Raw genomic sequence first — 68,117 nt, 5'->3', positions numbered from 1 at the left:
GATCACGCTCTCACTCTGCTGCTCCTCTCCCGTGCTCTCCATCGCTCTTTTGTCAACCATCTATCTCCCCATTACCCCCCCCCCCTTCACCCAGTGTTTCCTTCTCTCTCCAAACCAGAGGTGGATCTAACTGCCCCGGCCCAGCGTTCCTAATCCACACAGCACTGACCTGAATTCCCCCCCTCTTTTTCCTCTGCTTCACGGTTCCTCTGTCATGGCCGCCCCACCCCTTCATTTCCTCTCTCTCTCTCTCTCTGTCCAGCCGCTCCTCTCCTCAAACTGAACCCAACACCCGAGGTGGTGTTTTGCTACCTTTTCAAGCCGCCTCACGTGTAATCATCATACTCGCCGCTCTTCAGCTATTTATCAGGATTTCACTTTGTGAGAAACACTCGGATGCTGGGCGGGTGTTTCCAAGGTTACCGCAGAGGCACTAAATAACGGTGACAGCTGTAGCCAGGGACTCGAGTCGAGACAAACAAAAAATTGCAGCGTACAAGTAAACAACAACACTTATTCACCATGCTCCAAAAAACCCAAACTAATTGGCAATATGATTTCAAACGGACATCGACGTGAGCCTGAAGCATTGGACAGGTGAAGGCCGTGTGTGATGCTGGTTTATTATGGTCTCAATAAACGCCCAGTGGCAAAGGGTCCAGGCTGTGGCGGCTGATGCCAGCTCTTTAGGACGAGACCCAAATCATAGTCACAGCTACAAATCTGTGATTATATTACATCCACTTTACCGAAGGGGCTAGAGGCAGAGGAGAATGCCTAGATTGTAATCTCCATAGTGGTGTGTCTGCGGCCATCTGTGCCGCAGTGTTAGTGTTAGTGTGTGTGTGTGTGTGTGTGTGTTTAGGGGCCTGCGTGACGTCTGTTGTGCGCCCGTGTGGCTGGTGCTGCATTCATCTTTCAGTCACCCAAAAGCAGATGTCACCGGGAAGACGGGGAGCGGCAGATTGCTGCGGCGACCGACCGGTGGCAGGTTGAAGGTGTCTCCGCCCCACGGTGCCAAGCAGATGGAAGCTGAGGTCATTATCTGCCACTCTGTTCATCTCCTTACCCCCCCACCCCCACACTCCCCCATGCCCTCTCTCTCTCTCTCCCCCTCTCTCTCTTAATGCGTCAGCACGTTGCAAAGACATATCAGCGCAGTTGCTGTGTGACTGGCATTAAATGTAAATACACTCTCAGAGCTTTACATCACACAAACACATTAGGCAACTTAAACTGTTTGTTCTGCCGCCAATTAAAACTCATTATCACAGTCCGCTCTGTTGATGTGATGAATGTTTCCTTGTTTACAGAATCCCGGCATCGCAGCCCTGATACCGGAGATGGAGAGAATTCACAGAGCCACAGCAGCAGGCCTCAGTGTTCGCAGAGCTACTCCATTTCCCTATAAACAGCAGAAATAAGGGGGGGGGGGGGATGGCACAGCGATAAATGGCAATTCAAAACAAATAAACCAAGTCAACAACTACAGGCAGAAAGTAGGGCAGCCTGGAAAGAGGCACTCTGCCACAGCAGGCAACAATTCCTGGTTTATTACGCTGCCAGAGTCCTCCTATAATAAGCTGTGTGGGCAGTATGGAGGACATGGGTAAGTCCATGTTTACACGCTTTGTGTCATGTCCTTTCTGTGCGCCGGGCTTCAGACAGCTGTCAGTAACAGAGGGTTTCCCTTACCACTGCAGCGTGGAATGGCTATCTCGTAAAGCTATAGGAGTGTCAGCAATTATCCCTCAAACCGCCGCAGGCTACAGTATATTGAGCAAATCTCACTTCCTGTGCGCCGACTGCTCCGGCTGCTCGGCGGCTCTCTCTCCACTGTTGGCTTTTCTCCTCTCTTACAGAAATGTGAGACAGGCTCACGCTCCAGATGTGCGATGCACTGCATTATTGAGGCCGTGGAGTACTGTGCTGGTGCTGGTGCAGAGATGTTTGCAGCTCCCTGGCACCGGTTCAGATGTGCCAAGTTATTCTTGTTTGTTTGCTCTCTTGGTTGAAGCAGCGTCTAGTTAAGTATTAAACTACACACGGGCAGCTTCTCCTGCTTGTGGGTGAGACAGAAGTGCTGGTTGGTAGTTTTACAGCCACGCGCACATGTGGCACACAGACGTGCCGATCAGCAGCTCACTGGGGTGTTGCTGTCTGGCCCTAAGCTTTGTTTTATAGAGCTACTGACATGATCAAAGGTTAGGCTTGTGTAAGACAGGTTTCCATGTAGGTCATTTTCCACTTATTTCAGGCTACCTACTTGTTAATCATTGTCAGTCAATATGGCGGCGTGCAGGGACACAGCACAGCTCTCCTGTTCTTCGTGCTATGACAATAAAGCTCTATCTACTGTATATTGTCACTCATACTTTTGGAGACAACAAAGCCGTATCATTTTTCCAGTCACTCAGTTTGATCATTTACATAATTTACTGTCCATCTGAAGCTATTTTCCAACATGCACTGAAGCCTGGATGCTAATTTTCTTGAGGAGCTGTATGTGAGAACACAAATAATGTTTCCTGCCAAGCCGTTTGTAAAATGTCGAAGTGGGCCCATGTAACGAAGAAGCAGGAGACTGACACAGAACTGCAATAAATAGGAATACAAATATCACAGTGTAAAAAAAACAACTAGGAGGCGTACATGCAGAAGACGACAATGAATACGTCAATTTGGAAAAACATAAGGTTGGAGAGCTTGTGTCAGTGAGGGATGATTCTCAAACGCGTTGCAGGGGCCGCAGCAGAATTTAAACCACATGACCTGCTTCGTGCATCATCTACCCAGCCCCCCCCCCCGACTCACGTTCCGACTCAAACTATCTCCAGACCAAATTTTATGGACATTTTCTGGAGTTTGAAAACAGCATCAGAGAAACTAATTTAAAGAAACAATTAACCCCAGCTGCAATTTGGCCCAGAAAAGAACTGCAGCATCTGTTAAATTATCTTTAGCTTTGTCAATATTATCCCTTTAAATAAAATACGATATTACCGGCTATTCTATTTATTGCGGAGGCCGTGTCACAAACCCAGCGGTGCTCACAGACTTTACGTTTTTCATGTGACTAAGCGTAGTGACTGCCGACGTCATCCGTAAATAATTCTATTAGGGTGGAAGCTGTTTAGTGTCCAGACGGAAGCTCAACCATTAACATAATTCCAGACTGTGAGGCACGCTTCGCTCTGTGGTTAGACTCACCCACTCTCAACCCCCACCCCCCAGCGGTGCAATTCAGGGAACCATTTTTGGCCCCCGTAGCATTTTGGTGAGTAATCGTGGGGCTCTCGGAGAGAGCTCGGTCGCCCATTTACATGTCAAAACCTCCCCAGGCTCGGGATGTAAGGGACCCAATTTGGAATGACAAAGCTCGGGCCAGAGACAGCTGATCCACAAAGGAGGCCTGGTTAAGTTCTTCCTCCCAGTCACCAGCTGCTCCACTGACCCACAGTACCTCCATTCAGCAGACAGAGGGAGGAGAGGGAGAAGACTGCTGCCACGCGCACTCACATGTCGCTTAGGAGAAACGGAGAACGATACTCACGACTGTCACCCATTATTGGCTATTAACTACCGCTCCACTATCAAAGCATATAAAGGCCTCACCTCATTGCACAGTGTGTCTCTCCCCCCCGTGTAGATAGAAATGGAATTTTCTTTGCATTCACAGCCTGATTTTAATGAGCTTGTTTTTCCTGAATCCCTCTTCTCCTCAAAATGATTTCACCGCGAAATCAGGTCACACAAACAAATCCCTCAGTGGGTGTGTCTGGCTGTTTGCAACATTGCTGTTTGCCGGTGGATTTCCTGTCAGTGCAGGATTTGTTTTTCAACCACTCTATTTGTCTTGGGATAAACAAAGTGAGGAACGCCAGGTGAATCGAACGTTATTGATTTCAGCCGTGGCCGCGCGTGTGCAGCCTCTGCCACAGGGAGCACGGCTCTATTTGTGTCCCAGTCTGACCCAAAGTGGCTTAGGGATTTGTCACCTCCCTCCCTGCATTGTGCACTGGAATGACAGGATACCAGCTGAAACTTGTAGGTCACACCCAACGTGTTTGTCTTGGATTCCTGCAGCACGTCCAAATGGAAACACGCTGCGCCTTCACCCCCGTGCTCCCATTCACCACCTCTCGCACCTGACCTCCTAGGACCCCATGAGCAAATGCACTGCAGGCCTGGGTTTGTAAGAGAGCAATGACAGGGGGAGATAACAGCAGGACGAGGCCCATATGGTCAGGTATGGCCGGCTCCTCTTGATGCGAGTGAGAGATTACATAAGTAAATTTAAACCAGCAAAAAGGGGGACATATTTCATTAGTGTCACTGGTTCCAGATCTATATTTGGAGCGTGAGCCCACAGAAACAGACGTGCAGGGATGAAAATAGCCTTAATAGCCCAGTTTGGGAGCTTTATTCCATTCCAATCTCCTGCCACAAGGATAGTGACAGACGGAGAGAACGCTCCGCAGAGAGCAGCTCTGCTCACCCAATCACAGCGCTCCCTCGGGCAGGAAAGGAAGGAGGAGAGTGTGGGAAAAAGGAGAGGGATGGAGAGATGGGGGATGGACACAGAAGGACAAGATGAGGCCACAAGAATTAGCTTGAAGCTGTAGCTGTTGTTCGAAAAGCTATTTAGAAACGACAAAGAGCTGATTAGCCAAATCATTACCTGCTTTACTTTCATGTTAAATGTTCATGCTGAGGGATATTGCTGCTGCATATGCATTTTTTTTTTATTCTACATAATTTGCACAGTGTATTGTTTATTACAGTCTTATGCAATGCAGGTTTTTGTTATTAATTCCAATATTGAAATGGCAAAATAAATACATGTTTCTCACATCCATGCTTAAGTGAACAGCAAGGAGGTTGTTTTTGCGGTGTCCAGAAGTGACCTCAGACAGACGGACAGACAGTCACAGTCAATGCTGCTGCAGATGTGTGGGGGCCGGGAGGGAGTGGGTGGTGGAAACTCAATCTCCTCGTATTGGGTGCCCGTTGCCCCCAGAGGGAGAGCGAGAGACAAGAGGCCCAGCTGTCCCTAACAATGGACCTGCCCCTCACCAGCCACGACTCAAAGGCCTCATTCAGTCCCCAGGCTCTCCGAGGGGCTGCTTCCAGGGACACTAGCCAGAGCCAGAGCACGATAGGATTCAAGGCAGGCGTGTCTGCGTCTGTTTGTGTGTTTGTGAACGTCTGTGTGTATGACCAAATATGTGTGTGCATATTAGAAGGCATCACAAACTTTTACATTGTAGATTTTTACTAAATGTAGTGGTGTACAAAACTAGTTTCTGGATCTGCTTTGTGGTGGAAGTTCTAGGGTAAGAGCTTGCTACTGCAAAGACTGATTTGACCAAGTAGAGTAGCATTATCTTCACCAAGGAGAAGTTATGTTTCCTTTGCTATTTGTTTGCTTGTTTCTCCGCCTGGTTGCAGGATTACTCAAAAAGTGCTGCACCAGGGCCGAGTGGATCTAAATAAATGAGCTGATCCAGGGCTTTATGGTCACTTTCTTCAACATGGTGACACATGTTGATAACCTTGGTGAAAGTACACATCCTCATTGTTCATTGTCATTCGCTCAACTCTAAAAACCCTGTATGAAATAAATACATTTTCACTTTTTACAGCTTGACTCATCTATATTGACCCAGTTAATGATTCACATGATCCAACAGTTCCCAGAATGTCTTTTCGCCTCAACTGTTGCAGAAGTGAAGTTTATGGGTTACAGTACATCCTAAATTAAATTATACTTTGACATTTACTAGACACGGTTCTGTACACAAAGACATTTTCAAGACAACAATCTTTGACGTCAGCTGGGTTGCAGAGACACAGGAGAAGAGGGACGGGGGGGGGAGGTGGCATTGTGAACTCCCCACAGACATAAGTTAAATCAATGCTCTTATATAACTAGCAAGACAACATATTTCCCACTATTCCGTAAATAAACAATATTTCCTGAAATAACAATAAATCCTCTTTCCAAATGTCACCCCCATGCTATGAAAGTATTGATTTTTCTATGACAAAAAACTCTTATCTACCAGGGATCAGAGGACACATGTATAAGTGGTGACAGTAATGAGCCTATTAAACTAGTGGCCAGCCGCCATTAAAAACAGAGAAGGAACCTGCTGTGCACGTATCCTCATATCTTGTTTTATGAATAACTTGAGGTTGTTTTCAGATATTCTGAGCAAAAAAGCGTGTGTTTAGGCACCATCTGCATCGTCCCCTGTGTATTATATAATCCCATCGCCAAAGACTGTCTCTCTTACTTCTCTTGCTATGGAAGGAAAGGACAAAGTGACTAAAACTGCACTGTCAGTGTCTGGCACCCATCCAGACCCAGAAATCCCAGGTTTGATGAAGCCATATGTCTCCATGTTTCTTTCTCTACCGTCGCACATGCACCTTCTTAATGAGCATCGTGATCTTTAAACTGCAAAGAGATATGTCTAAGTGAACAGCACGTATCAGTGAGGAGCTACCTGACACTGTTTACATTGAGGATATGTGTAAACCGAGCCCAGCTGCTGCTCCCAACATGTTGTGGAGAATGCTGTTTGCAAATGACGAGCATCTGCTCTTCATCTTCAGAAAGTAAATATCTCACGATCACTCCCTCACTTTATATCGTGCGCATTAGCTGCAGATTGTTGATGGGGACGATGTGTCAGTGATAAGTGTTTGCATGAGTGCATGGAGTTTGAGCAAAATGCATTCAGGAGATGGACGAGCGGGGGCGAGACAAAGGCGGGATGACGTGGTGATGCTGTTTTGTGTAGGTGACGCTCCCCTGGGTATTCCCTGAGAGAGAGAGGTCTTTATTCCACGCTGCACAAACACAGCCAGTCCTCCGCTGGGGAAAGCACCAGTCAGTCAGTTCCAGGGCTTAAAGCAAAAGCTTCCCCTCCCCCCCAACCTCACAACTCTGATCCTCACACTCACACACACATGAACATGGACATGCATGCAAGCTAAACATATGCTCAAAGGCATATAGGAGAATGCTTCTACACACGCGCACACGGCATTGGCTCGTTTCTCCTTCACACACTCAGCTGTCCTCTGCGCCCTCCCTCTATTTATGCATGGCAACCCCAGTGCTGATAGCATCTCATTCTATCTCAATTACATCAGCCAGCTCCCCATCCTCCTCAGCAAGAACTGTTTTTCCTTCTTCCTTTCCGCTTGTAGCCTGTCAGGTTTTTTTTCCCCCGGCTCCCTCCACCTTGTGTTTATATAACACCACGCTCCACAGTCAGAGGAATCTGGACTAAAAATAAATATGAACACTGTGATTGGCACCTGTGGCAATAGGAGAGTTAGTTTGATGGTTTTACAACCCAAACCAATAAAAGAGGAGTCGATGAACATGGAGATGATTGGACGGTTGCATCCGATTGCATCACCACCCTCGGTTCCTCCAAATAATAATAATAATGGCTGGTCACCAATTATGAATGCAAAGATTTGCAGATTGTGGCGTGATGTAATTTGACAAACATCAGGCGCGTCGCAATAATGCCCATGAAAATATGATTAATGCATTTGTTCTCTAATGTCCTAGGTTATGTGCCGCTGTAATTACATGCCCCCCCCCCCCCCCCCCCCCCCGCCCTTTTCTCAGCTTCAGAAATTATTCCTGACGTCTCTGCAAAAAATCCCAAGTATCCTTTTACCTGCTGAGCTGTATCTTCCTCTGCGGCAGCGGAGTGAAGGATTAGGGTCTCACAGCTTCATAAATCACTTTCACAGATCGCATTCTTAACTCCCCGTAGAAGCGAAGGTTTTACCCGAGCTTTGTCTTTTTCCCGTCATGTCACAGGTGTCCTGCTGCTGCAAACAGAATCTTCACATCATCCGAACGGCTCCACGGCTAAATCTTATGTTTCTTTTGTCAGAAACGTGGTATTTTCGTATCTTATCTGGATTATTTGCATCCCTGCTGCCTTTTCTTTGCAGTTCCTTGGTGCAACATCCATGCTAATACATTTTCCTTTGAAAAGCCAAAATGACCTTTGAGCACATGAGCGTTTTGGCCCTTTATTGGTTTTAATCCCTGCCCATACTGACGGAGATCACCCGATCTTTCACATACATTGGGACTGCACGTAGGAATGCTCGAACAACAGCTTGGATCCCACGCTTGTAAGCAGTTGTGTCATTTTATCATTGTGAAACACAGAATTTAACCGGTTGGCAAACAGGTTCAGCAAAGCTTGTAATTGTTTGTCAATGTTATGTTCGACTCTAGCAGTCATTTCCCTTCTGAGAGGGGGGGGGGGTCATGTGACTAGAGCCTGGCGTCACGTTATGACCTTAAAGACCCAATCAGCAATCCAGACTCCAACAGCCCTGGGATTTTCAAAATAAAACGGCTCCAGCATCGTTTCCTTACTCTGTTTTTGTGTCTCTAAAGCTCCAGAGTTGTTGTGACGCCAGGAGCATCCGTAGCTGAGTGGATGTGTATTTAACAGAAAACGTAGGAGTACGGGTGCAGCCTCACACTTCTCTCCTTGCTCTCAAGTCAAGGTCAAGTGCTCCCATTGTATCACCCGCACTTAATGAGCAGTCTATTCACAGTAACCTCTGAAGCTTCTTTCTCTAAATGTGTGATAGAAAAATGAACTGTGATAATGATTAAAGCTGCAGGGGGCTGTGCAGCGAAGTGTGTTCTCCCTCTGCACTGCTCCTGGTGATCAAATGATTTGTCTCATGCTCTTTCTGCAAAGTGACTGAACACACAGTCACACACTGCTTCCAATGACAGTGGTCACATTTTGCTTGACTGGTTTCTGGTCTTGGCGTGTATGTTTTTATTTCCTGTTTCCTGAATGTGTTGGGTAATCGGGCGCCTATCCGTTACAAGACGTGTACACACACAAACACACACACACACACACTCGCAAACACACAGGAAAATTGAAAGTCTGCCATTGAACTTCTGCAATGTAGTGGCCAAATCCACTTCCTGTAACGGACAATAACAGGAAGTCCTTAACAAGGTCCCTGACAGGCCCAGTAGTGGAAATGTATGCAATTCCTTCCACAACAACATGGTTGTTTGGAACTGAGAGTCACAACTGCTGGGACACACCCACTGCATTTGTTTTGTTCACAGGAACACAGGACACGGAGCTGCAGGAAAGGGTGGGGACTGGTTTTGGCGAAGTCATCCACGTGATGGACCAATGTACAAACACATGTCGAGGAGTTAGTTTCTGGTGAAAATGTCATGAATAAGGGCCGAATGATCAGAGCACATACATGATGATCAGATATACTGGAAGCCATGTTTACTGGGTCTTTCCCCTCCTCCTCTCTCGCTCTCTTTCCTCTCTCTTTCTCTCTGCTCCCCCAACAAATGAGTAAAAGTCTCAATACTTTTTATTGGCTCATGGGGGATTTGCTGAACACACATTTAAATATATACAATAACAATGCACACCGAAGCAGATCTTATTTATATTCTGTGCCGACTCTCTGGATTCCTTTCCTGCATCTGAACAACACATCCTGTTAAAAAAGTATTTTCAGGACATCTACAGCACATCGGAGTTGGATGGTGTAAAATGAATTGTTTATTCTAATGATTTGAACTAGATGTTAGTGGGTTGATTTAGGCGTTTTTACACCTAAATGTCCCAACCATGGTTCATGTTACATTATTCAAATTTGATTTGGTCAGTTTTGGTTTCACATAGTAATTTAGAAAGAGCACTGTAGAGCTTTGTTTGATGATGCTGACTGTCAGTCCGGCTCCTGTATTCACTAACTTTTGGATTAAGTGCACAAAAGTCATCTTTCCATTTAAGTGAGAAAATAAATGAAGCGGTTCCCTTCATTATCACAATGGTTTTATTACCAGCGAAATGAGTGTCCTCCCTGTGAGTCACTTCCTCTTCTTTCTCTTCTTCTATTGTTTCATGTTTCTCAACTTCCTGCAATTGGTCTGAACGTCTGAATGTTTTCACACTGCTTCTGATCTGAACTGTGGTTCAGTTTGATCCCAACCAACACCACCTCTTTTGGGCGGACCAGATTTTGGCCCGTTGGTCTTGGCTGTGGTCCAAACAAGCTGGTTGTGAAAGCCATTATACAGTCATACTGGTGTCCCAGTTGGGCTGTACACATTTTGTACACATTAGCTGTTTCAGAGCTCTGACAGGAAGATGCAAACTGGTGAGGAACGGCAGGAGAAGTCAGGAGATCACAAAGATTAGTGCCATCAATCAACTGGAAACCATTAACGTCATCACAAACTTTAATGGCAACGCAGCCAACAGTTATTGAGATACTTCAGTCTGGATTAAAGTTTTGGATTGACAGATACGTCCATCCCAGAGGCGTTCGGCTAGAGGGACTTTTCACCGTCTCCTATAAATTACCTTCACACAAAAAAATCTGCTTTCGTGCCAAGTACAGTGCAGTGAGGATTGACTGCATCCAAATCGTAAGGAGGTGGTTGATTGTGGGAATGCAAACTTTCTGGCAGTCATTCAAAATATTTTGCTAATTATGTTGATTAAAAAAAGTAATTCAGGCAGTATTTAGCTTTTCCCCTGAGAGTGTTTACTGTTGCAAATGAGTTTTATACTTTCGAGGAGATAGTGTTGCACTGGGAGATAATCCATTCTCGAGGAGGAAGAGATACCAACTTTTCCCCTGGAAATAGTGTCGGTGGACCATGATGTAATGTGACTAGAGGACGAGTTGTCTTAGAGTGGGAGCATGACGAGGTGTCTTCTGTCCTGCTGCTGTATTTCATCCCTGTAATCCACAGCTTTGTTTTATAAAAAATGAGGAGAAGTAAACCAGGAATATTAATAATGATTTAGCTCGTCTAAGCCTGTATGTGATTTTACACATTCAGTATTTTATCCCCCTCTCCTTAAACAGTATTCCTGTGCAGCTCCCAGCGAACTGATGCTTCTTCCTTCCCTCTCTCACTCTGTAATTAATGTTCTTCGGGGGATGTGTAAATATAGTTGCTCAGTCTTTTAGCCAATTACGCAGAACAAAGACGGCCGATGTCAGCACAATCCTCGGCGCTCGGGGATCTACCAGCACAACCGGCACTGACCTTCAGGCTTTCACTTCTTCTTCTCTGCTCCTTATCAGCGCACGTTACTCTGTTATTGTCACCAAGACTCACTGCGGTTTTCTAAGGACACTTTGGGTTTGAATCATGACTCGGAGAAAAAAATCTATTCCAAAGTGTTTCCTGCATAATTAGCTCCACAAACAAAGCCCATGCTGTTGACCTATCACATCAACCTGTTTGATGCTCAGGATTAAAGAACATGATGATGATATGTAGATTGCAGATATGCAAAGTAAGTAAGTATATTTACCCAAGTAATTTGCTACTACCTGAATTTTGAATGACTGTTTTAGAAAGTAGTTACTTAAGATTATAATTTCAATGTTAATGACATAACAGGCTTTAAAGAAAGGTAAATTGTTAGAAATGTATAGAACTTCACATGCTTTTTGGTTTCTCACATCTATCACTGTGTAGCTGGGCTTGTAATTCAGACGTCTATGAGTTCTTAGCAGCTCCACCAAATAATTATTTCCCCATATAAATTTGGTCACATGGTCCCGTTTCAAGAAATTCTACAAATGATCCAATATCTCACCAAAAACCAAAGATTAGAGAAAGATTCCAACAGTTGAAAACACATATCTGTATCGTATCTTTGTTTTTAATCAGTTCTAATCACAATGAATCACTTAAACCCTTAAAGACTTCTCTGGTGCATCTGCCTATAAAACTATACTAAGACGTTCAAATCAGCTCCACCACAAGCAGCTAATCAACAACAACATGCACACACACACTGATGCTTCAGTACTTATTATATATTAATATATATTAAATGTCACATATAATGATACACAGTGGTGAAAGAGGTATTAATATCCTTTAATTTAGTACAATTACCCATACAACAATGTAGAGATTTATTATATATACTGTCCATGCTGATATATTATATTTTCCACCACTGATGATAATCTATCAGTTAAATGGAACAAACCTTGTACTTAAATACTTGAAGTACATTTAGCTAATACTTACATAGCTTAACTGAAGTAGTGGTTGTCTCAGTGGACTCTGACTTGTTATGGTGATTCTATATAGTTGTGTATTGGTTTCTGTCACTTCAGTGACAGATGGGAATGTCCTCGTCACCACTGAAGAAATAAACCATTGTCATTCACTGTGATTGCACTTCACTTTTTTCACAATCCCTCTTGATGATGTCAAAGTTAAAACAATCCCACACCTCAACAGCAGAGCTTAAGAATTAAGTCCCATTATGAGAGAGGAGACGCCAGCAGCAGCTGATGTTACAGCTCCAGTGTGTTTCTGAGAGGAGCGTTTCTCCACCACACTGGAGTGGAGAGCAGAGACACTGAGCTCTCACAGTGAAGCGATCCCAGCTGCCATGTAGGTCAAGTGGGTGAGCCATAAGAGCAATCCACCAGCTTGTGTCTCTGCTCAACGTGCCTCCACTGGCTCCATTGTATAGAGTGAGGCTCCTTGGCTCAGCAGAGTGCAAAGGGTGGCCCCCACCACTCCACTGTCCGTATATATATCTCCAGTATCCTCCGCATATACATTGTAACAGGAACATCCACTGACCCTGAGCTTAGAAGATTCAGAAGAAGTGACTTTTCAAGATGTTTGCAGACATGGACTACAGAAAATGAAGTGTGGAAATTTCACATATCAAGGACGCAGCAGGAGAATGTTCAGGCAGGGGATGAGCCTGGCTCGGTCATGCAGGAGGCAGGATGTGATGTAAGTATTCTGCTGACATCTTCACCGGCTTCTTCTATTTGCATGGGTCTGTATTTCATCCAAAGATATTTATATTCTTCCCGTTTTGAGTCTGCGGCGTCATCAACATGGTTACTCACAGGCAGTGAATTTTCTGCTGCATTCACACGGGCTCCCTCTGACATTATCTTTACATTTTGCTGGGGGGGGGGGTTGGCAGGACAAGTTGAAGGTTTAATGAGGCGCCCTTGGAGCCAATCAGTTAACTTCTACTACATAAAAAGAGCAGAGTACAGATTTATTCAGCCAGCTCAGGGCTCAGCTCTCAGAAGTAGATCGTGACACGTTCTGACCGATTGTGTTGCAAATCGAAAGTATTAAGGAGATGTGGTATTTTTTTTTTTTTAAACGGAAATAATTGTCAGGTACTCTCTGAGGAAGACATTCACAGTGTGGCACAAATTGTTGTGTAACAAATGAAAAATAAATTAATAAAAAGAGCTAGGGCGAGAAGTACGATGCCTGGCTCCTCTCTCTCCCCCCCCCCCCGCCCGACGTAATATGGGTGTGAATGTCGGGGAGTTGTTTTCAAAAGGTTACAGTTAAATAAATGGTGGCACGCACATCGCCACAATGCACATGTAGACCATCCATCATGCAGTACATGATTTTAATGGGGTGTTATGTGTAAACAAACTAACCCCTGTGTGACTTGTGTATTCAAACGTGTGCTATAACTTAACCACATGCTAGGACATGTGACCCGAAACTGCTTGTGCAACGCCCATCCTGTGCTTTCATGTCCCCTGTTGTCCCCGGTCATTTGCATTATTCAGGCTGTGAGACTTGATTGATTTTATTTGCATGCTAAGGAAACACAGTACGAGTGTAGTGGAGTCCAGGCACCACAATTATATTTTTCATATTTTCAAGTGTGTGTGTCGTTGTTCTGTGGATCATAGACAATGATGACAAATACATTCCTTATTATGTCGCACAATCCAGGATATGTGTGCAGCACTGGAGGATCCGCTGCAACAAAGGCCTCCAGAGAGAAAAGGACATTTTACGGCAAAGAAAAAAGGGACACTGGACCATTCTCTCTTTCCCCGTCAGTGCTTCACTCTGCATTGATCCATTTTCCAATCTACCTTCATGGATGAAGATGATCTTACCACAATGACAAAGAGTCAACGAGCACTGGAATGGCTTCACTCCACGGAGCCATTAAACCAGAAAAAAGAGCTGTGACCTCTGATGGAAGAGCGGTAGAGGCAGTCGGAGGTGTGGCTCATTGCCTGCCTGCGCCGGATGTCTGAAAAATGGGTCACGCACACGTGTGGGAGGACGGATCCTTGCGTCTGAGCTGCAGGAAACAAAAGGATTCATACTTGCTACAACGCACACAGGGACCAGGACTCTCTCTCTCTCTCTCTCTCTCCCCGCTGATAGGATGGAGATTGGGGGGAAGGGAGCAACGGGGGCCTTGTTTAATTAGATTTAGGTGGTCGGGTGGGGGTGGGTCGGGGGGGGGGGGGGGGGGGGCTGTGCGAACAAAGTGGACATTCATCAGTGTTGGAAATCACACCGGACGTGATTGAGTTACACAACCTGTGGCCGCCGAGCTGGGGTTAGCGTTACACTGGTCGCCAAAGCAAACATAGGAACGCTGCACTCGCGGGCTCAAAGGTCATAAGGCGCCGGGCTCTGTTTATACGTGAACACCCATAACAAACCCGCAATATACAACCTGTTCAAGGCGGGAATGTTGCGGTGGCGGTAACAGACCAGGGTCGACGGGCGGGATAATTCTGTTTTCATCACGCTGGCATGCAAATCAAAAACTCTCTCCCCGGGGTGGCAACACGCCAGCTTGTTGCGTTTCAGTGTAGACAAGCAAAGGCAGAATAAAGGTCATATCAACAGCAGTATAGTCAGAGCTCTGTGTGAAAGAGGGTATTAACAGCTCTGTAATACACCGAGGAGGAATTACCATTTAAGTGTCATGACCACGTCTATGTAAAAAGGTGAAACCAGTAAATGACAGAGAGCTGTAATGGCCCACTATTAACTGTGACATAAAAGTTCTTCAAGCCACAAGCTGTGAAAAATGTATTAGCTCCGAGTTCCCAACCAATCCATTTCTTCTCTTCTAATAGCACTTACAGAAAAAACATCACATGGAATAATTTACCCGGAAAGGGAAACGTCCTTTCTTCTCATGTCTCTCAAACGAAACCGTCTCTTTATTTGCTCACATGAACAGACGCTGAATAAATTCCTAATGAGCATGTTTTTTTTAAACACGATGTGTTTTTCTTTTTCACATGGTGTCATTTGTTCTTTAATGGGCCCAGTCACTCTGGATGAGATGATGTAAGCACGTGCTGGAATCCAGTCGAGCAGAGTTGCATCAGTTGAGTTTAATTGCTTTCAGCATGAACTGTTTGGAGCCCGTCCACTGAAATCAGATTTGCATCATTTGAATGGGAGGCCTGGCACCGTCTGACGCTGGCTGTGCAAAAAGCTGTGAGCTCCGTTTGACTCGAATCTTCACATCTAATGGAATACAGCAGCTTAATTGGTAAAGCGACCCCAACTTGCCAGTGATCGAGCACTGTGGTAAGACGTGGAGTGGAATGGACGAGACGTAATTTTGTAGTAGGCTGGATGTTGGAGGAGGGGGGGGGGGGGGGGTTAAGAGGCAGAGCCCAAGTCAAACAGTCTCCTCTTCTTCTCTTCCAGTTGTGTCAAGAGTAAACAGGAAGCACGTGGCATGTGAGGAGAGAGAGAAAGAAAGACAGGGGGGGCAGGGAGTAGGGAGAGAGAGAGAGAGAGAGAGAGAGAGAGGGGAAGGAAGAAAGAAAGGAGGGAGGGAGAGACAGAGACAGAGACAGAGACAGAGACAAAGAAAGAAAGAAAGAAGTAAAGAATTGAATAGTTCACTAAGCTGGAAAAGACAAATGGCTTCTGAGGTGGAAAAGGTGACTGACAGAAACTCTTTGTGGTCACGGAGCGTTCAGTGACGGAGGGTTTGTGACATTCCTGTGTGTTTTTTAAAATTAGAGCCGTGAAGAGGAAGAGAAAAAACACAACGAGAAAACCCTCCGTCACCGATCTGACACACAGGACACTGAAGCAGCAGAAACCTTCCGAGGACAAACAGTGAAGAGAATCAGAAGAAACCAGTTCACTAATGTCTTGTCCACTTCTTCTATCAGTGCTTCGGTTTCTCCGAGCCGCCTGGTGTCTGTGTGCAACTTGTTGGCTTGGATGTAATCGATCAGCGGTTCACATTATGCAAAGAACCTTTAAGGAACCCAGCCCGCCGGCCTCTCATCACTTGGCACACACACACACCATGTAAATTTCATGACCACAGCATGGTACCGCTGCCAAGTCTCCGCTCTGAGTCGGATTCACCGGGACGCTCTACAAAAGCCGTGAGCATTCATCTCTTATAATGCTGGTTTTGTCTCGATGCTCTCAGGGAAAAGATTTAGGGAGATGCTTAATCCTCCGGGTCTAGTCAGGTAGGCGGCTGCTGCCACTGCTGCTGTCCTGGTGATGACACCCGCGGTGGAGGGATGGAGGGAGGCAGGGTGCAGCCTGACAAGCAGACAGACAACCACGGCTGCTCCTACAGCAGAGAGGGAGGTGCTGATGGCCTGTTGCCAAGGTGACACAGGCCAGCCGGGTTCGGTCTCATTTGCAGATGCAAACGAGACCTCGCAGCTCCTCCGCCGCCGAGCCTCCTCCGGAGACACACACTGCTTCCCCTCCTCCCAGGAGAACGGCTCCTGCATGCACCTGAGCTGAGGAGAGAGGATGCACAACTACTTATTGGCTTTTCACGTTTGCTTGTGATGTGCCTCCTTTGTGCCCCCGTCTGTCTCGGCTCCTTTGGGAAAGGGTTGCTCATAGTTTCTAAGTGACCGACATCCCCCACATTGACATCCTCCTTCCTTGTCTCCTCTCTTATTCCATTGATTCTCTCTGTTGTATTGGCCTTTTCAGAGAGGGGGGCTGATAGCAGCATGCGCTGTTGAATAACAGCCCTCAGCCGACGCAGCACTCCACCCCAGCGACAACAAAAAGGCAGCCTCCTTTGTTTGGCCCGAGGTAAACAGCTGGGAACAGATGATGCTGGCCGAGCTGATTTACGTGGCCACGGCTACCGTGGGGACAGGGTTTTGTTGTGATAGGGACAAACAGATGAGGGGGGGAGGGATGGGGGAGGAAGGGAGGGAGGAAAGGAGGGAGGGAGGGAGGGGAGAAAGGCAGACACAGGGAGCCAGAGAAGTCAAGTAAGATGAATAAGAAAAGAAAAAAACACAAATTTGGAGAGCATTTGTTTGTGTGCTTCTGAAATCCCCTCCAGGGAGCGGGGAGCACACCTGAGGATAAACACTGCGCCTCACCACAGAGATATCAGTGTGATGTCACACAGGTTTGAGAAGAGACACCCAAACTACAAGAACACAACAGGGAGAAAGAAAACACGAAAAAGGAAAAGACATCAACAAATTTGTGTTTTTCTCCACAAACGTGTATTTTCTCCAAACACAAGCGTGGGAACATGTTTTTCCTGGAATATTAACCAACAACAGGTCGACGGCACAGAACTATCTTTTGCCGTGTTGTGACAATCCGGAGGTGCAGATTGCAGAACAGCAATGAAACTGTCATTAACAAGTGTGGCCGACGCGCACTTATGAGAAACACCACATATGCCACGCAGACCAAATCCTGAATGGTTAAATGATCATGAATAATTAGGGCATTCTCTCACTGAGCAGATGTCTCTTTCTGCCGAGCGCCACTCCTCGCAAGAATGAGCGGCCGGGGCGAGAGATAAGCCTGGTGGAGAGAGAGAGAGAGAGAGAGAGAGAGAGAGCAGCGTGGGGATCTCACCGGATGGAGGAGGAGGAGGAGGAGAGGGGAGGAAGATTGGATGCTATGGCCTGTAATGCAATACACCATGTGTTCACAATCACACACACACGCATGTATTATGCAAAGTCTCACAGTATGCACACAATTGCTGATCAATGCCTCGAAGCCCCCCCCCCCCCCCCCCCCCGACCCTCCCCCAAAACACACACGCACCCTTGCACTATTATTTACGAGCATTCCCACTTGAAGTCTGGAGAGACCTCGGCGGTGAGGCACCACTTGGCTACACAGTGAACCCATAAATTACTCACCATCGCCCCTCAAATATTGATAAGGCTATCACCATCTCCCCAGTACACACACGCGGGGGTGGAGGGGGGGGGGGGCACATTTCCTCCACCTTATTGTCGAGCTCCAGTTGCACAGGGGATTGCACCTCTTCCTGTAATACTTGTTGTCGAGTACAAAGACGCCTCGGATGGTTCATTTGTTTCCTCCCGTGTGAAGTTGTTGCATCACACCCCCGCTGAAGATGTGTGGTCGTGTTCATAGATAAAAAGTCTGATAGCATCCGTATCACTGAGAAGAGGATGAACCAATGAGGATGAGTGGAGGCTGAGACGGGGAAACAAGTTTTCATAAGGCTAATTCAGTTTTTTCTCACTTTCCCAGTGATGCTGCTGTTTTTTTTAAATGTTTTATAGAGTTGAGGCCACGCCCAGTCCAACAGGCTTCTCAGGAGTCTCCCCCCCAGGCAAAGGCTAAAGGGCGTAGAGCAACCGTTTTTGGAAAGAGTTTTTTTAGGACGAGTTAGATAAGAAAATCTTGTTCTGTCTCATGTATGTACGTAGGCTAAAGATTTAAAGAGACAGTGGCTGATTAGCTTGGTGAAGCATGAGGACTGATATCAGGGTAATGTAGCAAAAATGGCCACCACCATCTTCAAAGCTCAATAATTTACATGACATGTTTTGCTTCTTTATATTGTGTAAAGCAGAAAAAGCTGAAATAGAAAAGTTGCTGCCCAAACAATTTCTCTGACTAGTTCCATCCATGGACTGGAAATAAAGATGGACCACATGACTGCTGAGGGGACATGAGATAATTTTAGGTAGTAAATTGTTTTTATCTAGTAAATTGCTTATGTTTAGTACATTGTTTTTGTTTTAATTAATTATTTTATCACACAAAAACGTGAGGAGATGTCATTATTGACAGTGGAGACTGTAATTGGCTGAGTGCCGGTATTCTCGCGGGACCACGATACTGCAGCATCACACCACGACCACCACGCCTCAGTCTCTTGCCTCTTATCTGGGATATTTGGGTCTTTGTTAGTAGGAAGAAATGTGGGTCTATGGTTCAGCACATTTGCTTTTATTTGTGTGGGGATTAAACTAACAGGTTGGGGGCTGTCTTCTGTCTCTAGACTGGGGAAATGAAATCATCTAACGATCAGCAACAGAGTGAATAAGAACGTTGTCCTTTTTAGCTTCTGCACTAGTATTGTTCTCTCTCTTCTGGGAATATTCTTCCGTGGTTTAATTGGGTTATCTCACTGCATGAGGGGAGGGGAGGGCCTGTCATCACTAAAGACCAATACATCTTCTCTTCTTTTACAATATGGCATATTGTAGCATTCATAAATCTCATCAATAACTGTCAAGGCCTTTCTCAATTAGTCTCTCCTGGTTGAAGGGGAACAACAGCTCCACCCAATCTGTCCTCACTGACCAGCTGCAGCTCAGCAGTCATGGCCCACTGGTTTTTATCATGTTAAAAAGCATTAACAGTATCTAAAGGTCGAGTCATGCCAGGCAGAAGGAAGTGCATCCAGTGGTCCGGCACGCTGATTCAACTTGACTCTGTGTAAATCTGCCGTCGGTGATAACCGCCGGCAGCCGGAGAGGCGACTGTGACGGGCCAGCGATGGTGGCTCACGTGTGGGTGTCTCTGCCAACACACACTCAAAACAGATCCACAGCCAGCTATGCATTCAACCTCCCACCGGTAAAGGTCAACCAAGGAAAACAGGAGGCATCGATGTATGGATCTGTCTCTTTGGAATCAAATCAAGGTGAAAGGGGGGGGGGGGGGGGGGGAGTGGGGACTTGAACTCTGGGATTTGAAGCAGGGGAAACTGTAATCGGTCGGTATTAGTCGGATTGAATCACAGAGATGTAGATTCAGTGCACGGTCGATGGCTAACAAACAATTTAGCGCCTGATGCTTATTGATTTCATGCAGCTTCCCATACATGCTCAGGGGGAGGGGGGAGGGGGGGGAGGGGGTATGAGACGCTGTGATGTTCTCCAGGTATGACCGTATCACGCCGGCCGGCAAAGGAGGTGAGTCAGGAGGAGAAACCGAGAACGACACCTCACACCTTGATGAGCTGTTGAACTAGGCTGAACTGAAACTGCTTCTGAACGGCAGCTCCTCCACCGCATCGTTTCCTAGAATGTCTCATAGCACCCGAGTCGTCTGACAGAGACACACTCACTGTGAAAGACACTCCTCTTTGTCACACGGTAAGAATTGTGGCGACAGGATAAAAGAGAAGTGTTTTTGCCGTTGCACACTTCATTTAGTTTTTCTGTCAAACGGCGGCTCATTCCTGCCCTCCTCCACCCGAGCACAGACACTCTGTCACTTTATCAGTCACATAAAGCCTGATGCCTGAACAAGAGAATAACTTGCGGGAACCCAGTAAATCGACACAATTACGACTGACTCTGTGTTGTCCTTTTGTCGTCCTGTGACGTCCGTGACTCACAATGCATCACAAGTCAAACAAGTCATGTGCTCGCGCCTCCATAACCGGCGGCAGGGGAGACGTGTTTGTCAGCCCGGCCTGACGAGGATATAAGCCCATCAAAGCCCGTCGAGTAGGCAGAGCGGTGGTTGTGCATGTGTGTGTGTGTGTTTGTGTGTGTGTCAGGAAGTGTGTGTCCTGATCGCCACATTGCCAGGAAATCCCCACAGGAGGCAGCTTGTGGAACCTCATCCCATTTCAGTGATAATGCCATCATTGTCCCCTCGGTAAGGGATGGAAATGAGCTATGCTCTGGTCTTATGGGTGACTTGCTGTCATAGTCAAATAAGGACGTCTTTGTCCGCGGATCACCCAAGATATTGTTGATTTTCATCTTCTCTCATCTGTCGTGGCAGCGTGTTTGTGAAACATCAGAAGAGAACAGCAGCGTTGTAGATGGTTTTTATTTTTCTCTCTCAACTGCGAAACCTTTCAGAAGTGTTTGAAAGTGCTCCAGCCCGTCAGCAGTGGTGTGTGGTGTGTGGAGGTGTTTCAGCTCCACATCGCAACAGGATGATCACAGCTCTTATCGTGGAGAAGTGGAGCGACTGAAGCTGACTTGGGAGTTTCTTCTGTTTGTTTTCTTCCCCCTTTGGCAGAATCGACAAACTGACCTTGTGTCACCGTGTTTGAATAAACTTCACACCTCCCGAAGATGCTGCGGGAGGTGTGAAGTCATTTCAGCTCCGACTGAAAGTCTTTGATGAGCCAGCTGGAACCAGAACCAGCAACTCTCTGACACCCAGAGAGTTGTCAGGTCTTTACTCGTCAGTGACTTAGAGAAACGTTTGTTTTTCGGCTGTGAGAGGATTGTTTTTATACTTTCCCCAAATGTTTTCATTTAGGATGGTGATGAATATCATTTTATCATCATAACCATTTCCATCCAACTTTCACTGCAGGCATGGCGGAGATAATCAACATATTTTAGCTCTAGAAAATAGTTGGAAATCAGTTTTGGTCAGTCTGCATCACAAGGTCACATTTGGACCTTTTGATTCTGCCTCGCTGTTCAGTATGAAAACACACAGTGTGGGAGGTCATTCTTCTTCTGGCTCTATCTCTGCACAGGGAGATTGTTATGGAGTCGAAATTGTCGACTGTGTAAAAGAGAGAGGCGGCGTGGTGGGACCGGCTGCCCGCACGGTTGTGTTACATGTCCCGCTTCTGATTCTAGAACGTTGGCACCGGTTGTTAAATCACACACCGGGGCGGCAATGCATCAGTTTGTTCCATTCAGTGGAAACAAGCAGAGGTTTTCACAGGGGGGCTTCTTAGCAGCAATGTGATGGGATCATTGCATAGAGCGGTTTCCAGACGTGACCCTCTGAATGGGATTGGTCGGGTCAGATGTGTTCATAACAACATTCCGGTGAGGGGTGGTGGAGAAGCAGGAGGCAGGACACGTCGTAGAAACCCTGCAGCTTAAAGCTCAGGGTTTTCCTCTCCAGCCAAACCGAAGCCTGATCGCCCAAAAGCTCCCAAAGCCCTTCTCTCCGAGTTGACATCTTCGATAGTTGTATTCTGGATTTGTTTCACATCCATCACGTGTTGCAAACATCGTGCCCACCTGCTCGTTGTGAGTTCTCTGGTGATTCTCCTGCTCATAAAGGACATTTTACTTTGGGTCTGGCAAGAAAGAGGTCCAGAAAACTGTCTTTGACATGTGCTCTCTCAGCTCCTCCAGAAAAACATCAGGACAAAATCTTCCGTTCTGAAAGCAGCTTGTAAGGGAATAGAGTGAATGTCACTATCAGGTGATTCATGTTTTAGTATTCAATGATTTTTTTTCGCCATCCAACCAAATTATAAAGGAGCTTGTCTCTCCATTGACTTTCTATAGGAGCTGGGGAGAAAAGAGAAAGCCGTCACTTACATACAGGTGCTGATAAATGAACAGGTGGTGTCACATTGTGGATATATTGTCTTTACCAAAGCGCACAGTATGTTTTCAGCCTGTCAGCCTTTCACCGTTGTGATGATACACTAATTGTTCTTTCAAAGCAGTGACTCAACATGTTAATTAGGCTCCGACAATCCACTGATTACCAGTCTGGTGTAGCATTAGAGAATTATGCAGTGCAAAATATAGTGAGAGTAGAAATGCTGTAATAAAAGAATGAGCCCAATCCCCACATGTGCAGTAAGATGTTGTTTTGGTTATAAACCAGCGATTCCTCCTGTACAAACATGTCAGCTCCAATTTATTCAGGAGGGTATTGCAGCAGTAACACCGACACAATGAAAGATTAACGGCCGAACCTTTGTTAACACGCATCACACTTCGAGGGTTTTGCAAAGCACGTGAACACAAGATATCTCTCTGTGTGTTTTAGGTTTTTACACGTCTTCAATAAACAAAAGAGGCAGAGTGCAGCTCTGACAACAACAACAACAACAACAACAACCGTCGCTCTACCAACAAATGCATTGCACGCTTCGCCGAGCGATGGTTGACATCTCTCTTTGAACCAATCCAACACAAACGATTTACCGTCCTCATTTTTCCACGAGAGGAGTAAGTGTTCTGAGGAATGTATTTACCAATGTTCCCTTGTACTGGTTCCAGTCCCGGGCTATTTTTCTCCCCTGACTAAACACCATGCAGCCGGGTGGAGGTCAAGACAGAGGCAGCAGATAAGAGGGACAGAGGAGAAGAGGGAGAGGAGGGCGTACTCCCTGACCGCAGAGCACAATGTCTTATCTTGTCCTCCCTGTTGTTATCTCCTGCACGTGGACGCAGGGACTGCACACAGCTGCCGTCTGGAACTGAAATAATAAGACTCTGTTTTATACAAATGAAAGAGGAGCATCACATTTTGTAATCGTCGCACGAAGGTAAAACTACACAGAGGGGAAATGAGCATTCACCAGGCACTGTCAATCCACGTGATATTATAATGAGTTGATGACCTTCCCTTTACCACAGTGGAAATGATGCTGTGCTAAGAAACAAGCCAATCAGTGTGAAGCTGATGTTAGTAAATAGAAAACAGTTGAATTAGTCTATGGCATTTCTGTTATTGTGTTCTTTGTTATTGAAAAACATTTTAAAGAATTAAACGTTCAAACTTGTAAAGATATGGAGTTTCACACGTGTTAGAACCCATGTGCACACTGGGCATTTGAAGAAATCTAGTCTACTGTGCCTTGTAATAGTTACCACTACGTTTCTATTTTTTTTAATCTTAAAATAGCGAACTAAAACAACATGAGGTTTTTAACCCACTTGAAAAATGTACATCACATCACTGAGGATGTGCGTGCTGCTGTAAACAGGAAGGAGATTGTATTCTCGGCAGCCGGTCGCTCAGTTGCATAAAACACTACTAACAAGAAACCACAGTAGAGAAAGTAGAATAGAGGGATTTATTTTCTTGGATCAATGATGCCGTGTCACTGTTACTGCAAAGTGTTGCTGTAGTAAAGTGGAGACTAAATCAGGAAGTGAATGTGGGTCAATTAATCATTCCAAACGTCTCTGTTTAACAAAGCAGCCCTGGAGCTTTCAAACTGAAGCGGAGCCGGCAGCGCTTCCTAACTGATCTGTGGATGGCAGGTGTGTAAACATAGTGATGTGCTTTAAGAATAGAACGTGCTAGTGCGATGCAGCCGATAGGGCCACACAGCCAGGGCGAGATTCAACAAATACACCGTGGACAGGTCGCCAGCACATCGTAGGGCCGAAAAACCAGTCACACCATCATTCACGCCTTAGGCCCATAACCAGAACCTAGTCTGCATGTCTCTCGACTGTGGGAGGAAACCAGAGGAAGCAGGAGTACATAGAAGCCTCTGTCAGCAAGCGGGGATCAAACCTTGCTGCTGTGAGGCGACAGTGATAACCAGCACACCACCGTGCCATCCACCAAACTCACTAAGTTGAACTTGCAAGAGCTCAGCATCGATTTACTTTTGCTTTTCATCTGCAGATCGACTCCTCACAGAAACTCCACTGCAATAAACTGTGCACTTTGTAGATCTCGCGTCTCTCTGCCAGAGTCTGTATGAATAATAACTTCACTGTATCCTACAGTACACCGACCGGATCATATTCAGATTAACATGGCAAACATGTAGCGCAGGTATTTATCAAACGAGTTATTGAAATTCTAGCAGTGGGTGGATTTTGTTATGGATATACGACAACCGCCTTTTGCTTTTTATTCTGTAAACTCTGTTCTTGATTCGTGGTTTCTAACAGCAATATCCAGGGATGAGCCTGGAGTGGATCTTGGATAAGCCTCTAGCCTTTAAGCTGAGGTCCCCACCCCCACCTCTCCACTCCTTGTTCCTCTGTTTCTCTGAGTCTCTCTATGTTTCTTTTTCTCTCTCTCAAAGAGACACTGACACACACTCACACACACAAACACACACACACACAAACACACAAACACACAAACACACATTCACGCACACACACACATACAGGGACTCTAAAAGCACTACACACACACTCTTTGCCAATTTAATAAAGAAAGACTTTGTCATGCGTATCTCTCCCACAGCTTCCTGGCCATAGTGACAACAGTGTGGGTGAGTGGAAAAACAGGAGGAGGACAGGCGGACCATAGGCAGCTCTAGTGGGCAGTGTGTGTTTGCGTGCTGCAGCCTGTGCGTGTGTATATACAATACGCCATATGTGCGATCCTGCTCGGGACATGTGCTCACCAGGACATTTAGATGGGATGGTAATGACGGATATAAATAGCAGTTTCGAGGTGGGGACATGTGTGGGAGTAGGATATTGCTTCAAATCATTAATAGAGCCGGGACTGAAACTACAAACTGAGCTGTTCTACTCTGCGAGTCTGCCTGGTACACTCTGCTTCCTATGAAGTAGCTGTGTACTTGTACTCGAAGTTCAACACTGACAAAAGGTTTCGTCGCCTCCCGCCTACTCCTGCTTAACCAATCGCTGGCCTCGTCACTTCCTGCACATGCCAAAGAATGCCGGAGAGTCTGCTGTGGTGTTTGGGTGCCAGGCTGTCGACCCAGGCCCTGGTCATACCGGTCTTTGGTGATCTGATCAGAAGTAGCCCCCTCTACGTGCAGGTGTGTATACACCAAGATGACTCAGACCACATTCTGAGGTGGTCTGGGTTGCACATGGCCACATTCTTTCAGCAGTATGAATGTAAATGCCTCCTGGGCCACACTGAAGGACCACCTACTCAAATTAGAATGGCCCTCAGCAGAGTGCATACCTCAGGCCTCATATAAAACCACATTTAAATTCACAAGATCTGAATTATATTTGGATCTGCACCAAATGGGAACTGAAATACAGTCCCCTTATATAAATACAAATAAATTCACATCAAGATCCATTCATCATTTTATGGGGGAAATCAATGAAATGCCCTATCTCGCAATGCTAAAGAAAGTTGAGTAATTTTTATGTAACAAACTACAAAAAAAATAAAACCCCAATAATAACACAAGGCCACCATATCTGATCATTTCAAAAAGCCCATATCACAAGTGCATCAATCATCTTGACTAAATTAATCTCATCTCCTGGTTATTTTTATTTTTAATATAACAGCTGGTACAACAGACTGTATATACAAGTTTACTGACTTAAAAGAAATGACTATAGGCTACCACCAAGCACATTGTTACTTCTATTCACCACTGGAATATCCCAGTAATCCCATTAGCGTCTCCTGCCTTTCTAGGGTCAGAGAGCCGTGCAAGTACTGAAACGCTTGATATATTTAGAAGTCTGCAGCCAATACGTGTCGAGGGGGGAAAAACTCCAACAACACAGTGTGAACCAATAACAGAGCTCATGATGGGAGGTCCAAAGGACAAAGACCATAAGGGGAACTTCATCCAGACACAGAGCTTTTGGGGAGAAACACAATAATGCATTATTTGTGTTTTCTCGCTCGTACAGCATGATTGCTTTCCACAACGTCCCTCTGGAGGACGGAAACTTCTGAAAATGTACAGATCCCTCAACTGTTGTGGAAAGCATATAGTGCCTTTCAGAGCCTGGTTGTATTTTTATCACCACCCCCGAGACCAGACGTTGACCCTGTTGTTTAGCATATGAGCAGAGCACCACTGTTACTCCTCATCGTTCTCACACACTTTCACCCTCTTAATTGTTTTTGCCGCTGTCCAAGATGCCGTCACAAACTGCTTGAATACTAACTGTGTGTCCAAACAGATTTCTGCTGCGGGTGAGTCATTTGGTAAATATAGAGAGTGACAGCGCTGACTTTCAATTTGGACTCAGCTGTTTAACAGTCTAGCTGGAACACACAAACATGTGAACGCGCTGACAGACGCACACTCACACACACAACAACATACACACACACACTCACACACAGAGACACACAGCTGTCAGTGGTTTCAGAGGAGACATTTGGATTCTGCACTGCACACATGTAGGTGATGAAACTACAGTGCACAAACAGGGCGAGACACAAAACCGTGGCTGGAAAATAGGTCATTTCATAGGTTGTGCAGCGTTTCAACTGCCTCAAGTGTTATTGCACCGATGCATCAGAAGAGGAGCCCTGCTTCGGCTTGACAGCCAGAGCGGCTCCGCAGATGGGGAACAGAAAAATGAAATTATGCCGTGGACAATCAGGATTCTTACTGTTGCACAAAAGCCCTGTCAGTTCCTGGTGTTTTTGTATCACAGAGGTAGAGTTGCCTCACAGCTCACTGTCATATTTACGCGTTGAGAGAAAATAGAAGTCCACCTTCCTGACACGGAGGCGTATCTGTTTACTGAGGAGGTGAGTGCAGGAGACGCAGACGGGGTAAGGCCATAGGTACGAGTGCATGCATGTGTGCGGGGCGTGTGCGAGGTCCTGGACTGCATACGTGCGCATGGGTGTGTTTGTTTGTGGAGGGGAAGCGTGTCACAGGGTGCTCTAGCCCCGCCACAAACCCGGCTCCTCCTGACATCTGTGAGTCAATTAGCTGACTGGAGAGAAAACATCCCTGCCCCCTCTTTCCCACACCCTCCCTTCCCTCCTTGCATCCCTTCCTCCACCAAACAACCCCAGCCAGCCAGCCAGGCAGCCAGGCAGCCAGTGAGGTGGTGTAGCACAGCAGCTCCTGTCTGCCCTGGCTGGCTGGTGTGAGGCGTTGGGGGGAGGGGCGCGAGTCAGGGCCAGGGGGGGGGGGGTGGGAGGGTAGTGGGGGTGATGAGGTTGGATGTCAAGAATGTGGCTCATGGTCTGCTCTTTTGTGTATTTTGCGCAAGATGAATGGGCCCATGGTAGGCTGGGGTGCCAGTCGGTCGCAGCTCCCCATTGATTTGTGTGTCAGAGAAGCCTGAAGGCCTCGGCCGGCCCCTCTTCAAATGAGACAGACGGATAATGAATGCTGCTGGGCGAACAACTTAAACGCCCACTACATATACTGTAGACATAACTATTTCAATGTGTTGTTTCCTCCTTGTCTCAGTCTTGACTCAATGTTGCCTCCAGCCTCCTTATCTCTCTTCTCCGATGTCCATCTCTATCTCCGGGTCCAAGCCTCCCAGAGGCCCCACATCAGGACACTTATTGGTTTGCTAAGCTGGTGTAGGGGACTGTTCCTTTTTTTTTTTTTTTGGTGCCTGGTGCATCCCTTATTCCCTTCCCCATTCTTCCTCCAATGCCCTCCATGTCCTGAGGCCATCGCTATGGAAATATGCTTCAGTCACATTGCTAATTATTTAAGAGTCGTCACCTCATTAACAGTGCTGGGAGATAATGAATGATTAATAGGTCATTCTTCCCGCCGTCGCTCTCCTGCTCCCTCCTCCCATAAAAGTAACTTGTTTGACAGGTTGTGCGAGCTCCTGTTGTCCATTTAGCCGCGTGCATCCCCCCCCCCCCCCCCCCCCCCCCCCCCGCTCCTCTCGCTCGGAGGCGCGCACGTTCCTAGAGGTAACTGGAAACATGGTGAGTGGCTGTGAGGCAGGAAGTGCAGCGAAGGGGACATGATTAGTGTTTGTGTCGACAATGATCCCTCAGGCTAGTAAACGCTGGAGAACGGTATTGCTTGGAAATGCAGGCAGTGGGCTTGTGGTGCTGACTGTAAATGACTGACACGGCTTGGTAATGAGCCAAGCCTGGAAACATGAGACCGAGGAGGGATCCAGTCATGTTTATACAGTTTGCATTAAGTCATCAGCGGAGACAGTGAACCCCTGCAGGCACAAAGCTCCTTATCATGTCTTTGCCATCATGGTAAAGTTGTTTCAGTGGTTATCTGCGGCCTCAGACGTCCCTGCACGCTCTCAGGTTTCTCCGCTAACGGGAACTTAGCATTCTTTTGGACACTATGACAACGCGTTTCCTTCCACCACTCCACTTCAGCATTATTAATGTCATGGGACCACGTCTGACGGTAGAAGTGTTTCTACCTGTTCTGAGCCACACTCACAGCTGTGGTCAAGATCCGTAGTCACAGAGCAGGGAGGATAAATCAGACAAATGGTGATAACGTCAGACAATTGCTGACAGCCTTCCATGAGGCCACCTGGGTTTTGCTCTCGGGTGTGGAGAGGATAAACCCGCTAAAAAGACAATTGACTCCTTTCCTGTTTGCCTTTCTGTTTCTTGAAAAATGTCAGAAACCAACGTTTTGGAAACATCGCTGTCAGGCTAGTGTTGCACGATACGAAGAAAATAAGGGGCAGCTGGCTGAGGCTGAGTGGTAGTCCACAGGAAAGGTTGACGGTTCAATCCTCAGTCTTCCCCATCTGCATTCCAAAGTGTCCTTGGGCAAGATACCGAACCCCTAAATGGCCCTTCATAGATGTTCAATGCGCTAAATATAAGTTGTAAGTTGGATAACAGCTGCTGTCAAGTGACATAATAATGTTATGTAAAAAAAAAAAATTGCTGATACACGTTGTTCCTAAGATGTAATAAACATCGAGGACACAAACGCTCATGGTTATTTCCACTTCAACTTCCAGAAGTTCAAAGTGCATCTTAACATCCTGATAAAAAAAGGCCTGTCATTGGCTAGAATGTGAAAGTAAAGGAGATGAAGAAGACATTAGCACGTACACCAGGCTGCCATGTTTCAATCACTGCCAAACGGAGCCCGAGCCAATGATAACTTGTGTCTACTGCAGAGTGATTTGACCCAGGAGTGAATTCTGATTGTTATCAGTCCCACTGCAGACAAAAGGCAGAACTTATTGAGAGTTGGTTTTTGTGACCTGTGGGAAAGTGGCTTTGTGGGTTGTATATGCAAATATTAATATCTAAACTCGGGTTAAACTGAAGAAGTGAAAGTTTGACAGTAATCAGTGAGTTTCGTGACATTTACACTGCTTGTTTTAGACTTCTTTTCTTAGGACTTTATTTCCCGGTTTAGATAAAAGTAAGTGTAACAAATTACTTCATCTTAAAGTTGTTAAAATACTTTATTATGGCCATTTATAGTACCCAATTACACTGCTCACCCATACAGACCTGATAAACTAGTTCTTGTCTTGAATAACCAGGCGGCTGGGTCTCAGCCCCAGGGTTAGAATTCTATTACTACACTGTCAGATGCTGAAGATATGACGATTTGACAAGTGGGTTTATCTGGAAGCTCACTGAGACTCTTTAGGTGTCAGTATCAGGAGTGTGTTCGCAGTTAACCTAAACCATGTCTCACCTCTATGGATTTTCACGTCATCTGTCGAACGTGGCGTTTCAGAATTAGATATAAACACCTCGGCCTCACAACTATTTCTCCAACCCAGCACAAATTCTATTTTGTTAATGGTTTGTATTAATAAAAAGCTTTTCTAGTCTTGATGACCACTCACAGCGCTTTGCAGAGAAGGTTTCTTTCCATTCACTCATTCACACACACATGCAGAAGGTGCATCATTGGGCTGCTGTGCTATGATGAAGCCGTGTTAATATTTCATGGATATTAAATCAATACAACTGAGCAAGCTGAAAATGAACTAAAAAAATAGCGGATTTGATTTTATGTAATAAATTGCATCGATTGGCTCTATTTTTTCCTCATGGACAATCTAAAATCCCATTTCTATTTACTACACCATTCTTTATTTGTATCCTGTTACAAGTCGTATAAAGTTAAGTCCGACAGAAGCTATTCAAGCGGCACAAAGTCAGAATGTAAAAACAAAACCAGTCAAGTGCACTGCTGTCAAACAGCAAAGTTGATAGGAAGGAAGTCATGGCGGCACTTATGGAGCAAAAGTGCTCATCACTCAGAAAAGTTGTTGGAAACCTCCTCTCATGTGGTTTGTCGAGACCACCCCCGCCCAACCAAATCACTACTTTCTCTCAGGCCTCCCCCCCCCAAAAAAACTTTGTGGCCTCAGGTCTGTGATGAGTGGCAGTTTCTTCCAACATCCCTCACCCCCTCTCTCCCCCACGGTATGTTTGAGTCAGACCCTCCCCCCACTCCCTTCCTTCCCTCCCTCCCTCCCCCGGTAGCCTTGACTCAGGCTTGTTGCCCTCTCTCAGCTGCTCGGCCGAACGGTGTCTGTTGATTGGTGGCTGAGATGGAGAAGGAAGCCTTGGGAGTATTTATAGAGACTCTCCCATTTACCAGAACAATAACAACCCTCCCCCACACCAAGAGAGGGAGAGGGAGGCAAACTGACTTTTGGTTTCACATCTTGGGGGGGGGGATGTGGCTTTTCCATTCATGTTGATTGCTGTGTAGCAATGATAAAAGAATACAGGCTTAAAGTAATTCTGTCCATTCATGTGTTGAATCAAGATCTTCAAGGCAAACTTACAGTATGTTTGAAGTTGGCTATTTATATTCAAGTATTGTTCTAAGAATTTTATGTCGAGCTAATTAAGTCCAGTGAACGCAACAAGTAAAAAGTATTGAATTCATAAATCACCATAATTAGAGGTAGTGGAAATTTTACAATTTCCTACTGGCGCCCAAATCATTTCCAGGTATTAAACCACATTTCATTTTGTTTTATCCTAAATGAGCTAACACATTGTTTTCCAGGAAGGGATTATAGATATGATGCATTCATATGATGCAAGCAAAACCAATTCATTTGAAGGATGTGGCAACATCGTTCTCACTCACATGGCTCCACCTCTATGAAGCCACGAGGTTAGATTCAGTGCTGACACTGCCAGTCATCGCTGGCAGAGACTGTGCTGGCAGGATTAGTCAGGTGGGTAGGATTGAGTCAGCTGGTCTGAGATCAGTGACTATTAGTTGTTGCTGACACAGATTGAAGATGACTTGCAGGAAATTAGGCACGTATCTTATGGTTGATGATTACTGTAGCTCATAGTGCGAGGAGCTTCCTGTCACTTTGTCCATCTGATCTCACATGATATGTCATCTCAGAGAACACAGAGTAAATAAAGCATTACAGGAAGTGCTACTATTATAATTCAAGTATATAAATTATATGATGAGGAAAATTTCAATTCCTTTTCTTGTTAAGTCAAATGAAACCAGAATGGCACCCAGTAGAGCGCACACCTCCACATAGACCCAACATTCCCCTTATGAAACCACTTTTTTTTTTTATTTTGATCTGTACAAAATTCCCTTGAATTATTGTCTAAGAAATCAAGGAAATCGTCCAATCTTACAGTGTCACAGACAGTGAGAGAAAATGGAGTTGCCCACTGACACAGATCTGAATCAAAATGAAGTGGGTTCTTCCCCTGACCCACACTGCGTACTTCCACTTAATTCCATTGTAACCTATCCAGGAGTTTTTGTGGCAGATGCACACAAAATAAAAATATAGCAACCGACAACCAACATAATTTGAGTGTTACTTAACCCTACACAAAGATCCAGGACAGATGTAATGACTGGTGAGATGATATGACCCAGCAACGCCTCATCTTGTGTGCAACTATGAAAATGCACGTCTACAGCTGATCTCGGGTCTGTCATTACGTGTGTTTGGTATGCACAAGTAGGAAAAACCAAACAGAGTTGGCTTGTTGTTTGGCGGCCGAAAGGTAATATCTGGTTCCACTTCCTTGTTCTCTGGTAGTTGGTGTTACATTTCTTTCAACCTGTCCTCTACTAACTTGCAGACCCAGGGATGTGGTCTGTTGTCACATGTGTCATCTTGCAGGTGTTTCCTCAGTGTGTATCAACAGAGATCCACTACACAGCGTTCTCCACACGTTCCCAGACCCTGTTGAAGGGCCATGAACATCGGCTTTCTTGAAGTCTCACATGAACGACCTGGGTAGGAAGCTGAAAGATACCTGGAAATATTGAAGTCACCCAACACAGACAGTGTGCAGATGATGTACCCAGTAGGTTGGTTGGGCAACGCCCCACCACAGTTTAAAAAGGCTCACAGTGATTTGCTGAGGATGCATGGACACAAATATGCGACGCGCAGCAGGTATGTGCATACCGAATGTAAACAGGAAGCAGATTGTGTACAGCTTGTTACAGATAATACTACGAACAGCGATGTTGAATGGTAAGAGAAGAGATTTCTTTCAGTGGACCTACAGTGACAGCAATGCCATGTATTCACTGCTGCTCGTCAGGTTTAGACTAATAGGGACCAATCAGGAAGCAAATTAGGGAGATTACATTATCATTTCAAAATGTCTGCCTTTCTGCCCATCAACAACACAGGCCTGAGATGTCGAAACTAAAAGGAAGCCACCAGCGTTCTCTGTTGTCGCTCAAAATCTTTGATGAAAAATGTAAAAACAGAGATAAACCTCTAAAGTAGATTGGTTGTAGCCGAGGCCTATTAAATGTGGGAATGTTCCTTTAACTTGCATTGTTGTTCTGCATAGAAGGCGTGTACATGGCATGGGCGTAATTGGTTGTCACAGTTCACGTGTATGTTAAGGAGAGAGCCAGTCTGGTGGGACAGGATGCCAATGCTGTTGTGTGACACGTCACGCCTCTGATTCCAAAATACCATCATGCTATTTAAAATCACTGTGGCAGCAACATGACAACTTTGTTCGGTGTAGTGTAAACAAGCGAAACCAGCAGAATGACTCGACGACAACGGAGCCGGATCTCTGTCTCTTGCCCTTTCTCCTGGAAATGCAACCACACAGACACACTCTGGCACGACTATAGAAATCAATAAACAGCTTAAGATGAGTTTTGTGGACGCTCATCCTTTAAACCATAGATTACATGACAGCGGTGGATAAATCTAGGAAAAATACAGCAAAAAAAAAGAAGCCTTCAGGTGGCCCGACTGCAGTGCATCCATTATCTAATCACAACAACCCGATGGATATATAATTACAAACCACATAACTTTCACCACAGTCACGGCTGTCTGGAATTCCATTTGAATGTCTCAGGTTTTAAAGAGACACAGTCATATGAGTGGTGAGCTCCAGAGGATTCGGGGCACATTACTTGTTCTGTAGTGCAAAATGACACCATTAGAAGCTTTTGGCCCTGGGTTACACAACAAAGATGTTTTTGATGGATTTAAAAAAATGCTACTGTTTGTCAAATGGTCACAGACTGCAGAACACAAATGCTATAACAAGTGAGCTGAGTTGATCACAGCACAACAAAGCCTTATGTTGATTCTGTTTCGTTTGGACTGACTAGCTGGGTGAGTTTCTCAGAGAGCACCCAACACCTGGGAGTGGCTTATTAACACTGGCTTAAAGTGGCCGGACAATGTCAAACAATGACAAGCGCCTGACAGTGGTTGCCCATTTATAGACAAATTCCCCCCGACAATGGATTGGCTCTCTCTCTCCAAGAGGTTCCATTCATTTGCAATTGCAGGCAAGAGGTCATTGTCCTGAAGTGGGCAATCAAGAGACGTGTGCATCTGCAGAGTGGAGGTACAAACACACACATGCACAGCAGTAGTTACACTGCTCCTGCTGCTGCTGCAGCCAGTGTGGCCTAGAATAGCACACAGGCCACATTCCTCTGCCCTCCCTCTGCTGCCTGGCTGAGGCGAACACAGCCGACTGGTGGGTCACATGGACCAACAGTGATCTCAGTCATCCTGGAGATGAAGTGTACAGGCACACACTGAGTAACACACAAATACACACACACACACACACACACACAGGCCAAATAAACAAGTTGGTGTAGTCAAATTGGGAACATGAATTTCAAGCCTAATGTTATGGCACGTATGTTTGGCACTTACTATCAGATACAAGTGTAGGCTGACTCCTACTTGCATGCATAATACAGAGATAACAAAAAACACTATCTATCATACAAACAAACATGTATACTCTTATATATATGCATAAAACATAAATAGACATAAAACAAACACTAATCTATCTATCTATCTATCTATCTATCTATCTATCTATCTATCTATCTATGTCTTAAAGTGATTTACAAATCCTGTATTGCACAAAGTGAAGACAGCGGCAGTTACTCATGAAGACAAACAAGATGTCCAAATGTTCTTTCAAAGAGAAACGGAGGGGAGGAGGATATTTAAATTAGCCACTGTGTCACAGCTCTCCAATAGCCCCCTTCTCTCCCTCTCTGTCTCCCTCTCTCTCTCTCTCTCTTTTTCTTTCTACGCCCATGCACAATTATATTAAGTAGGGCCAATAGGAACAAAGGAGAGGCAGGACCGAGGCTCCACCTCTCCCCGGCTGCCTTCCTCTGAGCTTTTTACATGTACATAATCCCTGAGTTGACCCAGAAAATAGGCAGTCGTTTCAAGATCTGATGCGGCAGTCTTTGTGCACACCGTCCGCGCCCGAGCATGAAGCGTAACCCAGTGGAATAACCCAGTGTAATCCGGAGAGGAGCGTCGCCCTGCAGAGGAACACGGCCCCCTTTTTTACGCACAGGAGCTGACGCCAAGTCGCGCAACTTTGTGGAAACGTAGAGGAAAAGGGTGAGTGGCTGGATTCTGTATTTGAACGCGAGTCGTTTAGGGTTTTTCCTTCTCTCTGGTCCGCGGTGGTCTACGGGGCTGCTGCTCGCTCGCTCGCTCCATTGTTTGCGTTCCCCCTGTTTCAAACTCGACAAACGGATCTTGTTAGTCCGCAGCTTTTCGGGTGGAGGGGGGGGAAACGGTCTGAGCAGTCGGGGGGGTTGGTGCGTGATCGCAGGAGACCAGGAGCCCTTTGTTGGATTCTCTGCCTTGTTAGAAATGTGGCGATTCAGCTGTTGTGGGGAGATGTTGCATGATGTCAGTGTTCTTTGTTGCAACCATACGTGCGTAAAATGTAACCGATTCCCCCCCCACCACCCACCCCTCGTAGCCTGGCGTGCAACATAGAAGATTGGATTTAAAGCAACGCATTACGACATGCACGCGTTTTTTTGTGTCTCCCGTTTTGTCGATCCCGTTCGTGCACGGATGATCCCAGCTGTTAAACACGCACCCAAACAATGTATGTGGACCCGTGATGTCAAACCCGGGGCGTCCATAAACCCACAGGCACAAAGAGAGGAGGCTGGTTTAGGAAGGGCTTCAGTGTTGCAGATATTTAATTTCCCACTGGTTTAACTTGAGGTGGGATTGTGTCGTTCCAAGGAAAACTGTGCCTTTGTTGCAGGTGAAGCCTGTGGTCACCATAGAAAAAGGTCACTAGTCTGGATAAGGAACTGGTTTTGAAGCACAGAAATATATTAAACACACGTGACAACATTAACCTCATTGTTGTGTATCTGTAACCAGTTTGATAGTGAATCACATGGACGTGTAAATCTGTGCACGTCATGTCAGCCGTTACCAATGTGTTTTTTTTTTACACTGATCTCATAACCGTGTCTCCTCTGCTCTCAGACAGGCGGCATGGCAGAACATCTGATGATGCCCATGAATCACAGCTCAGCGGGCGCCAGTCTCCACGGTTACAGGATGGGCATGAACGGCGGCCTGCAGGCGGGTCACCAGCAGCACGCCAACCAGCAGGGCATGAGGGCGCTGCCCAACGGCCAGATGATGCACTACGGCGGCGCCCAGGCCAACATGGAGACCGCCATGAGGCAGCGGCAGGGCATGGTGGGCGGGCCCATGAGCGGGCAGCTGAACGGGGCCCAGATGGGTCACCACCAGATGACCTCAGGTAACATGATGTACAATGGCCAGCCCCAACAACAACAACAACAGCAGCAGCATCATCCGCAGCAGCAGCAGCATCACATGCACCCACAGCAGCAGCACCAGCAACAAGCCCAGCACCCGCAGCAGCAGCAGCACCCACAGCAACAACAACAGCACCCGCAACAACAACAACAACAACAGCAGCAGCACCCACAGCAGCAGCAACAGTTCGCGAATGGAGGGTTAACGTCCCAACAGCTCATGGCCAGCATGCAGCTGCAGAAACTCAACACCCAGTACCACGGACACCCACTGGGGCCTATGGGTGGTAACCACATGGGGCCCACAACACAGTATCGTGTGAACCCGGCTCAGCTGGCTAGCATGCAGCACATGGCCGGGCCGGCCCTGGCACTGAACGGCATGGATGCGGATATGATCGACGAGGAGGTCCTGACCTCGCTGGTCATGGAGCTGGGTCTGGACCGGGTCCAGGAGCTGCCAGAACTCTTCCTGGGCCAGAATGAGTTTGACTTTATTTCGGACTTTGTCAGCAAACAGCAGCCCAGCACCGTGAGTTGCTGAGAGGACCTGATTTGCCAAGAGGCACAAGCGGACACAGGAGAGTGAGAATCGTCCAGGATGGATAACAGGTGCTCGTCTCTCCTCTTTTTACTTTGGAGGCTCCTCCCTTTACAACTAAAGCGAGTTGAGGCGCAGGTGCACAGAAGAGAACTTTGGATATCCGTGGTGAATGCACAGTCTCGTGTGTGCTTGTGGCCAGAGGGTGGCTGGCTTTAAGGCCCGTTGTTCCACTTCTCCCATTTCCTGGACATGAATGTACTTAATGCTGAAATTCTCTGAAAAAGCCACTTTGAACAATGCTTTGACACTGTGTAGCTTCCAAGACTCCACCACAGTTTACCAGTAAAAAGGCGTATTTATTTGTTCCTGACTGAGAAAACTGATATAAAGAACAACCCTCGTCTCCATTATGGGAACCAAGGGGTTTTAATGATTTTAATTTTATTTCCTGAGAGTAAATGGGGGAGGAAATTAAATTTAAGTTCCCTGCTCATGGTTTTGTTTCCCATTCTATTTGGCCTGATATTAAAAAACAACAAGGTAATCGTAAAGGAGCCAGAATTTTCTCTCAGTATAGTCAGACACCACACAAGTACATGTTATGTCATTTGAATGGAAGTCTCATCCAGATTTAAAAAACGGTTCACTTTGGTAAAGTGCTGCCTTTTTAGATGTGATGTTCTTGAAAATCTACTGCTTGTACTGTATGAAGCTGTAAAACTCCAACATGTCCACACTGTTGTGTTCTATTGGAGCTGTAGAACCGCCTTAATCACGCAGATTCTTATTTATTGGTTGTTTATATTGTCCCCTTTTTTTTGTGGTCAAGATGGGGGGATGGTCTTTGTGAAAGGGGTTTTGAGGATCAATAAAGATGGCCTGGATAGAAATGTGGCCTGCTTTTCCATTCATTGCACGGCTCTTCCCCCTGGGCAGTGGAGGGCCAGCTAAGTGCTAAGGTCAACCTGTGGGTGAAGGGAAACCTCAGTTTCTTTCAAGTCTGGGCTGGAAACGTTAAAGCAGATGTAATATTTATGCTTTTTGTGGAGGGATATCTACTCGGCTCTAAATCTCCCGGGTTTTCATTAGCCCACTCCCGACTCCTAATGGAGGGATCTCTGTCCGTCTTTCGATTTTTCTCCACAACCGCTCGTCCAATCAGGCTTGCTCGCTGTAGGACCCGAGGACGAAGGGTTTCATGCAACAACTATTCCTCCTCATCAGATATTTAGCTACAGGCCGCGTGTCTTTGGTAACCAACCATTTGATGATATCAGGAAAAGGTCATGCTCAGCTTGACGGGCGCTGTTTGCTCAATTTACCATCTCCCTCGCTAAAAAGGCACAGTGTCTCTAACAGGGGCGTGATTGACACATGGTGATAAGTACACACAAAAAGAGCAGTGTATCAAGTCAGTATGCATCTGATAGGACTTCCCAGGGAGCGATATTCAAATGGAGCTTCAGCGTGTAACATTTAGTTCGGGTGCGGACCCCGTGCCCTGACATTAGAGCTGGTAAACATTCCCATAAAGGTTGTCATGGTAGCAGCATTTGATTTGAATGACACTGGTTTTTCTCGGTGGCGCCCGAAACATTTGTTTCTTCGCTGCGTGTAAAGAGTAACGTGAGTGAGGGGGGGGGGGTCAAACAATGCTTACCTTGATGGGGGTTTAAGTGACTTAAAGCTTGTAAGCCCTGGCTCAAAGCCAGTAGCCTCTTTTACACGGCCAGCTCGAGGCGGGAATGTTCAGCCTTTATTCCATCTCACGGTTCCGTATGATACCAAAGTAAGAACATGGAGTGTGGGGGGGGGATTGTTGTTCCACCTTTAATGCCGGCAGCCGAGGTACTAAGAGATTCAGAGACGAATCGATGTCTGTGTAAGTGGGGCAGACGCTGTTGCTTTGCTCGTCACGCCGGCATGCTATGTAAAATCACACTGGGGAGGCAATATGGCGTCTTGTTTGTGTCGGTGTAAACAAACCGGCAGATTAAGGTGTTGTCTTTCCTACTGGGCTGTAGTGGAATCTGAAGAAACAAGGTTTTGTGCTCCATTTTTCCCGGGTCACACAGCAGATGGCCAGAAAAAACAAGACTTTCTGCCATTAAACAATAACATCGTTTAACAAACAGCCTATCCACAACAAGCCCCTAACACCACAACAGTCGCAGGAACAAAACTATTTTCCTGGTCTAATTGCGTTCATTGTGAATTGAGGGTAAAGAAATTCTCTGCGGTGGGTGAGTGTTGGATTGTTTTGTGCCTGCGGGCCATGAAAACGCCTGATTAAGGTCATGTTGGGAATGTCACCGCCACATTTAGCTTTTCACATCGTCAACAAAGGCATCTTCAGCAGCGTCACGGGCATCCAGGGGGGGTCGGGGGGGATGAGATTGTGTTGTGCCAAACCAGAAATGGAGTTTGCACAATATCCGAATCAGTTCCGCTCTTATATCGGCTGAAATTATTCTTCACTCGACGAATTGTGTTAAAGGACATTTAAAAAAAAAAAGGTAACAGGGAGGATCTGACCGGATATAGGTCGACCTGAATATGGGCTTGTTTCAAATAGGTATACGTCTTTCTATGGTAGTTTCATTCAAAACCATTGGGAGAATATTTAGCAGAGTCCTCTTCAAGTAATTTTTAAGGGTTAGGGCTTGTTTTTCGGGTTAGAATAAGGTTTAGGCTGCAGGATAAGGGTTTGGTATGTAGTTGTGATGGTTAAGTTGAGGGTAAGGGGCTTAGCGTTGCGTTATGCCTCAGAGTGTCCGCACAACTAGAGAAAGAATGCCTGTGTGTATTTTCTTGGCTTGACACTATCTAGAGAATGGCTCATAAGTAGGCCAGCAGCCTTGGCACGACGCGGCGCTCAGTAACGGTTGCGGGTCCCTTTGCCCGGTGCCAATCTGGTGAGATGGTCTCCTGGTGCACACGGGGCACGCTGGCACTCGGTCGGAACTCTGTCTCCTCGTATATATCTCATAATTACATGCTGCACCGCGAGCTCCTTGTTTAGCCCCAATTAAATGCAGAGGTTTGCTCGCCTGGTGGTGACTCCATAGGGCGAACGGCTAAACACGCCAACCAGCCCGTGTTTGCTCTCCCAATCCCTTGTTATGACTGCCGCGCCGAGAGGCCGGTCTAGACGCAGGCTAAGCAGGGTGGGACACTCCGAGACATTTACAGTTACTTCTGTTTTTTCATGCTCTCTCGTTTCCCAGCCCACCCACAGCAACTGCTCGAACACACACGCTTCCTGTGGTGGCGTTTCTCGATATCAGTCACAGACCGAAAGCCACTCTCTGATCGAGAGGCAAAGTGAAAGAGACAAAAGATAAGAAATGTAAGGATTTCTCCAGGCTGCAATTAGAAATTAGGTGGAGGGATTTTTTTCTTTTTCGCTCTTCGGGGATTTCTCAGCTGGGTTTTCCCACAATCCTTTTATGACTCCATCGAAAAACCCTTCAATAAACATTATGCACATTCCTCTCTTCTGCTCAATATCTGTAAATGAGCCGTACACCTCTGTGCATTTAATGCTGTCTGCTTCACTCTCTCCAGGCTCTGGTACAGCTGGTGCCAAGCCTGAGCTGGAGGTAATCTCAGCCTCAGTGCTGTGCAGATAGGTGGTCGTTTGCTGCTGTCACGCATGGCCAGGTCTTCACGTGCACACGCACAGCATCAGCACACAAGCTGATCAAACAGGCAGACAGGGATGCCTCAGTATCAGTGTGGAGCCAGGCGAAGATAAAGGGTTTATGTCTCAACTGTGGTCGTTGTGATCCTTACACCAGCTCCTACCGAGCGCGGGGCAGACCTGAGAGAAACACCAGGAAGCAAATGCAACTTATATCCTCGAGGTTTTGTCTAAAACACTAAATCTGAGTGTTACCTCTCAATTTGTGGGTTAGTTTTGAGATGTACAAAAATAACATGTGTCACTTCAATAATCTCCCATGTGTGTGTCAATGACTGTAAAACAAAAGACTGACACACACAGTGAAAGTGAGCACTTGAGTTTCCCAGTTGAGAGGATGAGTTATTATCGACAACAAGGGGCACGTCTCTGTCTGTGTGTGTGTGGTTGTTGTGTGAAGAGAGAGAGAGAGCGTGTTTGAACTCGTCTGCTTTAACAAGAGCGTTTGGAGGTTTTTTGTCACGTTTTTGTGATGTTGTGTCTGTGTGTGTGTGTGTTTGTGTGTGTTTGTGTGTGTGTGTGTGGCGGCTTGCATGTACGTGCGCGTCCTGGCAGGGGGTAAATAAACAGCGGATCCCTCGGGGGCAGGGTTCATCCAGTGGACATGTTGCTCAAGCCGAACTTCCTGATTTTCTAGCTGAACAGTCGGCCCTCTCCACTTGACTTGTGATGTTATTGGACGCTGCTCTCGCCCTCCCCTTCCTTTCAGTCCCCCCCCCTCCCATGCTCACACATCACAAGATATTTCAATGCAACAGGCCTCCTCTGGAAGACATCAGTCGTTGCACTGTTGGATTCTGCTTCTGGGCTCGTTTTAGTCGAAAGTAAAGCTCGGCAACTTATAGCTTGAAAGTGACAAAAGAAAAAAAGAAAAAGGGAAAAAACCCTCCTCCTCCCTGCAACGAGGGAAAAAGTGATATAATCACATCACACTTTCTTTCCTGGAGCCGCATAGTTTAGCTGTAATTGTTTTGTTTTCCATATGAATCCAGCTGAAGAGGTTTTTTCGATGCAGTTCTGTACCTGCGGCCTCCGGGGGGGGGGGGGAAGCGGCCGGTCCCGGCATGTTGGTGCAGGTGACACAGAGGTTGCCTAGTGACTGGAGACTCCTCCTCTGACCCCCCCCCCCCCCCCCCCCCCCCCACAAATCTGGGGTTGAATGGTTTGCCAGCTCTTCGAAGTAAAAAAAACAGAGGGGGGGGGTTGTAAATAATTGATTTTGCTGCACACAGCTGACACGTCTCCGTCGAGGCGGCTCAAGCACATCGAGGTGTTCCAACAATGTCTAAAGGTGGTAAATATTTAAGGCTTGTGTGATTTACACGCTCGGGCCAAACTGAGCGGGGATGCTGGTTTTTTCACGGCAGTGGCAGAAACTAAACCCTGGTGTTATCTCAACGCCTCGGGGGACCTCCAGTCGTATTGATAAAAACGTGACTCGATATGTTTTTGTTTTTTTTTAAGAATTTCATTGTTTTTTATCGTGTAATTCACACCACATATAATCTCAGGGCCTGCTTTAGTGTTTGGCATTCCAACACGTGTCAAAACCCCCGCCAAGCAGATTATAAAGAAATGCCAACATTTATCAAGGAGCTGACATGGGAACAGCAACACTTGCGGTGCAATGTCAAATAATCCAATAAGGAACTGTGAAACTAATATTACACTTGTAAAGCTTGAATTGTGATTTTTTTTTTTGTTCTTGTTGAAAAAGTGTCAGCGAGGGTGTTAACTCCACCACAGTGTTCCTGTTATTGCACCTCACTGCTCGACATAATGCAGACTTGAATGCCACGCTGTCAACAAACATGATAAGTCACAGCTACTAGCAGTGGGGGGGGGGGGGAGCGGTTTGTCTCAGCGCAGCAGAATTACAGGTTCGCAGGTCAGAAAAGAGGGAAACAGAATTAGCACGAGCTATGTTCTGTACACAGTGTCTTTGTGTGCAGGGCTTTAAGCCTGCGTGCTAATCTGGTGACAGTGGCAAGCACATGCTATACCAAAGACAGAGTAACAGGCCGGGTGGAATTCGTACAAGAGAGCAGTTCTTGTCGGGCGTTACAAGCGTTATCCTGTTGGTGGAATCTAAATATACAGAAGAAGCGGCGTGTTTATGCCAAGAAAAGTCATGTGCACGCTTTTTCTAAATAGTTTTATGCGTTGATGTGAGATTTCTGCCTCCTTTTCCTCCTCACTGATAGATTATAGCCTGCCACGCTGCCATGTGACCAATACTCCTCGCAAGACAATCCTGACACGAGGTGGCTCGCAACCATCTGTAGCTCGTGGGGTCCGAGTGTGTATGGGGGGGGGGGGGGGGGGTCAAGACGGAGTTCTCTGCAGATGTGATCTCCCAACCGAGAGTCACAGGAGACCAGCGAGCGAAGCAGGTCTGCGGCCTCGTTTACGGAAAGTGATGAAATCTAATTTGATTTGAAGCAAATCCGTGGCCGTCGGTGTCATGTGTCACAAACATAGTTTCCGAGTAAAGACACAAACAGACAGTTCAGGGACCAGTTGTTCCTGGAGACGTCACAGTTCTTCTTGGGTGCGACTCCATTTTTACTTTTTTTCTCTTCATATACTCAAAATAATTAGCTCTGAATCCTTGAGGATTAACATATTCTGAAGTAGAAGGGTGCATTCCTCCGCCAAGGGCCCAGCAGTCCCCTTTGAAACCACATTTAAATTCACTAGATCTGGATAAATATAAGTCTCATGAACATGCCAGGTTTTTTTGAGAATATGGTGCAAAATGCTTTAATATTAAATCGTTTTTGGGGAATCCCTGAATCCACACTTTGATCTGGATCTTCACCATCATTTAATAATCCTTCCCTGACTGATATTACATCTTTCCACTAAGTTCTGTGGTAATCAGTCCAGTAGTTTAAGCGTGATCCTGCCAGCTAACAGACAAACTCAAACAAAAACATGACCTCCATGGCTGAACAGGCCCTTCAGGCACTAAATACATAACCAAGAAAAATCTGCTCATGTGTTGCAAACCAGGACTTTGCACAATCTGGAAAAAAAACGATCGAAACATCAACCTGACAAAGAAATCCAGCTGAATTAATCTGTAGCCGAGTTCTCAGAATCATCTCCACCTCCAATGACTGCCCAAGGGCATGCTGGGAATTCAGCGTGGAGAGAAGGTGGCGGACCGAGCAGCTTCTCTCTGTCCACGTGGTGTTCCTGCACACAGCAATGGAATGTTTATGCTACAGCACGACACCTGAAGCGAGGACTTGAGAAAGCTGTGTTTTTTATTCTTACAGCTCTGACTGATCCGCTTCCTCTCACACACACTGAAACTGTCTCCCCCGCTCTGAATAGTGTGTGTGTGTGTGTGTGTGTGTGTGACAGTTGGGGGAACACACAGCAGGTGACTCAGGGGCTGTGCATTGAGAAATGTTGAAAAATATAAAAGCTTGGACACTGGGACATAACGGTGACGATTATCTAACCTTTTTTTTTTTTTTTTGTCAAATAGGCCAAAACTGTAATGATGGAAATTCACCTTGATGCTTTTTCCTCCTGCTGCACCATCAGCAAAACCAGAGCGACACCTGATCAACATCCGAAGTGAAAACTGGCTACACAACCTTCGCAAACACAATATGCGGCACCAGGAGCTGTTACTTCTATAAATAGCCCCGGCTTCATGCACAACACTTTGGCTACTATTACACATCAAGAAGCACAGGCATCAGCCACGAGCCCTGAGCCTTGTCACATGTGTCTGAGCAGAATACTCAAAGCACAGCACCCATTGTGTGTGTGCATGTGTCACACACACACACACACACACACGTACACACATCCTCGTCAGTTACAATCAGGGGGGGTTCAGTCACTTGTTTTCAAGCCTGTATATGTTGTGATTTCCTGTTTTGACTTAGAGGATGTGGGGTTTTTTTTCTGCCTTGTGCTTCAGTGAGACACAAGTTATTTCTTCGCCCACAAGCCCAATAGCCCACACACGTACCAGCAGAAAGAATGACAGTAAAACGTTCACAAGAACAACACAAACAATAGAGACACATAATAAAAGAGAGGGTCTTGAAATATTGGAGAAGAATAAGAATAAAAAAAGCGGATATATGGGAGAAATACTGACGTTGAAACACCTGAATAACCATCATGAGAAATCACATTTACATGGTATAAAAAAAATCTCAGATATGATCATGCTGAGCAGAGCAGATGGAGCTGTGGACACCTATGGCAGAACATGACACTGTCCCAAGGAGAAACAGCAAGGAGACAGCTCTGCAAGGAGGTAAACAGGCCTGTGCTGCCCTCTGTTGGTCTATTCTTGTAAATTGAGGCCTCAATAGGGCTCCAAAATAAGACACATGAATGAATAAATGTGCAATACTCAAACGACTAGCTTATTTAAACTTAAAAAATAAAATAATTTGTAGTATGTATGTGAGATTTATAATCTTGTAGATTAATTGTATTTAAAAAAATGAGGGATATTAAATAGAGAAATGCAGAAGAGAGTCAACAGGATGTAACCACAAGTTGTGGCTTCGAACACACACACACACACCAGAGGAAGTCACCAGTTGAATTATTATATATTTATTGAACAATGTTAATTATGATAGGGTTCTCCACGTAGGAACTCTAATAATATAGTATAAAAAATTAAAAAAGTACAAATAACAAAGACGAGACGAGGCATTGTAAACAACATCCAGAATTAGACAAAAGAAACAGATTTTCCTCATGGCAGTATTTTTAAGAATAAAAGTTTCTTTTCATAAAACCATTTTTTTCTCCCTATAATTAATATTGATGCAGTCGCAAAGTCGTGCCTCAAACTGAGACATTAATCGGAAGCGTTCCCAACCACTGGGATGAATGAAGTTAATTCTTTTCTTCCTTTAGGGTTTTTCTTTCTTTGAGCATATCCAACACAACGAGGCAAAAATACATCCATATATTCATGAAATACAAAATATGACCTATGTACAGAATACATGTAACAAAATAAAAGCAGGCCAAGAAAAAAAAAGCCTTTTACAGTTAAAATGGCCACTTTGACTCTTCAAGTTATACTGAAATGCAAAACAGATGATGGACAAGTGGGTGAACCTACGTATCCCATGCTGCCTTAGGGCTGGATTGTGCTACACAAAAGAAAACATTCCTCATTGGATTAGGTCAGGACAGGGGTGTGTAATACCAGATGTGGTGTTCTGATGGACGTTGCTACATGTAAGTGGTCAGTATGTGTCCAATGTGTAGTGCATAATATACTGATCCTAGATCGGGGAGGTGGGGTTGGAGCGTAGTCCTTTGGAAGGCTGCTGCGGGTCCGCCGACCCCCTCACTGCCGCTTGAGCTTGTCGATGTGGAAGGTGAGTTTGAGGGCGGGGCCGAGCTTCAAGCCCATATATTTCATCATCATGTCGCTACGCAGCAACAGGAGTGCTTTGCCGTCAATCTCCTGCAGCAGAGGGAGAGATCAAAGAAATGTTAACAGATGTTAAATTGAACAAAAGTTATTAATCCCAAAATGTTGTGTGGTGATTTTAAGTTTCAGGGAAAAAAGTTACATGTTTTCTGAAAAGGTCAGCGTGTGGTGCCAGCACGGGGTCGATTTCTCTGATGTACTTCATGACGTCCTCCACCGTCCACAGGTTGGGGTCCTGACCACTGGGTCTCGGGCTCTCCCGCAAACTGCCTGAACACGAGGAAGCACAAAGTCTCATTCATAATCGTTGGTCATATCATCTGGTTCTATCAACTGTTACATTAGGGTCGACAAACTGAGCAAGCACGGACACACTTGAGCATGTAATATCAATGTATCAGAATACACATACAATACACATTGATCGTCCTATTACCCTTGTGCATGGGCTAATCGTTAGCCTGTTACATAAAGTCAATACATCCTGTGCTAATACAATGGAGATGTAAAATCTGCTTAATTCTTTCTGACAAAACAAGTGTAAAGTACATTTTCTTATCTGCCCAGACTGAAAGGGCCTGGGTGAAGAGTGAAGCTTACAACTGCACGGACCATTCATGCAAACACACATACATGAAGAACTGGAACACATCCACATGTGCACACAACGAATGTAATAAAACAGAACCAGTATCTTTGTCTGTACCCATCAAAAGTAATATCGCTTCTGTAAATTTAATCCGTATTTCAAATATTGAACCTATGCAACAAAAATATTTTCTTTGCAAGAAATGATGCAAGTGCTCAAATGCATCATCAGTCTGTCACTTCTAAGGTATCAGGGTCATTCAGACATTTGATTGGAGAAAAAGCAGCAGCCTCATTCATTGGAATGTTGCTCTTCAACATCACTACACAAGGATCGAGCAAAAAACATGCAGTCATCACCCAATCAAATATATACGAGCAAAACATTCTCAGTAGATCATATTTCTGATTAATCTTGTGATTCTTTGGTTGTGAGGACAATGCCATGAGCAGAGTTATCTTAAATATTCAGATAAATCTACTCGCAACACGTCTTCATCCATGTTTTCATATCTACGTCAGTTATGTCCTGATTTCCCTCTGAGGATCATTACAGTTCTAACACGGAGGCAGTGAAATGTGACCGTGTGTCTTGTGTCAGTGTCTCTTCCGACCTGTGAAGCTGTTGTGATGCAGCAGCTTGGTGGGAGACCTGAGACCCGGGGACAAAGCCCTGGAGTTTGGAGAGAGGGGGCTTTTCTTTAAGTGCTCGGACGCGGCGACGCTGTTCTCCATGAAGGACTCACCTGGGAACAGGGCAGGCAGAAAACACTCCAGTGAGATAAATCCACACGCTGACACTTAAACAATTCCACAGAACAACCGAGACCAGCAGCCAATAAATCAAACAGTAAATACAGAATGATTCAAATAGTGACATAGCACTGACTTCATCCACAGACATATTTCACAGTCTGAAACTCTCACAGAAAGCTGCGGTGATTTAAGTCTGCTGGCCTTCTGTAAAGAGTGGAGGGGATATTACCCTTTAACATAAATCTCTTCAAATATCCCATTAACTTAATTAAAATCTAAGGAAATTGAAAGATGATTAAATTATTAACCTCCTGGCCCACAACTTAATAACAGTCGCTCCTGAGCCAAGAGCCGCTTCTGTTCCAGCAGCACATTTCATATGATTATATAAAGCTTTACTGGACAACCCAGAGCCCTCGATAATTAGAGTAGAATGTCCTGCATAAAAATTGATGCAGCTATAGAGTTAAGAGCCTCTGATTATATAAACAAACACTATAGCCAGACGTGGGAGGTCTGTTTAGTCAGGAAAATCGTCTGTTTTATGTGGTTTTCTAATTCATATTTACCCCACTAATAAAAAAACATCAGAAAAACAGGTTTTAAAGCCATTTTACAAATTAGAAATGTACCAGCCAGGAGCCTCTTATGTATAATGAGCCAGCACAGTGGGTACGGCCTAATTAAGGACCTATCTATGTAAATTGTAGTGAACAGCAGCTAACATATAAATGGAAAATTAATAATTGCTATTCTCACAGTGGAATCAAAGTAAACCATTAAAATAGATGATACAGTATTATTATGATATTATGGGTAAGCAAAGTAGTTAAGAGAATCCAAACATGGTCCTGACGTCGTTCTGTGATGACTTGAATGATGACAGATGGAGTTCTGTTTTCTAATGACTGAGGTGCATCCTACCATCGGTGGAGTGTCGGGAGATTTTGGCCAGTTTCTGTGGTAACGGACTGCTGTAGTTCTGGAGGAACCTCTTGTTGCCCGGGCCCGTCGTCAGGCTGTCACCAAAACTTCTCCGCTCTGAAACCAGAATGTGTGGAGGAAGCAACAAACACTGATAGAGATCAGAGGCCGTGAAGCCACAGACAAGGGAACCAGACTGTAATCGATGGAGCTTATCTAGACTTCTGCTGATGTAGTATCATGCTCTACTAAAAGAATTAAGATAGTTATGTATTTTGAGGAGAGGAGAATACAGATGGAGCCACTGCACAAGCAGAGGGGAAATATGGGATGATCCCACCTATAGTTGAATTATGATTGGTAAAAGAAATAAGAGTTTGCTTATGCTGACTATTCATTTATTATAGTTACATTTGGATCCCTTGTAATTGTTAATGGTTGATAAACAATGTGAGGTGCAGGGTTGTAAACAGAAACACTGCTGCAAAGGTTCATCATGACATGAAGAGGGAAATATATACTGTGTGATGTGAGCCTGATTTATTTATCATTCTCAAATGTGCGATCTGGAAGCTGTATGATGCAACTGTTGGTTTTCTAAACATGCTTCATAACAGGCACATCCCAGCTATCATGTTTTATAATGAGAATAACGTTAAACGCTGCTGTCGGCATTTGTATTCAACACAGTTTGAGTGCAGACCTGTCGTGTACGTGAGACTGTTGTAGTGCAGGGCTCCTCTGGCAACAGGCTGGCTGCCAAACAGAGCATCGCATTGAAGGTTGTGGCAAAGCTTCTCCAGGAAGCGGAGGACGTAGGTGACGCTGCTGACTGTGGGCAGGGTCAGGGTGTGCTGCTGCTCGTCAAAGTACGCTGCATCGGACACAGAGAGAGAAGATCACAGGATGTTCATATGACATGTTCGGTGATGGGAGAGCGGCATTTTAAATGTAATCTTTCTGGAGCACACATTTTATGTAGCAATAAAATCTGGATTTACTCTCAACAAGATCATTGTTGTTGAGGAGTTTTTTGGGATACCAGAAATAAAATGATTTTTTTAGTTCTTTGACAACAACACATTCTGCTCTCATGGAAGATAATTAAACAAAGATGTCACCTCAATAAAAAAAGGAAAAGAGAGATGTAAGGGTAAGTGATGGCCGTGGTAATTATAAACATGATGACTGATGAGAGGACCCGGTTTGGGAAATTCAAACGGTCTCTACTTCTCTCCCCTGGATTCCACAGTGTTGTACTTTGTTTATCTATACTCTCATTACTTCTGTAAAACACATTTATTTTAAATTACAACTCCTCCGTCGTCCATCCTGAGGATCCAGAATCAAAATTTCCTAATGTAGAAAATACCTGCAGGGAGCAAGAACAGGATATGGAGCGAGGGCGAGAAAGCACAACATGAGCATGTGATCCTTACCGGAAATGACTTCACCACCTTGGCCTGATTTAAGGCAGGAGAAGACGGTGCTCTGGTCGTGAGCGGAGTCCACACAAGCCTGGACACACTGCTGGAGCACGGAGGACGCTCGGCCTGGCCCAAAATGGTCCGGGAGCTGCTGGATACGCCGCTGGTCCAGATGGAGTCCCACTTTGCCGTACTTGTTTAGGTAGACACAAACTACAGGACAGATCAATAAGGGGAGGAGGTTGTATGACTTATAACATCTATTAATTCACCACTGTGTTGATTTCCAATATCCAATTATTTATCACTCACAGTACCTGCCAGGTTTCTCAACTTCACAGAAACCCTGGCAGCTACAACAGACAGGTTTTACACTTTGCTCTACTTTCCCACCAGTGTCAGGTGAAATCAAGCTGCCGTACGTCCCTGTGATCTTTGTGTTCCGCTGCCAAAACAGCTCAAAGCCAGTGGCAGTGTGTGTGTGTGAGCATAGCAGCATGCGTCATAGTCTCAAACATGTATCGTACGTCCCAGACGGGAAAAGCCATCAATAAATCAATAATCATGTCCCGGTCTCTGGACAATCATATACCTGTGGGAGCCTGTAGTGCAGAGTTGGGGATGGTGGCATTGTCCAGAGGCACAGTGCTGGTGTCGGGCTCTGGGGTGCTGCTGGTGGGAGACGTGGGGACTGGATTAGGTACCACGCGAGGTTTCCTCTGGACACAGACACACACACACATTCAGACATTTTAAAGATTCATGTATTATTACTTGTTCATTAATGTGAAGGACATTTCATAGAGGAATAAAGCATCTAACCCGGACTCTATTATTTACATATTTGAACTCATACACCACCCTTTAAATGTTACAAGGTTTAATATAAATAAATTATGATGTTTCAGAGTAGAAATAAATGTGAAAATCTTAGTAACATATGTAATATATCAATAATATACTTTAAAACAGGCAAAGTTGTCTGAGATTTTATTTTTTTAGACCTTGACAACACAGTTTTCTGTCTCTTGAAATGCTAACAGGTGATTTACTGTGTCTAAAAAGGTAAACACAATAGCAGCCTAATGCTGTGATGTAATTTCCAGTGGTCCAGTGATGCCTGTGTTTCTCTACACTGCACAGCTACCTTGCTGCCAGGCTTGGGCCCTCGTTTCTTTGGGATCTTGATGGGTTGTGCCTGAGTCTGGGCCTGCTGCAGCGCTAACGTCTGTGTCCAGTTGGCCGGCAGTCTGCCCCTGGTTCGCCCGGGGACTGTCGCCGGCCGGCCCGGGCCAGCCATGGCATCTTCCAGCCAGCCAGCTCTCTTCGCCCAGCTCAGCTACGGACAAAAGAGCGAAGGAGACAAGAGTCAAGAGGGGCCAACTCCTAATTCTGTCATCATTTTCAGATAATCGCCTGAGAAAATCTGTTTTTTATAATTTGGGTAAGCTGACCCCTCAATTTAAGAACACCGTCTGTCCCTGGTGGTATCTTCAAACCACTTCACTCCTACCTTATTGCCAGGCTTGGGCCCTCTTTTTTTGGGGATCTTTATGGGCTCAAGGCCTTTGCTCGGCTGGATGCTCTGTGGCCCCAACGCTGAAGCCTTCTGACCCCAGGGAACTGTGACCTTGGTTTTCCTCCGGCCTGGCTTCCGTCCTCTCTGACCCGGTGGTCTGCCAAGTGTTGGGGTGGGGTGCATGGCTGGGGTCTCTACACTCCCATCTGCTAACGCCCCAAGACTCTTAGGCAACACTACTGAATGGAAAAGAGAGGGAGCACAAGAAATAGGAAAATGATTATAAGAGCGGGAAAGGAAAAAAGGGAAGAAAAAAAAATCTGCATATAAAAGAAAATAGGAGTCTTCATGGATTAAGGACAAAAAACACACAAAGTAATTAATCATGATCCCCTGTATTGCACTATACACTGCTGATGTTCATCCTTTTTCTTTGTAAGGACAAACAGACAAAGTAATAGAGTGGCTCTCAGTCGAGCACATTCTTCCACCAGGGCCACAAGTCCTGCACCAAATATCACACACTGATAGAGATCAGTTCTGTAAATGGGTCTGATTTATTTCATCAAGATCCATGAATTCTTCCCTCAGAGTCTGAGAGACTATCAACCAAACGCTCTGTCTTTACCTAACAGGTAATCTTGGTCAACCAACACAAACACAAACCAGCACACAAACAGACAGGGGTGAAGCATAACCTCCTTGTTACTGGAGCTGTGGGGCTGAATTCAGAGTGATAACACTGAAAGTAAATGGAGAAATTCATTTCTGTGGGTAAAAAATATCACTGAAGTGCTGTGACAGGCATTGAATGGGTTGAAATCCATAGCAACCAACAAATGAAGATGAAGTGGAGGAAGGACGGGACGATATTAGACAAGATGTGAAGGACAGACATGAGCGGCTTCATAGGAAGGTACAGAGGCCTGCTCTCAAGTCCCTTATGGCTGGAATAAAAAAGGAGGCAACTTAAAAGCTTGAAAAATAAACCCTAATAAAGAAGCATGCTGCTGACAGCTGTGAGAAGAAATTAAACGGTATCTCTCAAAGTCGAACCCATCAACACACACTCTTTTATTTTGATGGGGAAGCGTTTGAAAAATCACATAAACCACAGACAAACATTAAGACGCCATTCGATACATAAAAACCCGCCAACGAGCTGTGTGCTTGATTTAAGCCATGGCAGCTGGCAAATACTCAAGAATGTGTGCATGCAATAACAACGGCAAAGGAAAACGGAAAAGCCAGGAGAGCTGGATTCACATGCACCTGCAAGCACACACACACACACACACACACACCACACACACACACACACACACACACACACACACACACACACACACACACACACACACACACACACACACACACACACACACACACACACACACACACACACACACACACACACACACACACACACACACACACACACACACAAGCATTGAATTTAAGTGCACCGATTCATCCCGAATCAACCCAAAACTGACGAGAGGAGCGGCAACATTCATTAACACAGGTCCAGGCCCGTGGGGGTGTATTTATTAAACACTTTAACACAGGCAGAGCAATCAATGCAAAACTCAGACTGACGGCTGCTGCTACTTTTCACCAGGGAGCCACTAGGAAGCTCAGGAAGAAAAGAAGAAGAAATAAACGACGTCTGACTGATCTTCCACAGATTGGACGGATCCTGGATAATATGTTTGAAAGGTTCGCGGAGCTCGAGGTTACATGTTCATTGATCAGAGGCGGCACTTGAAAAGACAGCCAAACAAACACTTAACAAGCCAACCCTTGTTTTCCTCCCTCTCCTCTGAGCGCACAGAGTTCACTGAGTTCACAGAGCCGCCGCCGCCGACAGCTTCACGTCGCGAGATATCCTCTCAAGAGCTTATATCCGATCACTGAGACGGCGTTCCTGTTATTCCATTCATCTTTACTCACCTCTCTGCGCTCAAAGAAAAGTTTAAAGTGTGTGGTTTGCCTGCGCGGCTGTCCTCAGATTCACCCTCTCCTCCTCTCCCACTCTTCCTCTGCGCTCGCTCCGCCTTTCTGCCTATATTCCCCCTCCCTCCTCCCACCATCTGTTGACAATGTAAACACTCCGTCTTTCACTGTCTACAATATGTCTGTCTTTTCTCTTTGTTTCTATCCTCTCTCACAGCTCCGTTCTCTCCTGAGGTGTTTAATCAGCCCTTGTTAGCCCGGGTGGCAGTGGGAGGCCTGCTGAGGGGGCACCGGGGCTCATTTCAACCACGTCACGGCCCCACTCTGCCAACTGGGCGAGTGCCAGGCCTTCATAAAACGAGTCCTGCCTCCCTGGTTCTCTCCTTCTTTTTCCACTCACTCCCTCACACACTGTGGACTGTAACAGATGAGCAGGGTTGACCTTGCGGCTGATAACCCTTGTATCCACTTCTCCCTTTTGTGTCCTTTTTTAAAACAAATTGCTTCCTCTAGGTCCCAGCTCTGGTTCAAGGAACTTGGTCCTGCACCAAAACTCACAGACAGGAAAGCCACATTCTTTGCTCAATGTGAAAACAAAGAAGCAGTGTGTGGCGTATGTATGGTTTTCTGTCAGATTACAAAACAAAGGGGAACCAAACCGCAGGCCTGCTGACAGCAACATGTGACAAAGTAGATTACTTTATACTTGATTTATTTTCTTCAAACAAATCAAAAGAACATGATGTTTGGAAAGAGCTTCAACACATGAAAAACACACAGAAATAGTTAACTCATGTCTTGATCAACTGCTCCACATGATGCCTTCAGGCTGCCGTGTGCTCGTCTCACACTGTTAACCATGATCCAAAAACCATTCCCACAAATACCATCAAAAGTTGTAGTTAATTCCAGTAGAATAAGTTGAATCAATGTGCTCGCAGAGAATACTACATCTCTATGTTTGCTCTGTTTGTCACTGAAGTGCTGTGTGTCCGAGCAGAAAACATTTATCTACCTGTTGAACATTGGAATAGCTGCACAACTAATTCTTAGATTCTGCACATTTGGGAAAATAAAGCGTGTATTATAAAAATTACATAATTAAATCATCAAAGTTAGCTGGTAATCAAGTGTCTGCTGCGACAAATTCATGTGCAGATGAGTGACAAATGAAAGGAGAAGCTAACGTGTACCATGTCAGTAAGTCGACACCAGAACAGCTTCAATGGGCCCTGACATTGATTCTACAAGTCTGTACAGCTCTGCTGGAGGAATCAAACAACATTCTTCAAACGATATTCCCTCATTCAGTGTTTCAGTGAAGGTGAGGGGGAGCGCAGTAAAACACACACGTCAAATTATCCCACATGTGTCTCACAGAGAGAGATCAGGAACTTTAACTGTGACATCATATTTAAGCTCTGTAAAACTAGGTGCTGGATGTGAAAATAATTATCTTGTCATTATCGGTTGTTTTGGCCTTTTACTCGCAATAACGTTAAAAGCCGAACCACAGGCTGCACTGAGGCTCGAGGTGGATCTGAATATCCCATTTAAATAACGACGTAGTTGCTATAAAAAAACAACACAATAGCACCAGAGTTACAAATCACATGTTGGGATCTGGGAACTGGGGTCCCAGCATTTTCATTCCCAGCAAACCATTCTGTGAACCCACATAACATTAGTAGTTGTTGATTTCTTGTAAATAGCCATTTCTCATGGCTGTGACCACCACAACAAAAATACCTCCATGTATCACAGAGGGAGACAGAGACCTCAGAGACCCAGAGCACATAACATGGGCAAATGAAGCCACAGGTTTTACAAGAAACAACTAAGAGTCGTGTTATATTCAAACAGAACCAGTTTGTGTGATGTGCTGTTTAACCACGTTGGGAACTAAAAGTGTTCATAGCTGTTCTGAGGGACCACAATCAAGGACGTGGTGAAAAACCGGACAGAGCAGGATAGATGAAATATTGAAATACAGAAGAAACACGCTTTTAAATTGTTTCTCTGGATCCTGTTGCATCACCGATCAAATGAAAATGAATAAAGCAAAGAAAACACTTCTGAAGCATCCTACTGGCCAATGCAATTTAATTGAACAGACACATTGACACCATGCTTCATAAAACCTCTCGCCCACTGTTCAGATTCATACCTTTGGTACCAGGCGGCTGGAGGTTGTCTCCGGTGAGCGAGCACCAGCCAACGGGGAAGATGTCGCGTGAGTCGTAGCGGCAGTAGTAGTCAAAGGCCCCCCGCCAGCCATCAAAGGTGACCAGCACCTCGACACCACGCAGCGCACCCACTGTGGCTGGACAGATAAAGTGGGGATTCTTCCGGTCCACCGCCTCCAGCTTCATGCCCATCTGAAAGGAGTTTTGCTCCGGTGCGGGAGGCTCCTGCTGGGGAAGACGGAGAGAGAGAGGGGTCAGGTATTGATGTTAGCATATGAGCGTTCACTATAGGTGATATGCTTTCTTCATTTAACAGACATTAAGAGGCATGATGTTCATCTTCTAAGTTCATCTTTTAAGCCACTTTTAACTTCCTGGTTAAGACCCATAAATGAGTCGCGATGACCACAAAATAAACATGCATGTCTTCTTTGGTAAAAATGACAGCCAGTAGTTTTTCATTGCGTGTTGAGGTACCTTGTGAAAAATGCGAGACGGTGCCATCTCAGCTCCATTTAGTGTTTTCAGTAGGAACATGGGCCAGGAGGAAGCGTTGAGACGGAAACCTGCACAAGACGTTAGAAGTTGTCATAACTGAGGTTTGTGTTTTCACCATGGTGATGCTGCTGGCATTGATAAATCATGGAAAAGCGAATACAAGTGCAATGATTTAATCAATAAGTCAACAGGCAGAAAATGTATGAGTAACGAGCTGATAATTGTTTCAGTAATTTTTCAAGAAACTTAAATATTTAACATTTCATAGACTAAACAGTTATTTAAGCAGATAATCATCAGATAATTTAATAATGAAAAGCATGTTAAGTTTACAGCTCTAAAGATCATCAACACCGAAATAGTCTGAGCACAGACAGAGCGCTCTTCTGTCTCTTCAGTACAGAGACATCCTGGCTAGGTGGCTTGATAATCTGTGTCAGGGGGAAGTTATTTATAGGCCGGAACATCACACACACTCATAAACGGTGCTGTTGCTCACTGACATCTAGTGGACAAGATAATAAAAAAAAGAGAAGTCAAATCAGTAGAGTTTCCCTGACTGTACGAGAAACTATATTTTGTCCACATGTCCTCACCGAGCGGCGGCTGCAGCATGCCTCCACTCTTCTCACAGCTGCCAATAGGCTGGATCTCTGAGGAGTCCACCAAGCGCCAGAAGTCGTTCTTGTTGTCGGAGCCGTCCAATCGCAGCCGCAGCCGCGAGCCGGTCAGGCCCACCACTGTGGCGATGCAGGTGGACGTGGTGTTCCGCGGGTCCTGGGCCTCCAGCTTCATGCCGGCCTTGAACTCGTTAACCGGAGGCGTGGGACTCTAGACGGCGATGACAGATAGCGGTTGTTTAGCAAATTTAATGGCAAGGGGGAGAAAACATTTGTACAAATAGGTCAAACAGTTGAGCGGAGAACATTCTGGTGAGGACGTTGTCAGTGTGCTCACCTGTTTGAAGCATGAAGCAGGTGCAGCAGCAGCACCGGTCTCTTTCAAGTATTTCTCCCAGCTGAAATGTCCTGTAGAAGAACAACAACAGGCTGAAACACTTCATATTTACACTCTTGTTTGATTAATAGTTGGTTGAACTACGAATAACAACAAAAAAGAGACACCAGGCTTTAAACCTTCCATTAATATTTACAGCAAATGTGGCTCGATGTTAAATAAAACACTGATCCAATCCGTGGAGTTGCCCTCAGTTACTTCATCCATCAATGGCTGCTGTGGGTTATTTACCTTGGTACTGTGAAGGCACCCGGGAGGGCCGTCCGCTCCGGGCATGCTTGATCCTTCTGGCATCTTTCCACTCTATAGCTGGAGGAGCCAACACAGACAGAATAAGCTCTCAACTAAGGGTGATTTTCTCGTCAGTCAATACTTCGCAATACCTGCCACAGGCGGGAATTCCAGGTCTATCACACGCAAATGTATGAATCTGCCAACACGGGAACAACACAGGGGGCTGGATGGGTGAAGTTAAACCGAGTCATATTTGTATCGTACGTCAAATTTTCTCCCGGAAGCTACTGTGAAAAAAATCAGTCTGTTATCATTGTAGCTTATGGATGTAGAATCAATTCTTACCTTTCTGTGGTACGGGTTTCCTCATGCTCCAGCAATACTGACCACGCTCACGATGCAACAGTGGCCTCCGCTCTATAAAGAAATATACAGAAAAAAATATATGTTATAGCTGCTGCATGAACCGTACAGTGGAGTGAGAAAGTTTGCAAAGAAAACAAATATATCCTATTCAATTTTAGGGAAATGATTTTAAAATGATACAAAGCATGAGGGATATTTCCTTTTGAAGGAATAAAGCAGCCATTCAAAATGTTTAAGGTTTAAACTGATGCTGAAACTCACATGTAAACTGTACATGTGTCTTTAAAGAGAAACCAGCTTCCCCTGTTATCTATTGTAGATCACTGGCTTTCTTTCCTCACGACAGGCGGGGGGTCGTCACGCAAGAGCAGGTTCAACAAAGAGGCCCGAGTTCATGCCAGCAGAGCACTTCATATGGATTTAATGTGCTTTTTTACGCTTTAAAGATTAATTTCAAGATTCAAATACTTTCTCTCGGGACTGTACAAGCTGACAGTTACCGATATTATATATAATTGTCATCGATAGCAATACAACAAAAGTCCAAATCAAAAAAATTGATATATAGCTTAAGCACAGTGATAACATATCATTGATCTAACGTAGTAAGTAAAATATTTAGCTTTTTTTTTTGTAAGTGTTTGTTATTCTCTGCCCATAAAGTAGAGTTTAAACCACAACCTTCAATCAGGAGCAGAAATCCTCTTTTCAAATTAAATGTAACAGATATATCGCAACACTTTCCAATATCGACTGATATGAAACATTTATTTTCCCCAGAGCTATAGAAAACTAGATATATATCATATGGTCGTAGATTAAGAAATAAAACTGTTTTCTTTCTCATCCTCAATTGGTGACAGAAGGGTTAAGAGGAGGGTGACATGTTTTGCATGACCCCTGTCACCCAGACGTTTGGCTCACCAACATCACAGACTCAGACACAACACCCGGGTCAACAGGTCAGAGTGATGTAAACAAGTGTGTGTCCCAACGTGGCCCCGGCCCTGTGTGGGCTCACTAACCCTCAATGTAGATGATGTGAAATACAGACACAAAACACACAAAGCTTTCATCTACACAACAATGTGAGGAATAAATGACACACACACTTGTTAACCATCGGCCCAAAGAAAGATACACAGATAAAAAGAAACATAGAGAGATACTTTAATGATCCAGAGGGAAGTTTGGACATCTAGTATCACACAAAACATTCAAACACAAGAGCATAAGAATAACAAAAGGTCTAAATGAGTCAAGCAGTAGTGAGATGAAAGTCTCTGCAGCAGAACTACTACAAAGCTGTCACTGTAAAGAAGTATTGTGCTAATGGAGATAACTTATACTTCACATTTGAAGTATAAGTTGATTGAAAGACACAAGTAGCCAAGTATAAATGCAGATTTAAAGATAGAGAACTGAAGCTGTACACAGTTGTGCATTGGACTAACGCAGCCTGTGAAATGATGGTGCAGCAGATTGTGAGTGTGTTTTTAAGAAAAGTGCGAGAACAAGTTAGAAAACAACACAACTCACACACACACACATGAAGCTCGTCACGTAAACACTCACAACGCGTCTTACCTTAAACCTTCATCGCCGTTTCGCAGCGTCTCTTCTTCCTCTCCGGGTGATTTCTCTGGTTTCTATAGAAGTGCGCCTTTTTTCCTCCGCCGAGGGGGTGTGGGGCTGGGGTGGAGGGGGGGGATGGCGTCCGAATTAAAGCGACCCGCTCCCTGTTCTCCTTCCTCCTGCTCGGTCTGTGGAGGAGGAGGTGGTGACAGTAAGAGGAGGGGGGGGAACATTAGCAGAGATCAAGGGGTCTCAATAAAAAACACAACTCCATGCTAGTGGCCCCCAAACCCCCACATTTCCCCCCTAAACCCGCCGAGCTCCATTCAAAACACAAAGCCGACACATGGGAGCCCCCCCCCCACCCCCCAGAAACACACACACAGACACACACATGACAGCAGCCATGCGCGTGTACTCCAGGGGTTAACGCTACGTTAGCATGAGCAGCGGGGACGTAAACAACACGAGACAGAGGAATAAAAGCAGCCGATCGGACCTCAGACAGCTCGGGCAGCATGCTAGGCTACACACAGACATATACCCACTGCCCGGGACGCTGCTAGCTTAGCATGCTAGGCGGCTAAAGCTAGACCGCCGACCCCATTGTAAATATGCACATTAGCAAGACGGGAGCGTACCAACGCACCGAGGCTAGCCGGTGGGCTAACCCGGGCTCCGCGCTGAGGGCCCCCTCCGGGGAGAGAAGGAGACGCCGCTCCGGTGTCTGTTTACCTCGCTTTGCAACGTGTGTGTTTGTTTCTGGTGTGGATTTAGCGCTTGTCCGCCATTTTCCCCCCCAACACGATGAGGAGGGGGTGTTCGGCCAACATTGTTTTGTTGGGCAGTCAAGACAGGGAGACCCGGGTGGTGACGACCCCTGCAGGACAAACCACGGTACTTCAGATAACGGAAAAGATACTGATCGAAGTAAAATCAATATGAATTTTGTTTTACTTTCAGTTGTGAGATAAAAACAGAAATCTATCTAATAATCGAGGTATCATGTTGATGATCATACTGTACTTTAAGATCAGTTGTAGTATATATTAAGTGCTCAAAACATAGTACACAGTACGCCATAGTAAATAATTCATGCTCTGTTTTTACCTACTTATATTGGGAACTTTAGGGTTTTAAGGGCAGGTGCCTTCTTTCTGGGATTTACACAATATGTCATTGTGTACTTTTGGTTGTTGTTGTGTTACACAATGCACTGTTCTGCAGCTGCTGGAGCGCTTTGGCTCAATCAAAATGTCCTCATGGGCACAAAAAAGTATATTTGATTTGATTTGATCTATATATATATATAAATAAATATAAATATATATATTTTATATAAGAAAGGCAATTTTTGAGTAAACCACATTGCATAAACAGAGGTAGATTCAGGGGGCTGCACAATTTACATTCCTTAACAACACAGAGACAAAATTTAAAGAAACATATTAAATCCGAGAGCAGTTTAAAACCACTTCCAGTATGACAATATTATAAGAGGTAAAATAATAAAATAAAATCCAATGATGGTATGACCTTAACAAAGATAGAAACATGGTGAAGCAGCTTTCTGTCCCCACATTTTATTTCTTCTATCTCACTTAATATTTCGCCCTCTTTTATCCCATTTATTTAGCTTGACAATTGATTTTAGCTGTGCTTTCAGATTTAAATTTGTTGCTTTTCATTTAATGTTCCTGTACATCACCTTGAATCTACCTCTGTCTATGAAAATTGCTTATAAATAAAGCAGTTTTTCCCCTAATAAAATACTTTTGTTAAAGAGCTTTTCATTAAAAAAAAAATTCAACCTGGTTTTAAAAATGGTTCCAGTGCTGTGCTGCATAGTGACGGAAAGCAGCTTCTCCATATCTACCACCACTAGCAGACCAGTCCCCAGTGATCTCAGAGGGTCTGGCAGGGTTGTTTTGGACTAACTCAAAGTTATATGGGAGCAACTCCATCAAGACATGAGCAGTAAAACTTTAAAATCAATCCTGTGGCTCACTGGCTGCCAGTGTACACATGGGCTGTTTATTTTGGATTTGGTGAAATAAGTAAAATAAATAATTGTTGAAAACAAACACACACAAAAATAGATATTTAAATTTACAACATAAGTCGTAAAAAAAAAACTAATATTAAGAAACAATCCAACATAGATAAACATTTCATTTTCTATCCACAAAGGAGCAGGAAGAACCAACCTGCTTGTCTTGTCCAACTCTTATTCTACTAAATGATCTATAAAAGAAAAGAAATATATCTCCACTCTCCCCCTCAGGTATCCATCCCTGTTGTCTTCTCTTATATTTCATGTTTACACTGCTATAAAAATGACAGTCTAATACGATCTAATCTGAATATGATATAGCTCAGTCAAGTGGTCAAGAACAATCTACTTGTTGAGTTTCACGTTCTGTGTTGTTGCATATGTGGCCTATTCAACTGTTCACTTTTATGTTTTTGAAAAACCCATCTAGTGGAAGACATTACCGAATAAATTTGAATAAATATATGGATGAATGATATTTGTTCATGATATATAAACTAACTGACCACATTACATAAAATGAATCAGCACTACTCAGATTATTATAAAAGCTAATGACATAGTGACGTTTTTTTCCCCTCTTCTGTTTCTCTGTGTTTCCAGTTGAACACACACTGCTGGGATTACTGAATTGCCAAGTGTTGCAGAAACAGATTTGCTGTTCTTATGTAACTTTCATATTTGAAATAAAGCTTCCTATTAATAATAGACAGTCATTTTTATCAACCAGTGTTAATAAGCGTGATCAATAATGTATCACAAGAATACAAATACGAAAGACATTTTTGAACTAATATTGCGGCATTACTGCTGCACAGAGCACAGCTCTAGTTTCATCTAAGCTGCGCTCTAGATTTGGGTGTTTGACAAAAAATGTGGGCTATTTGCCTCGAGCATAACATTAATAAAATCAGATTATCAGTGCACACAAAGCTTAACTTATTAACCACTATTTGTTCCTGTTACGGTTCTGTAACATTCTGATCATCACAATAAATACAGAAAATACACTTTAAACAGAACCAAACGTTATCCGTGCTCCCAGAGTGAAATCAGAGCAGAATGTCACTGCTTTCCCTGCCTGAAGTAGAGTAATAAACCTGGCACAGGTCTGCGCTTACATCAAACCATATTCCAGATAAGATGTGTAGGTGTGAAAATTAGAAATAGATGCCATTTGGTAATGCCATGCCAATTAGGCCTGTGTAGCAACTGTAACTATGTGATTTGAAGAAACACCCAGCAGTTCAATTGTGTGTAATGGTCACCTGGCAGCACCGCTAATGCCCATTTCAGCCTACGCTGGGCAGGCCATGGCCCAGTGGCCCCCTGCACCCCAGGCAATTATGTTTGGTTTCACACGGTGAAAAGGGTTAATTGGCAGCGCCCACGCGCCTGATTGGACCTGTTTCACGCCTGTCGGCCTTCATCGCATCAAAGGAAGCCCCAGTCCACCAGGGACCATTATTAGAGCACACACATACACACACACACACACACACACACACACACACACACACACACACACACACACACAAACACACCTTATGGACATGCACTGTACACAGGCTCGACTTAAATGTAATGCTCTCATGGCAGCATGTATGTGGAGGAGTAAACCCACATGCACTTCACCTCTGACCGCACACACTCAAAAACCCAGACAAAAGAAATACCCTTCCATATACCGACACAACCACAATCCTAAGAAGAATCGTACCACACTCAATTATTCATTGTTCTCATGCAATCATGTGTTCACGCTCTATGCATACAAGCATTATGCAAATAGCTTCCTGGACGATTCTGGCTAATATCGCTAGGGGTCAGTGTTGCTTTATACAAAGCAGGGCCATTAAACGCTGCCTTTTGAAAGTCCCCTCATCATTATGTGTGTGAGCTGCTGTCCTCTGAGCACAGCATCACTTACCAACATCAGCCATCGCTGTCCTTTTCAAACCCTCAAACTTGTGTCTTTTACTTATTGCTTATTCACTTTTCAAAGAATATACTTTTGTCCTTTGTTTTGTTTCTATATCCTAAAGTTCTATATCAGAGGCGTTGAAGAACTGATCATGTTTGACGTCAGCTGCTGTGATTTCATAGAACCCAAGTGGCGTTTAGCGAACCTACGACGACTGCGTGTTGTGTGCCGGTCTCCATGTGGTTCTGGTTTTTATTAATACGCATTCAACAACCGAGCTACCAGTAGTCTAGTGAAAGTCCGTCAGCCCTTATACAAGCCAATTTGACAGGCAAAAAAATAAAATAATAATGGGCACAATGTGGCCCATTCAACCTTCTGTTCTGGTATAAATCACACTTTTCACCAGGTTCAAACAATCGCACATATACAGAACTGTTCCATTCGTCTATTCTGTGAGTGCTGCAAGACGATCATATAGAAAGGCTCTTCAAAAGCAAAGATTAAAGAAATATAGGAGACGTATACAGTTTGAGCCTCACGAGGCAGACCACAGAGGAAAGATAATTGGGCCTCATTTTTATGATACTTAGAGGGTTGAAAGACACTTATTCTACATATTCAAATTTATACAACCTGCACCATTTGACGCAAGCTGTAATAAGGAGAAATTGTAGAGGTAATTCCCCCAGTTACATATATAACACATATAGTACAAACATATTTTCAGACCCATTGTGTCAATGCAAATACAAATTCTCGTATAATCTCTTTTCTTTTGGCAGCAACGTCAGTTTTTTGGGGGGGTTCTGTTTGGAATGTCTTGCTTTGCTCTTTTCATTTTATCACACTAATTGAATCTGGCTCTCGTCGCTGGCAATGTGTTTTTTTTGGATTTTCCCAAACATGTTGCTGTAGGTGTCCACTAGCCAATGGCATGACTCCACCGCCTCGGTCTGTTCCTGACAGTACAGCAAGGATCTTTCCCCACTGAGCCTCCTTGTCACTTTCAGCACTCTGGCACGCTCCGAGAAAGTCGCCCTCCTCACACATACCCCCCCACCCCACCCCACACACACAGAGTCGTAAACACACACACACACACACATACACTTGCACATGTACACGCAGCGAGAGTCAGGTTGCGTGTGTTCCTTCCCGACACAGCCTCAGAGGACTCTGCGCTTGTTCCACAGAACGAGGACATGCGCGCGCTCACACACTCACCGAGCCCTGATCCACACTTCCCATCTCTGCTGGCATCCTGGGAGGGACTTGCAAGAGAGAGAAGGCATGAGCATATGTTGGATAGACGTTTTGGTGAGGGGGGGTATTTCTCTTTGGATGTTGTCTTACAAGCTCTGACGGCGTGGCGCAGAAAGAAGGCATTTTTTCGTCCAATTTATTAATCCTTTTAGGCAATGTTCTCTGTTCAGAAATGCAAATTGAATCAATCTGAGGCTGACTTTAAGACTTTTCAAGTGGGATTTAATTAGAAGCCGGGGCCTGCAGTTTTTAATGAGAGAGGGGGTGGAGAGATGGAGAAAGAGAGAGAGAGAGAGAGAGAGAGAGAGAGAGAGAGAGAGAGAGAGAGAGAGAGAGAGAGAGAGAGAGAGAGAGAGAGAGAGAGAGAGAGAGAAAGAGGGAGACATGGGGAGGGAGAGTGGGTTGCGGTTTTGATCTGGGGGTCCTCCTGGAGAAAAGATACACAAACACCCACACGCACAAGCACACACACATAAGCACATGCACGAACGCACACACGCACATGCACCCTGTGGAGCGTGCACGAGGCGGATGCCCGCTGTTTGGTTTTTCTTCACTTCCCTCGTCTTCCTCTTGCAAGAGTTCAACTAGAGATCCTGTTACCTCGGTGTACATCTCATCTCCTCACAGCAACCACAGCGTACATAGCCATAGACGAAGCCTCATCGCGCTCCTCAGTGTCAGAGCTGCTCAATAGTGTAAGAACAGATAGTTCCCCTTTGGGAGGGAACGTAAAACCATAAATAGGAAGAGGGTTAATTCAAAATAACACACAGTACCCTCCATGGACCAGCAGATGGATGAACAAGTCAATGGATGGATTCAAGACCGGTACCTCTCTCAATCACAGGCCACACAGATTAGCAGAAGTATAACCCTGCACTGAGACTTGTGTATGTGTTCTAATCACTATTCCTATTAGTTTAAAGTGAAGACAGTGAATTATTGCTCCTGGATTGAAACCTATATGGTTCTAGAAGGCATAGGACCAGAGGTACAAGGGTTCATGGCCTGGATTACTTGCTGGACAGTCAAAAAACTCAGCTTAAGTTTGTTAGACCAGCAAAAAATATCACTGACAAAGACACAAAATGATCTTGAGTGTGGCGCTGCTCCTTACATGTCTGTTCTCGGGGGCCCAATCATCTCCTACTTGATACAGACGGCCTGGCTGATTGGTTCCCAGCTTGTTTGACTCTTGGGGCCTTTGGAAATCAAGCAGTATCCCCCTTTCTTGTTCAGTTAATAATCATTTAACCCATCCCATTTATCTCAGGGTGGCATGGTGGTGCAGGGGTTTGCACTGTGACCTCACAGCAAGAAGGGCTTTGTGTGTGTTCTTCCTGTGTCTGCGTGGGTTTTCTCCTGCTTCCTCCCACGGTCCAAGGACATGCAGATTGGCGTTAGGTCAAATAGAGACTCCACTGTATGTTCACCCTGTGATACACTGGCGCCTCTCGTCCAATGTCAGCGGCGATTGGCTCCAGCTCCCCCTGTGACCCTCGCAGGATAATCTGTGTAGATCATTGATGGATGGACATTTTATCTCACAGCCATTCTCTGGGGTTGGAAGGTTGGGAATCGCAGCTGATTTCACTTTTTTTCCTGTCCATTTTATTCCCATATGCGTATGTGTGTATGTTCTTGAATGTGGTACATATGAAGGCCATGGGCGCTTGAGTTATTTATACTTATTATAGTTATTGGCACGGTTATAGATCTTCCCATCACTCCCTCGTACAAATGATTTTAGCAGACAGCACTTTCCGCCTGAGTGAAACCAGTCCTTGGATTTATCAGAGATTTCAGCGCCACTTGGGCATCACATGCCACGTCTGATACATTTTGGGGGGGGGAATATGGTGCTGTTAAAGAGGGTGAAGTCGTCCTGTGGTGTTGGGGATGTGGTTTGAGTGCTCAGGCTCGGCTCCGCATTCTCTCCCTCTCCCCCCCAATGTTTCCTGTCACCCGCTCAAATCGGGGCCCGTGGCTGGTGACGTTACTTTCAGGGTTATTCTTCACAGCCACCATATCTGATTATCCCTTTTCTATACTTTCACTCTCGTGCGGACGTCCACCAGGACACGAGGGGGGCGTTTCGATTCGTCAGTGCTTCTAACATGACCATTTTCCACTTTGAGAGTTCTCTCTGTGCCGCTCTCTCCCATAAAAGCCGTGGGTTGTCTAAGTAGAGAGAGAAAAAAAAAAGATAAATGTCAGGAGGATTGTTTCAAGCTTGGGAAGCTTAATATAGGTAGGAATAAACATGAAATGATATGCACGAAAACAACAATTTCAGATGCCAGCGTGTTGATGTACAGTATTGAAGTAGCGGTGGAAGGAGGGAGAGGATGAGAGGAGATGACTTTTAGGCTGCCACGACGAGACATGAATTCACCCATTAAAGTTGCAACTGCAGTGTGTGCCTCGCAAAACGCCTGACAACTAGTTGATACTGTCAATGTTTAAATAATACTAATTAATCTCCATTATTGAGACATGTAATTAATCTCTCTCTCACCCTCGCTGTGGCTGTCTCTCGCTCTCCGTCTCGCTCGCATTTAATGGAACATGAAAGGGAAACCCAAAGAGCAAATCCTGTGTTGTGGTCCTCGCGGGGCGCTCAATGAGGGACTCACATCAGAGGAGGAAACAGGCAAAGAGACAGACGGATGGACATGTTTTGACAAACAGACAGTTGGTCCAAAAACTCCTCCTTGTATCTCCCTGCTCTGTGCTTCCTCTCCCTCGATCTCCCCCCTCCTCTCTCTCTCTGTGTCTCTCTTTGAACTCGGGCCTTCATTAACAATCTGCTGATTAACAGGCTCGGGAACACGGGGGGTAGACGGATCAGAGGCGGAGAGATAGAGGGAGGAGAGAGACGGAGAGAAAGAATGAGAAGGGGATGCGAGTTAGAGTGAGTAGCACTATGTCCGGACCAACATACCGACGAGTGACAAAATGAAGCTCCCTAGTTCATTTCAATGGGACCAGTGGGGGGGGTGTTGCTAAAGTGAAGAGACATGTCACTCAGCAACACAATAATAACAATTAATAGGGGAGAGCGGGGTAATGTGGGACATTTTTTACATTTGCTCCCCTCTAGGCGAGCTAAAATGATATATCAGTAAAATTTACACATTTCCCATTAATTCAGGATATTTTCTAGCAATGGAAATGATCAGAATGTCTTCAGGACAAAGGGCAGTGAAAATATGATTGTTTTAAAAAAAGTGGTCTTGTGTCCCTCTTCACCCCGGCTACGGGGTAAAGTGGTCCACTTACTTTTTCCACTTTAAAACTAGCATAACAACACATGTTGTAATAGTTAAAATCCTGACAACCACACATTCCAAAACTAATATCGGACTAGTAACAGAATCATGGGGATTGGTCAATTAAGCACATTTATGATTATTATGATTCATGTGATCTCTTGCACACCGTAGCTTCCCTGCACAGGGACAGGGATATTGTTTTTCTCTGCGTATTCAAATGCCAGTTCACGGCACTTAACTGGAGCAAGGCCATGGAACTGGTCATCTAGTTGTTTCAAGTGTTTGGGAAGCTCCTCCTCCATCTCATCTGTGAAT

The 68,117-nt window shown here is 45.2% G+C and overlaps 2 protein-coding genes across 7 annotated transcripts; one reads left to right on the top strand and one right to left on the bottom strand.

The window, feature by feature from the left end:
- The first annotated feature begins 35,040 nt into the window (after positions 1 to 35,040).
- cited4b (Cbp/p300-interacting transactivator, with Glu/Asp-rich carboxy-terminal domain, 4b) lies at positions 35,041 to 37,988 on the top strand. 2 transcript variants are annotated; one of them, XM_053432057.1, is made up of 2 exons: positions 35,041 to 35,355; positions 36,257 to 37,988. In XM_053432057.1, the coding sequence occupies exon 2, from the start codon at positions 36,262 to 36,264 to the stop codon at positions 37,096 to 37,098; it is 837 nt and encodes a 278-aa protein (XP_053288032.1). In that variant the 5' UTR covers positions 35,041 to 35,355; positions 36,257 to 36,261; the 3' UTR covers positions 37,099 to 37,988. The 2 variants fall into 2 exon arrangements, with proteins under 2 accessions (XP_053288032.1, XP_053288031.1); XM_053432056.1 differs by having other exon boundaries at positions 35,049 to 35,355; positions 36,253 to 37,988.
- Positions 37,989 to 45,381: 7,393 nt separating this feature from the next.
- Positions 45,382 to 60,139, bottom strand: LOC128449821 (polycomb protein SCMH1). 5 transcript variants are annotated; one of them, XM_053433136.1, is made up of 17 exons: positions 60,017 to 60,139; positions 59,294 to 59,469; positions 57,686 to 57,757; positions 57,338 to 57,415; positions 57,047 to 57,117; positions 56,686 to 56,920; positions 56,069 to 56,157; positions 55,573 to 55,819; positions 51,444 to 51,688; positions 51,078 to 51,269; positions 50,523 to 50,649; positions 49,943 to 50,143; positions 49,207 to 49,377; positions 48,504 to 48,620; positions 47,438 to 47,569; positions 46,378 to 46,505; positions 45,382 to 46,268 (listed from the first exon to the last, which is right to left on the bottom strand). In XM_053433136.1, exons 3-17 carry the CDS (start codon positions 57,708 to 57,710, stop codon positions 46,149 to 46,151), a joined length of 2,178 nt encoding a protein of 725 aa, XP_053289111.1. In that variant the 5' UTR covers positions 57,711 to 57,757; positions 59,294 to 59,469; positions 60,017 to 60,139; the 3' UTR covers positions 45,382 to 46,148. The 5 variants fall into 5 exon arrangements, with proteins under 5 accessions (XP_053289111.1, XP_053289113.1, XP_053289112.1 ...); XM_053433138.1 differs by having other exon boundaries at positions 51,444 to 51,685; positions 59,923 to 60,135; XM_053433137.1 differs by having other exon boundaries at positions 55,573 to 55,816; positions 59,923 to 60,135.
- Positions 60,140 to 68,117: the final 7,978 nt, after the last annotated feature.

This window comes from Pleuronectes platessa, chromosome 10 (genome assembly GCF_947347685.1).
Source record: "Pleuronectes platessa chromosome 10, fPlePla1.1, whole genome shotgun sequence".
NCBI classification, from domain to species: Eukaryota; Metazoa; Chordata; class Actinopteri; order Pleuronectiformes; family Pleuronectidae; genus Pleuronectes; species Pleuronectes platessa.
The sequence above is the reverse complement of the archived record's forward strand: the minus strand, read 5'-3'. Positions and strand labels throughout refer to the sequence as shown.

Coding starts and splice junctions, on each gene's coding strand:
- cited4b (XM_053432057.1), top strand. CDS start 36,262: ATGGCAGAACATCTGATGATGCCCATGAATCACAGCTCAGCGGGCGCC.
- LOC128449821 (XM_053433136.1), bottom strand. CDS start 57,710: ATGAGGAAACCCGTACCACAGAAAG. Junction 57,118..57,337: donor GGTGCCTTCACAGTACCAAG/GTAAATAACCCA, acceptor GTTCTTCTACAG/GACATTTCAGCTGGGAGAAA. Junction 50,650..51,077: donor GGCCCAAGCCTGGCAGCAAG/GTAGCTGTGCAG, acceptor GTCTGTGTCCAG/AGGAAACCTCGCGTGGTACC.